The 67,791-nt window shown below is 57.5% G+C and overlaps 3 protein-coding genes and 1 pseudogene across 4 annotated transcripts; 2 read left to right on the top strand and 2 right to left on the bottom strand.

Annotated features, from left to right (window-relative positions):
• Positions 1 to 2,103: 2,103 nt before the first annotated feature.
• LOC142445582 (large ribosomal subunit protein eL27-like) lies at positions 2,104 to 7,996 on the bottom strand. Its single transcript, XM_075547541.1, has 2 exons — positions 7,603 to 7,996; positions 2,104 to 2,126 (listed from the first exon to the last, which is right to left on the bottom strand). Exons 1-2 carry the CDS (start codon positions 7,994 to 7,996, stop codon positions 2,104 to 2,106), a joined length of 417 nt encoding a protein of 138 aa, XP_075403656.1.
• Positions 7,997 to 12,572: 4,576 nt separating this feature from the next.
• Positions 12,573 to 27,886, top strand: CCDC88B (coiled-coil domain containing 88B). Its single transcript, XM_075548016.1, has 27 exons — positions 12,573 to 12,632; positions 12,964 to 13,124; positions 13,241 to 13,352; positions 13,640 to 13,709; positions 13,807 to 13,865; positions 13,958 to 14,041; positions 14,137 to 14,280; positions 14,499 to 14,644; positions 14,763 to 14,844; positions 14,956 to 15,114; positions 16,455 to 16,601; positions 16,779 to 16,887; positions 16,990 to 17,126; positions 17,206 to 18,402; positions 20,370 to 20,497; positions 20,572 to 20,689; positions 21,518 to 21,613; positions 21,687 to 21,827; positions 22,247 to 22,503; positions 23,323 to 23,466; positions 23,609 to 23,795; positions 23,894 to 24,039; positions 24,195 to 24,293; positions 24,484 to 24,650; positions 25,059 to 25,259; positions 25,394 to 25,462; positions 27,831 to 27,886. The coding sequence occupies exons 1-27, from the start codon at positions 12,573 to 12,575 to the stop codon at positions 27,884 to 27,886; spliced, it is 4,476 nt and encodes a 1,491-aa protein (XP_075404131.1).
• On the bottom strand, positions 25,540 to 25,692 carry LOC142447399 (U2 spliceosomal RNA; annotated as a pseudogene).
• A 2,568-nt stretch (positions 27,887 to 30,454) lies between the features above and the next one.
• Positions 30,455 to 41,695, top strand: RPS6KA4 (ribosomal protein S6 kinase A4). Of its 2 annotated transcripts, none has more exons than XM_075545517.1 (17): positions 30,455 to 30,610; positions 30,717 to 30,742; positions 31,424 to 31,642; positions 31,719 to 31,834; positions 32,309 to 32,416; positions 32,566 to 32,646; positions 32,752 to 32,855; positions 32,968 to 33,118; positions 36,143 to 36,307; positions 38,417 to 38,545; positions 38,678 to 38,811; positions 38,896 to 38,989; positions 39,401 to 39,574; positions 39,674 to 39,868; positions 40,160 to 40,319; positions 40,493 to 40,656; positions 40,778 to 41,695. In XM_075545517.1, exons 3-17 carry the CDS (start codon positions 31,486 to 31,488, stop codon positions 40,973 to 40,975), a joined length of 2,130 nt encoding a protein of 709 aa, XP_075401632.1. In that variant the 5' UTR covers positions 30,455 to 30,610; positions 30,717 to 30,742; positions 31,424 to 31,485; the 3' UTR covers positions 40,976 to 41,695. The 2 variants fall into 2 exon arrangements, with proteins under 2 accessions (XP_075401632.1, XP_075401631.1); XM_075545516.1 differs by having other exon boundaries at positions 30,717 to 30,788.
• The last annotated feature ends 26,096 nt before the right edge of the window (positions 41,696 to 67,791 follow it).

Below are 67,791 nucleotides of genomic sequence, written 5' to 3'. Positions count from 1 at the left end.
CCACCCCTAGCCCCAAAGTTCATGGTTGGAACTGACCTGGTGGCTCTGGAGAACAGACCTGCCCCTGAAAGGTCTTAGCCTTCAACCCCCTGGGGCGCGGGGTGGGGTGGGGTGTGTGTGTGTGTGTGTAGTTCTCCGCACACACCTTTCCCACACACAGCGTCAGTTACAGACACGTGGGGAAAGATTTGCTCACAGAGCTGTCAACACCACGGGCCGAGGACTGGCAGGACCTCAGAGCTGTGGGCTGAAGCAGAGGCTTCTGGGAAACGCAGGGAGAGGGAGGGAGAAAGTGGGTTCTGGAGACTGCAGGCTCAGTAAGGAAACGCAGGGGATGGGCAGGGCGTTTCCGGTGGAGGGGCGTCCATGGTAAAGTCCCGAGGTTGGGAAGAGGCTGCAGCGCTGAGCAGAGGGGGTGTGGATGCCGGCTGCCTGTGTGGGTCTCCGTCTGGGCATCTCCAGGATACCTTCTATGTGGTGACCCCCTAATCTGGGGTCAGTTTGAGGATTAAGAGTGTTGGGGTGGAGTCCAGCCTGCCAATCTGGAGATGGCCAATGAGACCTCTGTGTGGGCATGGCCTTCTCCTGAGAATTCTGGGAAACCCAGGAATCCTTCTTGGAGGCAGGAGACACGATCTCAGTTCACTCCCTTGGAGACTCTCTACTGACAAGGCTGACACACCCTGGGAGATGTAGCAGTCGACAAGACACATGGACCTACCCTGATGCAGAGACCCCTGCCAGCGCTGAGATGTTTCCAATGATACTGGATCCAAAGACTTTCTACCCACCGGCCTGTGATCTTCTGCATTCGGCGTCATTGCGTATGTTTTGTGAGTCTGGAGAGGACTTTATAGATTGGTATCAGACATATGGGCTATTAGCGGGCTCAGTACTTGACTGGACTGGCCTGGGATGTTTTCTCAATGTTCAATTGCTCTTGTATATAATCCTCTCCCTTATATACATATGTGTGTCTCCATGAGTTTGTTTCTCCAGTCTCCCCAGACTGACATACTCTAGTCCTGTCACCCCTGGGACCCCTGCCCTGAGCCTGTCCCCACATGCAGAGGACTGGGTCTCAGGTCCCCGGAAACTCGAAGGCCGTCTACAGGATGCGGTGATGCAAGCTCATCTCCCTCCTCACCTCCCGGGTTTATTATTCGGCCAGCTTAATGGGCGCTTGGTGGGGTTTTGCAGCTGTGATTCGTGTGTGTGTGTGTGTGTGTGTGTGTGTGTGTAATTACGAGGGAGGCAGGCAACCTGGGGGCTCTCTCACTACTGGCAGTGGAAGGGGGGTGGCCCAGGGGTGGCCCACATGCCTCTCTGGGTCTGACCACTCTACCCCCATTTGTTCTGGTCAGAAACCACCTTCTAGGTCTTGGCTCCGCCCCTTGCAGGCCGTAACCTGGCAACGTAACCTCTCTGGGCGCCAGGTGATAAGAAGAACCAGGTGCCCCCATTGGTTTGGTATTGGGTTTGTTCACCAGGAGGTCAGTGGTTCAAACCCACCAGCAGCTGCTCTTCGGGCAAGATGAGGCTGTGTGCTCCCCCGGGTGATGCTCAACCTCAGGACCCGAAAGAGTGCTTCCGCTTGGCCCTGTGTGCCAAGATCCCCTGGGGGGGGGAGCGGATTTGGAAACTGATTAGGGCAGAGCCTGACCCAGCTCAGTGGTGGGCACGTGCTGGCCCACTGTGGTCGCCAGCTGGCGCGTGCACAGTAACCGTGGATGACCCCTCAAGGTCCCTGCCCCCCAGGAGAAGCTGCCACTGCAGGGGCAGCTGAGGAAGGGTGTCAGGAGGGGGGACAGCCTGCAACCAATGGTGCCAGGCGTGGAAAGTAAGCTCCCTAGGGCGGGGGAGGGCAGCCCGGGCAGAGGGAGGGTCTGCATATAGGACTTGCCAGGTGTCACCGCAGGTGTGATGGCTTGGATTGTGCCCATCAAAAAGACACGCTCAGAACTACTACTCAGCGGCAAGGACGTGCGATAGATAACAGGGGGGCCCAGGGGGGCTGTGGTCACCACCTTCAAACAAACGTGAGTCACCGTGTGAAATCACACCCGGAGGGAAAAAGCCCTTCCGCAAAAAAGACAAGGTTGCCTAAGCCCGCTTCTTTGAAGTATCTGAAACAGGCAGGAGCCCGAGAGGGGGGGAGCCGGGGACGGGGGATGCAGTCAGCTCTGGGGCTTGGCTGCCAGAGGATGCTCAGAAGCAGGCCTGGCCAGCGACTTGGGAGAAACCAGCGGTGGATAACCCCACAGGAAGCCCTAAGCCCTGGTGGACTTGACAGCCCCTGGTTTCCATGGAGACCAGTGTGGATGCGTGGTTACCTAGTACAAAGGAGGCCGGGGAGCAGGGGGAGGGAGGGGCATGGCTTCGGAGAGAAGGCGCTTCTCCAATGGAAGTGGACAATGGGGAAATGCTTATGCAAGATGATGAGAAATGGCGGGGTGGACGGGGCGCCTGCTCTTGGATTTCTCAAGGTGGAGGGAGAACCTGCAACCTCTGAAGGGGAAGTCAGATGCATCCCCTCTCCCCGACCCTTTCCCAATTCCAGCCTCCTTCAGCTCCTCCGGTGGGTGTTATGACTCACTCGTTGCAAATGGCCACACTGAACTCACAGATAACACTCCTCGTTCTGGCGGTAATTAGGGAAGGAACAGCTTTAAACGTCAGGTTCGGGAATGCATAGGATACAGTTCTATCAGGACAGTTCCTTCTCAGCCGGGACCACAGCCAGGCCTCTCTGGCCCTCCGCCCCGGGCCTGGCACTGCCCTGCTTGGGCAAATGTTAGTTTCCTTACCAAGCTCTGTGAGCTCTGCCAAGAAGTGCCCCCAGAGGATCCGCACTTCATCAGTAAGCCTCGGCTTGAGGTCACCTAATTCTCTCGCCCTGTGCACTGGTAAGCTGAACCCCATCCCCACATGTCCACAGGCGTCTTTCTCCCAGCAGGCCTCCTGTTCACAGGTCTGCAGCGTCCTCGCTCTGGGGGCTGGGAAGCTCATTGTACCATCTTCTGCCAGTCTCCGGCTGCCTCTACCATTGCTTCTCCCTATCTTGGATCGTTTCCGGTGTGGAGGTTCCCCGTACAGGTACTGTGTGAGTCTGGGTGGACTAGAGAAACAAATCCACGGACACACACATGTGTATGAGAAAGAGGTTTATATACAAGAGCAACTGAACATTGCAACAGCCCAGCCCAGTCCAGACCAAGTCCATAAGTCTGATATTAGCCCATATGTCCAATACCAATCTATAAAGTCCTCTTCAGACTCATGAAACACATGCAATGATGCCGAATGCAGACGATCACAGCCCGGTGGGTAGAAAGTCTTTGGATCCAGTGTCATTGGAAACATCTCGCGCTGGCAGGGGTCTCTCGGTGGCTTCTCCAGGTTCCGAGGTCTGGTTGCGTCCATGTGGCTTGTCTTCTGCCATGTCTCCCAGGGAGTAGCAGAGAGAGAAGTGTCTTCCATCTCCAAGGAGGAAATACCAGATTTGCCCAGAATTCTCAGGATAAGGCCAGGCCCACACAGAAGTCTCATTGGCTATCTCCAGATTGACAGCCTAGACTCCGCCCCCACACTCTCAATCCTTCAATTAACACCAGATCAGGTGACTGCCACAGGGAGCCTGGGTCTATAGGACATAGCCGTTCCAGACTCTCCTTGGAGGGCATGAGGGCCCCCACTCCCCAAAGGGTAAGTGTGCATCAAAAAAACATCTCAACCCAGTGCTGCCCAAGCCCACAAGTCCAACATTAACCCATATGTCCCACACCAAACACACGCAATGATGCCAACTGCCGGAAGAAAGCTGAGTCAGTGAATGTGTAAGCATCTCAGCGCTGGCAGGGGTCTCTACATGGCTGCTCCAGCACCCAGGGCTGCATTGGGGTAGGTTCATGTGGCTTCTCCTCAGGGGTGTCTTGCAGGAAGTGAGCCCTGTCAGTTAAAGCAGGGAACTGGCTAAGGCAGCTGCACCCTGGTCCGACCATCACAAAGCAAGAGACCCGAGAACTGGAAAGGCGAGGCTCATGGAACCATTTATCCCTCCGCCCTTCAATTAACCCCACATGTGTTTATCGGCCAGGTTGGCACAATAAACTAACTACCTCAGGGCCTTTGCGGCTGTAATTCAGGGGAGGCCATCTGGCTAGGAGAGTAGAGGTCGTAATCCATGACCGGTGTGGGTGTAAAAGAAAAGAGGGGGATTTCCAGCGTGTCTTCTCAGCCAGTGGCTGCATTTCTCTCATCCTCAGCCTCCCGGCTCCGAGGCCCCTTGGACTCTGCCTGATTCCGTGGATCAGGGAGTCTGCTGCTCGGCCTCCTTCCTGCCTTTCCTCTGCTCGGCCGCGGGGCTGCCCCTTGAGACAGGGACCTGGTATGCTCTCCCCGATGGCTCTTCTTTCTTCTTTAAAAAAATCATTTTATAGGGGCTCCTACAACTCATCACAATCCACACATCAGTTGGATCATGCATGTTTGTACATATGTTGCCGTCATCCTTTCTAGGCAATTACTTTGTATTTGAGCCCTTGATCCCAGCTGTCTTCTTTCTTGAGGGTCCCGGGAACCTTCTCTCTGCTTCTGAAATGGCTCTCGGATATCCACGTCTCCTCTCTGAATCTTTCACGCACCCGACTCGCAGGGCCTCACCTAATCACTTGGTGTGCGTGATCGAGAAAGAGAGAGAAGCATCGCAGGTAAGTACTTTCCCTTCGCCGGAAGTTATCTTCGTCAAGTTTGAGACGGGATTAGTCAGGGGGTTCTGGAGTCCAGCACCTTCGATGTGCCACTTTGCCCGTTGAAAGTGAGGAGGACTTGGGGCAACTTTCTGATCAAGATCAAGGACTGCAGCCTTCAGTGTGGATCACAAGTCAGTGTCAAGAACACCCAAATCCTCACCGCTGAACCAAGAGGCAACATCGTGGTCAACGGAGGAAAGATTGATGGTGTCGAGGATTTGGTCTTGCTTGGATCCACAATCAGTGCTCGTGGCAGCAGCGGCAGAGAGATCGGGTGGCGCATTGCAGTGGGTGAACCTGCTGCACAAGACCTCTTTGAAATGTTGACGCGCAAGGTCATCCTCCCGTCCTTCCAAGGACTGAGGGGGTTAGCCAAGTCATGGCGTTTCCAGTCGCCTCGTGTACATGTGAACGCTGGTCGCTAATGAGGAGCAGCGGGGAAGAGTGGATGCGTTTGATGTGTGGCGCCCGCGAAGTCCATTTAAATGACCACCGACTGACGACAGACCAAGCAAGCCTGTGTTGGAAGAAGTACAGCCAGAATGCTCCCGAGAGACCGGGATGGAGAGACTTCGTCAGGTGGATTCCAGACACCTTGGCAAGAAAGACCAGTCCCTGGACAAGGACATCATGCTTGGTCAAGTGGAGGGGCAGCGAAAACGAGGACACCCTTCAGCAACCTTGAGATGGGCTGGCCCGGGGCCCGCCGCCACCCTGGGCTCACACGTCAGAGCACTGTGAGGGCGGCGCAGGATCAGGCCGTGCTTTGTCCTCATGATGTCCCTCTGAGTTGGAACTGACTGGACGGACCCTGATCCCAACAGCCTCTCCAGGCAGTCTCTGTTGGGGTACAGACAAATCCTCAACACGGGAGCAGAGGAGAGGTGGGCCAAGATGGAAGCCAAGACACCGGGAGATCTCCCAGGAAGCAGCGCAGAGGAGACAAAGCTCTTCCTTCAACGCCGAGAGGAAGCCTCCCCCATGGTCAGCACTCTGGACTCAGGCTTCCTGCCTCCATACACTGTGGAGAGGAACGTCTGTCTGTGTGGCTTCTGTCCTGGCGATGCCAGATCATGGAGACGCTGAGTGGTACAAGGCAGGGTCAGTCCATCTTTTCGACAGAAGGAGGTGTGCACCGGGCAGTTGTGACTGGTCCTCCCCAGGTGAGTGCTCCGCAGGTATGCTTTCTGGTCTTCAGGGGAGAGGCCTTGCACACCGGTTGCTGGGTTTGCTCCTGGCAGGTAGATGCTTTTTGAGGTCCCTCGAAGTGGTCTTCTCTCTTCAACGCTGTGTCTGTCTGTCTGTGTGGTTAGCAGATAGACAGACGGTTGATGTTCTGTATCGGTCCCGTCTTAGTTTCCAAGTGCTACCACCATCCCACAAAGACCACAAGTGGGCGGCTCTGGAGAACGGAAATGTACCGTCTTGCAGACCTGGAGGCTGAAAGTTCAAATCAGGGTCTGGCTGGTGTCGCTCCTTTCTGCCCAGCTTCTGGCGTCTCTAGCAATCTCTGGGGTTCCTTTGCTTTGTAGAGAAAAAAAAAGAGGGGTGATTTGGAGAGACACAGGGGCACCCAGGGGAAGGGCCGCGGGGGATGTTGGAGGGCACAGATTCCAGCGATTATGAATCAAGGAACACCAGCTGCCACGGAACGGAACGGAGTCTCCCGCCTCAGCAACCAGCAGCGCTCACAACTTGCTCTCGGACTTCTGTCCTCTGGCACTGGGAGAATGCAGTTCTGTTGGGTAAGCCTCCAGGTCTGGGAATTGTGATCCGGGCTCTGGGCAGGAAACAGAGGGTGTCCTGGGGCTGGAGACTGAGACAGCGGAAGCACAGAGGTGGCTGGAGGAGGAAGGGGTGAGGTTGCAGTGGGGAGCTGTGGCCACTATCCCCGGGGGCCTCTGAGGTTCATGGGGAGTGGCTGGGGCTTGACTTTCAGTGCAGGGAGGAGCAGCCATCTTGACCAACTTGCCAGGCGCTGGCTGGAGACCAGCAGTGCTTGGGTCCCACGCTGCTGAGGTGGCAGGGCACGTGCCCCCGGGGAGAGTGTCGGATGGTCCACAAGAGGACAAGAAGAGGGATCCAGGTAGCAGAAAGCCTCAGGGTGTGGGGATGGGATGGCCCGGCACTCAGCAGCTGCTGGGCCCAGGCCTTGCCAGATGACTGAGTCCCTGGGCACCCAGCTCTGTGCAGGGCACAGGCCCATTCTCTGCTTTCCCACTGCCTCCTGCCTGAGCAACTTGTGGGGGTCAAAGAAGCTGGGCACACATTTCTGCTCTCCCAGCACCCCTCCACATAATAATGTTTATTGCAAATTAGGTGACGGTGGCATTTCTGCCCTTGTCTGGCTCTGCCTCCACCTGCCCCCAGTGGTGGGGGGTGGGGGGCTCCCCTCTTCTCAGACACTTGGGGAGGGTCCCTGCAGGCCCAACACCAGACGGGGGCAGGAGCCCCGAGGGCCATCGAGGGGCTGTTTTTGCTTTTGATCCATCAGGCTAGAGACTGGTCCCCCACCAGGTCTCTGGGGTGACGGGTAGGGGATCTTGGGGTGGCCCTCAACTCAAACAACCAACTTCACTGCCATCAAGTTGATTCCAACACATGGTGCTCTTATAGGACACGGTAGAACCGCCCCTGTGGGTTTTCCGAGACTGTAACTCTTTGGGGGAGTAGAAAGCCTCATCTTTGTTTTAGGTTTCGTATTTTTGTCTCCCAGTCCCTCTACTGCCACCTCATGTCGCATCGCACCACCAGCATGCCTTTTTCAGTCCAACATCGTGTCTAACAAGCAGCAGGGAGACAAAGGGATGGTTCGGGGTGTTTCTAATGATTGAACCAAGGTCAGATCTACAATCACAGTTGCTGAAGAGCCACTTGTCTTTGTCTGTCTTGTACCTCTCCTCTGCTTTGACCTTGGCCTCCACACTGGCCTTGCGTTTAAGAAGACCTCCCCGACTACAGTTTTGTCCAAGGGGGGTGGCCACAGGGCACCTTGAGGACCTGAGGTGTTTATTCTGATGAATCTTCACCACAGGCTTGACCGTTGACCTCTTGGCAATTTTCCTCTTGCCCCTGGCAGCTGTCACTTTGTGGGGGTTGCTGTCGATGCCAGGCAGCAGGGCACGGCCGCAGGGCAGTCTGGGACACGTGCCTTCACCAAGGTTCTTCATGGCGGCGGCTTTGCGCCCAGAACAGCATCCGGCCAGGACCAGCACCACCTTCCTGGGTTTGCGGAACATGCCCATTCCGACAACAAGGCAGAAAGGAAGACACCCCTCATCTTCCTCCTGCAGAGTAGTTGGCGGTTTGGAGCAGCTGACCTGGTGTTTAGCCATGCTATAAGTAACTCCCTCACCACCAGCCTCTCTAATAAACTGAGCCTCCAGATCTCAGGTCTCAGTGGCGGTCTCAGTTGGGGCACCCTGCATCCTCCGCTGCACCCCCTCAGCTGAGCCGTCAGAGAAGCAGCTGGGGGTGCAGCCAGGCTTGTCTGGAGGGACAGATGTGAGAGCAATAGTCGACATGGGCCCTGCCTCTGGGGAGGGTGTGACGCAGCCCGTTGAGCAAGCCTGGGCCACAGGGAGGAGCTGGCCGCCCTGGCTTGCAGGCTGGGCTTACCTTGGCAGACCTGCGGGACTGGCATAGACTCAGCCGGCCCTCCTGACCACTTCCTGGGCAGGAGTCCCAGAGGGCTGAGCAGAGTGAGGCTCCCAGAGGGTCACTGCTGCAAGAGCCCTTGAAAGGACTGCTATTCATCAAGATTGCTTCATCAGGAACTGGTTAGCGAGCCCCCGGGGCCGGGCCCGGAATGGGGCAGGGTTGTCCCATTTCCTGGAAGAGTCTCAGAAGCAAACTGAACCTGCTGCGTCATACCCCATACAACGGAGGGGCCCCTGACCCAGAGGGTTTCTGAGCCTGTAAATTTCTCCCCCCCTAAAAAAAGTTGTCTTGGCATGTCATCCACAGAACATACAATCCAGTAGTTCAATCCCATCGAGAAGAGCTGTCAATGCTTACCACAGTTAGTCTGGGAACATTTTCTTCTTCTTTATCCTCATTGTTATCCATGTTCAAAGAGAAAATGAGGGAGCGGGAGTGGGGAGGGAGGGGGAAAGTGAGGAGCTGGTCTTAAGGGCTCAAGTAGAAAGCAAATGTTTTGAGAATGATGATGGCAACAAATGTGCAAATATGCTCGACACAATAGATGAATGGATGGATTGTGATAAGAATTGTACAAGCCCCCAATAAAATGATTTTTTAAAAATTAGATTTAAAATAAGGGGAAAAAAACTTTTTTTTTTTCAGTTTTGGCAAAAATATACACGACAAAACATTCTCCCCTTCAACAAGGTCGCCGTGCATAATTCTGTGCCAGTGATGTTACCCTCTGTGTGGTACAGTATGCACTGAGTCCCTCTCCAAATTGCTCCTCCATCATTAGAAGGAGCTGTGCATCTTTATGGAAGCTGACTGCCACATCTTTTTCCAGTGGGACTGGCTGGTGGGTTTGAACTACTGACCTTATGCTTAGCAATAGAGGGCTTTATCCACTGGGCCACCAGGGCTCCTAGATGCATCTTGAAAACCACACCCATGCCTGTCTGTTGCTTCTGACTCTCAGTGACCCTCTGGGTCAGAAAAGAACTGCCCCCACAGGGTTACCCCGACTTCGTCTTTGTGGCCCCAGCCCACCCCATCTCGGCCGGGGCCAGCACCTCCTGGCACGGTGTCCCTCTTGCATTTCCCCGGGGACCCCCGCCTTCATTTGATGGGGTTCTCCACGACTAGCTGTGTGGCCTTGGGCAAGTTCCTTCACCTCTCTGGGCCTCCTCAGTCTCCTCCTCTCTAAAACAGAACTAATCCATGGTCCTGCTGTTTTTTTGTTGTTGGTTTGTTTTTTATTTTTGGGGGGGTGCTGGTGTGAGCCACCATTGGATTTTCCCTGACGCACGGCAGCCCCATGTGTCACAGACAGAAGCGTTGCCTGTCCTCTGCTGTGTCGGTTCACCAACAGATGGCCCTCCCTCGTTTTTTGCGGACCCCTACTTACCAAGCACGATGGTCAGTGGTCGATGAGTCTCGAGAGTCACTGTCGGGATGAAGGAGCCCAGCCGGCAGGTGTTTGCTGAGGGTCCTCTTGTTCTGACTACACCCGGGCCTCATCCAATCTAAGATGGTCCATTATAACGAGGTGCCGCTCAGGGAAAAGGGATACTGCCAGGTCACTGTGACCCGGCTCTTTCATCCCCAGCTTTGGATGTGTCTTTCCCTTGGGCTTTGACACATCCTCCTGAGGACACAGGGCAGACAGTGTAAGCCAAAACAAGCTCTCCACCGCGTTCTGAAGCCTCCTTCCGTCCCCAAGAATCCCGTTTCATCGACACAGAATCCAGATGTCTGTGTGTCCTGGGCTCCCCCCTCGCCCTGTCACCCCCACCCCCAGCCATCCACAGTACCAAGGAGTGAGCACTCAGCGCCATCGAGTCACTGCTGACTCAGTGACCTGACAGGCCGGGGCAGGATGACCCCTGAGAACTTCCAGCCGGTGCTGCAGCTCTTGGCTCCGCTAAAAAGCCCGTCTTTCTCCCGGGAGTGAGAGCTGTGCTCCTGAGCGGGGTTCTCACCCTTCCATACAGCTCCTCATGTTGTGGTGACTCCCAACCATAACATTATTCTCATTGCTACTCCTTCTCTGCAACGTTGCTACTGTGATGAATCATCATGTCCATATCTGATAGGATGTATTTTCATTGTTACAAATGGAACGTCATTAAAGCATGGTGATTCATCACAGAAACAATGTGTCATTCTATATGGTGAACTATTTATTTCTAATGACAAATCAATGAAATTTTGTCTGAAGCATGGTGGGTGTGGGTAACAGTCTTCACGCTGGGTACTCATAGGTGGGCGTATCTGCATGTGGGCAGACGCCGCCTGGAGATGATAGAGGAGTGGTGTCTTGGTTCCCAAGAATATGTTTTCTGATGGTCTTAGGCAACTCCTGTGAAAGCGTCATTCGACCCCCAGAGGAGTCGGGACCCAAAGGTTGAGAACGGCCGCCTTAAAGCATAGGGACAACCATCTCGCTGCTGGGAGTTCTGCCCACGCTGCTCCAGACGCACTTGGCTTGGCACCACACACAGCGAGCTGACTTTCGACACCCCCATTCCTGATTTGGGAGCACAGCTGGGCAGTCTGGGGATGCCCCACATCTGGCTCCCTCTGGGACTTTCTGAGGAGCCCTGGTGATGGAGTTCTCACTTGTTGGGCTGCTAACCGCAAGGTCAGCAGTTTGAAACCACCAGCTGCTCAGAGGGAGAGAGAAGGGACTGTCTACTCCGGGCAAGATCTGTCCTTTTTATAGCTCTGAAAGCGATTAGGCTGGAGCTCCACCCTCCACTGATACAGTTTCATTAACATAATAAGGAAAGGCCTGGCTCCCAAGGAGATTGTCTTTCCAGGGTTTAGAGGTTAAGTGGGGATGCGGCTCGGTGGGGACGGGGTCACACTGTTGGAGACGTGATACCCTATGGCACTTGGTCCGCAGGGACACAAGTCTGGCAGCGGTCTCTGCACTCCGCGACTGTGCACTGCACGGTCCATGGGAACAGGGACTGCATCTCCCCGAGGCCCTGGAGGGAGCGGTGGTGTCCTGATCTCCTAGACACACCTGTGGTCAGTCTCTGTTGTCTTGCCTCCCAAGAGTCCAAGCTTCCTGTCTTCCAGAGGGGCATCCTGGCCCGCCCAGTGTGTATCCAGTCTGGTGGTTGTGGGAGGGGGAGGGAGAGGGAGGACTCACTTCTAGCTGGAGTTCAGAGAGGGCCTTGTGGGGGAGTCCCCCCCCCCCCCAGCATCTGCACCTGGGCTCACAGGTGGTGGCGCCGGTGGGTGGTGGCTGTTAGGCTCTGTGGAGTGGGTTCTGGCTCTGACCCATAGCAACCGTGTGCACCACAGAACCAACACCACCCGGCCCCGCAGATGTTAAGTTCGATCCCAGGTCGCTGTGTCAGTACATCTCCTCGAGGGCCTGCCTCTCTCCCGCTGCCCCTCCACTGTGCCAAGCAGGACGTCCTTCTTCGGCGGCTGGTCTCTCCCGACCGGTCAGGAGTTGGGTTACATAAATGGGTTTCCATAAGCCAACGGAACCAAGAGCAAAGCCCAAACCTACTGGGACGGTGCCCCAGGCGGAGCAGGACTGATGGGTCCGAGGGGGCAGCTCCCAGGCGGATTCTCCACGGAAGCCGAAAGCCTCTTTCTCCTGGGCAGCAGTGGGTAGGTTTGAGCCGCTGCCTTTTGGGGCTAGCAGACCAGTGAGGATCCCACTCTGTCCCAGGACACCCCGGAAAGGGGGGGGGGCTGGTGCTATATGAAGATGAAGGTGTGGGTCCCCTGTCTCTCCCCTCTACCCACTCCCCCTTGCAAGCCCTGAGTCCATTCAGAGGGTACAGGGCCGGCCTTTCCTGGGTGTCCCCGCAGGGACAAGGAGGCCCCTCTTGAGGAGACTGAAGACTCACCCTGGCCCCCGGCTCCCCGTGGCACCGGCTCCCTTCCTGTGGCCTGTGCTCTTGGCCCTATGGAGGTGCCACGTAGCGTGGGTCGGCAGAGAGGCCCTGGGGGAGCAGAGTAGGCCTTGTCTGGCTGGGGCTAGGATGTGGGGGCCCCGACAGGGCTCTGGGGGTGCAGAGGCCCGCCTGTCCCGGAAGGAGGAAGCTTCATTGGGTGTCTGTGGCCAGCCTGGGATCCCCCCCTCACTGGGGACTTCCTCTTCCTCTCCGGGCAGGTGTAGCTGACACCGCGGGACGACACCCTGAGCCCAGCATGGAGGGGGGCGAGGGGCCCCGACTCAGAGACTTCCTGAGTGGAAGCCTGGCCACCTGGGTGAGGGGGGGCCAGCGGGAGTGGGACTGGGGGGGAAGTGAGCGGCTGGAGGCACCAGTGGCCTTGCTCCCAGGGCTGGAGATTGGAGGGAGGGGCAACGCTGGGGCTGGAGGGGAGGGTGGACTCTGATGTGGGGGTGGACAGGTCCAGGGGGAGGGGTGGTGAGGAGATTGGGGCTCCAGGGAGACAGGCCTTCTGGGCACTGGTGAAGAGGGTGGGGTGGGCTTGTCTAGTGGGGGCAGGTCAGAGGAATCACTTGGCTGGGGGTGGGGGTAGAGGTATGTGCAGGGCCTTCTACCTGGTCCAGCTGAGCTCTTTCTGCTCCCCACAGGCGCTGGGGCTGGCAGGGCTGGTGGGGGAGTCAGAGGCGCCCCAGGGTGAAGATGAAGAGGAGGAGGGGGTGGAGGAAGAGGGGGAAGGGCTCTGTAGCCCTGAGAAGAGGATCTTTGGACTCAGCGACGGGGCCTTGCTGCTCAGGGTCCTGGCCATCATGTAAGAGCACCCGGAGGGCCCTGGGCAGGCTGGGGGAGGAGCCTGATGGGCAGTGGGTGGGGCTTGCTTGAGGGGGTGGTCCCTTGAACCCCTTTTCCCCTTATGCCCATCCACAGTGCCCCTAGTTCCAGAGGGGCGCCTCTGCGGGTCGGGGGCCGTGAGGATGCCGCAGGCAGGCGCGTCCAGAACCTGAGCCAGCTGTGGGGTCGGTTGAGGGATTTCTACCAGGTAAGGGTGGGCCAGGGGAGCCCTAGGGCTTTGATCCCCAAGGTCCACAGTTTGAAATCACAGGCTGCTCCCATGAACAGTTAGTCTCAGAAACTCACAGGGGCAGTGCTACCCTGCCCTAGGGGGCCCTTGTGCATCCGCATCGCCGTGATGGCGGGTCGGGGTGGGGGTGGGGGTGGGGTGGGAGTTGGTTTTATTGGAAGGGCCAGCCAAGGGGGAGGCATAGATGGGGGTCCTGCCCCAGGAGGCCCCCCTCATACCGCCCACTCCTTCTCCCCCACCCCCAGGAGGAACTTCAGCTGTTGATCTTGTCACCACCCCCAGACCTCCAGACTCTGGGGTTTGACCCCCTCTCAGGTACCCGCCCCCCCCCCTCTGTAGGGTGGGCACAGGCTCCTGGCAGAGTTGGGTTTGGGCCCAGGCCCCACTGTGGACCCTCTGGCTGTGTCTGCAGAGGAGGCGCTGGAGGAGCTGGGGCGTGTCCTGCGGCTGATGCTGGGGGCAGCAGTGCAGGTGAGCTGTGGGTGGGAGGGCAGTGCAGCCAGCCGGGTGGGCGCCCTGGCCTGGGAGACTCCAGTCCCCAGCCCCCTCCTGCCTCCCTGCAGTGTGAGCACCGGGAGCTCTTCATCCGACACATCCAGGGACTCAGCCTGGAGGCCCAGAGCACGCTGGCCACCACTATCCAGGAGGTACGGGGCCAAGATGAAGGGCCGGGCTGCCGCCACCCCTGGGACACCCCTGCCACCCACCAGCTCCTGCTAAGCTGTGCTCCTTGCCACCCCAGGTGACCCAGCCCTGGGCGGGCATAGTGCTGGCGCTGGCTGGACCTGAGCCTGGGGAGCTGACCCTCTCGGAGCTGGAGATACTGTCCTGGAGCCTGAAAGGGACCCTGTCCAGGCTGGCACGGGAGCGGGACGTGGGGGCCCAGGTGGGGTGGCAGAGGGGGAGGAAGGGGGAAGATTGGGGACCCAGATGGGGAGAGGGATTGGGGTTCAGGTATGGGGTGGGGGCATCTTGAGCCGTGAGGGCCAGGTTCATCTTGTGGTTGGTGGCTGGTGTGTGTGTGTGTGTGTGTGTGTGTGTGTGTGGTGGGGAGGGCACCATCGGGCAGGTCTCCTCTGACCTCTGACCCTTGTACTTGCCCAGCGGCTGGCAGATCTGCTGCTAGAGAGGGAGCCGACCCCTGTCCAGGCAGAGGTCCACCCCCAGGCTCCCCCAGAGGGACCCTCACACCACCTGGCCTTGCAGCTAGCCAACGCTAAGGCCCAGCTTCGGAGGCTTCGACAGGAGCTGTGAGTGCTTCTGGGCAGATGCGTCGGGGTGGAGACCCAGAGAGGGGCTGCCTCATTCCTGGGAGGGCTTGGGTGTGTGGGTGGGGCACACCGGTTCCAGCTCCCCCTTCATGTGCAGGGAGGAGAAAGCGGAGTCGCTTCTGGACTCCCAGGCAGAGGTTCAGGGCTTGGAGGCTGAACTTCGAAAGATGCGGCAGAAGGTATAACTCACTGTCCCCGCCATTGTGCCTCCCATGTGACTCCCGCCGTCCCCTGGCCACTCCTCCAACCCTCTCCGCCTGCCTTGCCCTCAAGCCTCCACCTCTGCCCAGGTCCAGGCGCTGGCGGGTCAGGCCAAGCGAGCCGATCTCTACCGCGAGGAGGCCGAGGCGCTGCGGGAGCGGGTGGGCCGCCTGCCTCGCCTGCAGGAGGAGCTGCGGCGCTGCCGGGAGCGGCTGCAGGAGGCCCAAGGGTACAAGGCCCAACTGGAGGTGAGGGGCGGTGGCTGATGGAGAGGGGCGGCTCGTAAGGAGCAGCCCTTTGGGGGATGGTCATCACAAGGTCAGCAGTTTGAATGCACCAGAAGGATGGGCCTTCCTACAGCCGTAAGCAAGTGCAGTCTTGGAAACCACAGGGGCAGGCTCTACCCCGTCCTCCTGGGTCGCTATGAGCGGGCATCGACTGGAGGAAAGGAGAGCGCCAGCTCTGGCCCTCCGGAGGAGGCAGGCTCGAGTCCCGCGGGGTGGGGCTAGGGGAGGAGAAGCTGGGGAGAGGTGGTGTGTGTGTGTGTGTTAGGGCCCTTGGGGATGGGGAAAGGGGGATGGGTGAGACCCGGAGCAGGGAAGGTGGGGGGAGGGAATTGGGTCAAGAGAGTTGGGCCTGATGCAGAGATCTGGGACAGAGGCTCTCTGGGCAAAGGGGCGTGGCCCACAGGCGGGAGGAGTAGGGTCCACTGAGGACGGGCGGGGCTAGTGCACGGCGCTTGATAGGTGCTCTAGAATAAAACCCCGCCCCGTCCAGCGACATCCTCACAGTTGTCCTGTGCTCCAGACCCATGGTGTCCATCATCTTGTGGAGGGCCTTCCCCTTTTTCACCGCCCCGCTGCCGTGACCAGGCACGATGTCCTCCTCCAGGGGCGGGTCTCTCCTGACAGTATGTCCAAAGTATGTGAGATGGAGTCTCGCCGTCCTCGCTACTTAGGAGCAGTGCGGTCGTGGCTTGTCCTTTTAGCAGTCCGTGGTGCTTTCCCCAATAGTTCCTCCAACACCACCATGCAGCTGCATGGATTCTTCTTCAGTGTCCCTGATTCAGTGCCCGACTTTCACATGCGTGCGGGGCAGTGGAGACGCCCACGACTTGGGTCAGGCGGACCTCCATTCTCAGAGCAACGTCTGTGCCTGTGGACACTTTAAAGAGGCCTCGCTCAGCAGATTGACCCAATCAGTGCAATGTGTCCTTTGAACTCCTGACTGCTGCTTCTCTGAGCACTGACTGGGGTCAAGCAAGGTGACATCCTTGAGGGCTTCGACCAGTTCCGTTGATCGCGCTGTCACCTGTGGGTCCACCTGTGAGGATGTGGGCCTGCTTGGCACTGAGCTGTCACCCACACTCAGGGCTGCAGTTCTTGCTCTTCATCAGCCGGGCCTTCCAGTCCTCCTCACTTTCGGGGGGCTTAAAGGCAGGGAAAAGGAGGGAAAGGGGATGAAGGAGGGTGAGATGGGGCCCCAAAGCAGGACAAGGGTAGGGGTCAGCTGCAGGAGCTAAGGCCCAGGGCCTGGATCTTGGGAGCCCGGCCCCAGGACCCACATCGTACTCCCGTTCCCTCTGCAGGAGGAGCGGCTGCTCTTGGGGACCCTGGAGGCCTCTAAGGCCCTGCTGGAGGGGCAGCTGGAGGATGCCCGGGAGCGCTGTGCCCGGCTGCATGAGAGCCAGAGGGAGAATCTAATACTTCGGACCCGACTGGGCGAGGCCCACGCGGTGAGGCTGGCAGACCGCCACCCCAGCTGGGTGGCGGGGTCTTGGTTGATCCATGCCTCTCCCCCCGAAACCTTAGGAGTTCCCATGACTACCAGGCCAGGGGACGACTGGGGACTCATAGGCCCACACTTGCCAGGCCAGGTGGGGTGGGCCACCTGACCCCTGGCCCCTTCCCAGGAGCTGGATTCTCTGCGGCACCAGGTGGAGCAGCTGTCGGAGGAGAACATCGACCTGGGCCTGGGCCTTCATCGGAGCCTGGAGCCAGCCCCCAGCTCCCCTGGGGAGGGTGAGGCGGCAGCCAGTACGTGGGGCTGTATGGGAGGGGTCAGGGATTGTGGCGGAGCTAAGGGTGGAGGGGTCCTGATCTCGTTCTCACGACCCTCCCCAGCTCCCCTGCCAGGAACAGTCCCCTCTCTGCACGATGAAGTGCGGGAGGCCGAGGTTGGGCGGCTGAGAACCCTGGAGCTGGAGAATCAGGAGCTTCGAAACCTGCTGCAGGCGCTGCAGGAGCCCCTGAGCAGACAGGTGAGCCTCACTCCTTACTGGCTAGTGGCTCTTTCCGGCTCCTTCTCTGAGCCTGAAAGTCTTGCTCCTGTGTCCGCAGTGCCCTCTGCTGGAAGAGCCGAGGGAGCACGCCATTGGTCAGGAGATGACGGAAGACCAGGGCTCCCAGGGCCCTGCACCCTCAGCGGAGGAGCAAGGGCTCGAGGCTCGGGGGGCAGCAGACCATGTCGAGCCTCAGGGGCCAGCTGAATGTCTTGGGACATCTGAGTCAGGCTCAGCTCCCCAAGAGTCAGGCCCTGCTCCAGGGATAGTGGACTCTGAACCTCAAGGGTCAGTAGGGTGTCTTGGGGCACCTGAACCAAGCCGACAGGCTGTGGAGAGGCCCCTCCAGGAAGCAGCCATGGCCCCCCAGCCCTCAGGCTCAGCCCGCCAAGAGTCAGGCCCTGTTATGGAGACACCAGTGTCCTCAGAGCTGGCTGGCCATGAAGCCTGTGGTGTGGCAGCGTCTCAGAGTCCAGAGATCAAAATTCAGGTCCACTTGATGTCTGGAGGCAAAACAGAGGAGGGACCTGGCCCTCTAGAGCAGCTGGTGCCTGGGCCCCTAGGGTTGAGACAGGAGGGCTCTGAGCTCAAGCCAGGACCCTCAGGCCTTAGGGTATATTTTGGGGAGCAGGGGACCCCAGACAAAGGGCTGGATCTGTCCAATGTGCAGACAGAGGCCAGAGGCAGTGACCAGAGGCCAGAGGGGACGGGTGAGGAACCCACCCAGCAGAGGTCGGGGGACGCTCCTGAGACCCAGGCCCGAGAGCAGCTGGTTCCAGGGGAGATCCCGGCCAGTGATGTCCCAGAGCAGGGGACTCTGGAAACTCTGAGGGAGGTGGTGACCCAGCTGAGGCGAGAGGCCAAGTCTCTCCAGGCAGAGCTGGAGGCCCAGAGCCGGAGGCTAGAGGCCCGAAGCTCAGAGGCCACCCGCGTCTCGGAGGAGCTGGCTCAGGCTCGCAGGGCGGAGGCTGAGGCCCACCAGGAGGCCCAGGCCCAGGCCCAGGAGCAGGCCCGCCTTCGAGAGGCCTTGGAGGCAGCAGGCCGGGAGCTGGAGGCCTCTGCTCGGGAGCGGGAGGCACTGACGGAGGCGCTGGCGGCAGCAGGCCGAGAGCGGAGGCAGTGGGAGCGTGAGGGGCCCCGGCTGCGGGCCCGGGCTGAGGCCGCTGAGGACCGGCTGCAGGCGCTGGAGGGCCAGGGCCGCCGACACCTGGAGGAAGTCGAGAGGGAACTCCAGGAGAAGCAGGCCCTCAGGGAGGTATGTGGAAGCTCGGGGGCCAGAAGCTTTGAAGGGATCAAGGCTGGGGTCAGGAGACAGGGTCAAAGCCAGCCCTGCCATCAGTCACTGCAAGTTTCTGATGACCAGTTTCTGCAAAAAAACCCAAACCAAACTCACTGCCCTCCAGGGGATTCCCACTCCGAGTGACCGGCCTTATAGGACAGGGAAGAACCACCTTGATAGGTTTCCGAGACCTTAATTCTCTATGGGAATAGAAAACTGTAAATCTTTTTATTGCCGACCTTGGGAGGTTTTGAACTGCCGACCTTGGGATTAGCAGCCCAACCCATAACCACTGCTCCACTGCTCCCTTCCATCAAGCAGTCACTAGAAGTTCAGCATGGTGCGGGGCAGGGAGTAGAAGCCCACCCCAGCCCTCCGAGGCTGTGTCTGGCCGTAGCTGCCATCCTCTGTCCCTGTGCCACTTGGGTGGGCTGTTGGGAGGAGATAAGCCTGTGGGTGGTGAAGTCAGCCTCTGGCCACAGGCAGTTAACCCACACCCCAGTCCCCCCTTCTGTAAACTAGGGGTACCCTGCATTTCTGTCTCATGGGCCTTTGGGGGGATGGGGTTGTCAGGTGTCCTGGACCGGCAGAGGCATGGATGTGCTATAAGTTCTCTGGAAACGGTGGTTTAGGGGGAGTACCCAGTAAGCAAGGTAAGCACGGGCTTACCGGTGCTGACTTACTGTCCTGTCGAGAGCAGATCTGCCTGGTTTTCATTGCTCTGTAGAGGGTGAGTGGAAGATGCTGTCGGGCTGACCTGCGTTAGAAACACCCGTACCCTTTACTTATTGGCAGTGTGGCTTGGGGCAAGTGACTTAACCTCTCTGAGTCTCACCTGGATAGAAACAGGATCCAGTAAGATGACGTGTGTCCGGAGCTTGGGACAGTCCCAGGGCACCTTGTCCAGCTGTGCCCCCTGCAGTGGGAAGCAGATGGCGCTGGGAGGGAAACACCAGCAGGTGGCAGTGCTGGTGAGCCAAGACAGGCAGGCCGGCTGGAAAAGCCAGCTCCCAGGACCCAGAGGGTGGAGAGGTTGGGGACAAAGAGGGGGATTGTGTGAGATTTCCCGGTGATCAGTGGGTGTGGTGAAGGAGAAGGCAGTAGAAGTGGTTGGCCTGGTGGAGGAGGGACCCAGGGGGGTGTCCAGGTGGGTCCCGAGGCTTCTGGGCTGGGTCTCGTGGGGCAGTGTGAGGACCGGGCCTAGAGGAGGCAGTGCAGGAGCTCAGGCCCGGGTTCTATCTGCATTGGTTCTAGTTCGGCGCTCTGAGCAGCAGTGGCTTATGGGACTTGTAGTTTTCCAGAGGGGGTGTTAGGAACCACCACTGGCCAGGACTGTGAAAACAGCTTGGTCATTTTCAGCAGCAGAGGCTTGTGAAGGTGGCACTTCCCTGCGGTTTCATCCCGCCAGGGCCCCTCTGCCTCAGAATGGTTTGGCCCACCTTTCCCTCGGGCCCACGGGCCAGGTGGGCCTCCCACCCCCTTCCACGATGGTGTGACCCAACGGCCACTGCCCCCATGCCGGCTCTCCCCCTGTGGGACACCCCCACCCCGGAGTGCGGTTAGACCTCCTCCCCAAGTCCATGACCACCTACCTCCCTGTGACCGTGGGCCACTCTTGTCCTCATGGCCGGGCTGGCCTCAACCCGCAGGGCTCGGCCACTGCCCCGGACGCGCACCGGAAACTATGGGCTCAGACAGGTGAAGACACCTGCCCCGCGGGTCTCAAACTCCTAGTACAGGATCCCCTCCCCCCATATCTGCCTCTTGTTTTTTCATACCCCGCCTGGGAGGCTGCCAGGCTTCGCTCCCGTTTTGACAGGAGAGAATACAGGCCTAAAGAAGGTGTTTGTTTGCCCAGGTGACAGAGCCAGGCTCCCCCCCCCCAACCCCGGGTGGTGATGGGGCATCCCTTCTGGCCCTGAGCCTGCTCTGCCAACCACCAGGAGCTGGACAGGGCCGTGGTGCGGGGCCAGGAGCTGGGCGCCCGGCTGGAGTGTCTGCAGCGGGAGCTGGAGCAGGCCGCTCTCGAGAGGCAGGGATGGCTTCAGGAACAGGAGTGCCAGCACCAGAGGTGCGCAGTGCTGGGCGGGATGCAAGGGTGGCAGGGAAGCGGGGAGCTGCGGGTACCAAGGCTGCTCCTGGCAGGTACCAGGGGCTGGAGCATCGGCTGGAAGTGGAGCTGCAGGCAGCTGCCACCAGCAAGGAGGAGGCGCTGATGGAGCTCAAGACCAGGGCTCAGCAGCTGGAACAGGAGCTGTTCCAGGTGAGCTGCTGGCCTTGGCCACGTTGGGGCTTCCTCTCCCCCCCACCCCCCAACTGTCCTTCCAGGCCACCCTCGGGCTTTGCGCCTGGATTCTCCTGGCCTCCATATGGGCCAGGACCACTATGCCTGAGTCAGGAGGCTGCCTGGCTCTGCTGAGCTGCTCAGGCAGGGTGCCGTGAAGTCCCTGCGGGCCTCACCTCCCTTCCCCACTTGTCAGAACCCTGCAGCCTCTGCTATGGGGCCCACTGTGTGTTTCTTGTGCTGGGGCCATGTCTCCTAATGGTCCAGGAGATAAATTAATGAGCACTGCGTGTGCCGAGGGAGCCCAGGGCTCAGGCAGTGTGTGTGTGTGTGCGTGTGTGTGCGTGTGTGTGTGTGTTTGGGGCAAGTGCAGGCCATTGTCCTGGGGCTCGTGGTCTAGTTAGGATAAAGAAAGAGGTGGAGAGGGCCGTGACAGACTGTTGGGGGACCCCTCAGGGCTCCTGGTGGAGGGGTGGGGTAGGGCGGGCTTGCTGGATAAAGCGAGGTCTAGACCGGGGTTCAGGGGAAGAGTGGGGGTGGGGGCAGCGTCCTCTGCAGAAGAACCAGCACAGGCAGAGGCGAGGTTTTCCGCCAAGCCCGGCGGGCGGAGGTCAGAAATATGGAGACTGCCAGCAGCTGATAAAGCTGCACCAAGAGTAAGGCTGTGGGCCCTCGGGGGAAGGCATGCAGTGCAGGTGCTGGGCAGTGCCTGATTCTGCTGGAGGGTTAAGGGCCCATCGGTGTTGGCCCCTATGCCATCCCTGCCACCATGTCCTCCTGTGAGCTCCAAGGGCTTCCCACTTGCAGCTTCGCCAGGGCCCCGAGGGGCAGCCGACCAGGGAGCAGGCTGGACTGCAGACCCTGGAGACCCAGAGTAACCGGCTTATTGAAGTGGAGCGAAGTGTGAGTGTGGGCCAGGGGTGGGCCTGGGGCGTGGTGATGGTGGTCTGGTCAGCCGACCCTGCCCCTCCTACAGAACGCGACGCTGGCCGCTGAGAAGGAGGCGCTTCGGGGCCAGCTCCAGCACCTGGAGGGGCAGCTGGGCAGCATGCAGGGGCGGGCCCAGGAGCTCCTGCTGCAGAGTCAGCGCGCACAGGAGCACAGCGGACGCCTGCAGGTGGGTGCCCCCCCTCACCCCTGCCTGGGGCCCCTGTTCACTCACTGGCACCCCACCCACTTTAATTATTGTGTTGTGCCTCTCTGCCTAACTCCCTGCCAGCAGCCCCTGTTGCTTCCCGTCAATCCCCAGCCACCCCATTCTGTACCCCTTCTCCCTGCCCACATCACCCTGTCCCTGGCCAGCCCAGGCCCCACTTTGGGGGGCCCCTTTTGTTGCCCCTAGCTCTCTCCTGCGCAGTCAGCCATTAGGCCCTCCCGGTGTCCCCAGCTCCTACCCCTTGTTCCATCTCTGACTTTGACCTCTTGTCTGCTTCTCCAAGGCCTGGTGCCAGCATGGGCCTCCCTGATAGCCCTACCTGCCCTCTGCCCTCAGCATCCCTGCCCCGTCCCCTCTGATCACCACCTCCTCTGTCCCAGGCTGAGAAGGCCGCGCTGGAGCGGCAGGGTCAGGAGCTGCACCGAAGGCTCGGGCTGCTGGAGGAAGAGGTGCAAGCCGCCCGGCGGTCCCAGGAGGAGACGCGGGGGCAGCAGCAGGCTCTGCTGAGGGACCACGAGGCACTGGCCCAGCTGCAGCGGCGGCAGGAAGCCGAGCTGGAGGGGCTGCTGGCCCGGCACCGAGACCTCAAGGCCAACATGAGAGCACTGGAGCTGGCACACCGTGAGCTGCAGGGCCGGTGAGCCAGCTCCCGGCCTCCATCTCCCCCTCCTCTGTCCATCCCACTGCCCAAGTGCCTCCACCCCTGGGCCCCTCCACAGCACCCCTGCCATGTCCCTGCCCACCCTCCTCCCCTTAGTTTTATGATCAGTGCAACCAGACATAAAAGTGGGGGGCAGCGAGAAAGAGAAAGGCCCTCCACCAGGTGGATGGACACAGTGGCTGCAAGCATGGGCTCAGACCTAGGAAGAGCTGTGAGGAAGGCGGGGACGGGGAGCTGTTTTGCTCTGTGTGCACAGGGCCGCTATGGGTTGGAACTGATACCATGGAAACCACTGCTGTTGAGTGGCCCCTGATCCTCAAGACTGCCGTCTTCACGGGGACAGGCTGCCACATCGGCCTCCCTCCCTCCTGAGAGGCTGGTGGGCTCAAACCGCCGACATTGTGCTTACTGAGCCACAAGGCAGCTCGCGTTAACTTCATGTCAGTATGAACCCTCCTCCTTGCCCCCCCAGAAAAGCCTAAGTCACTTTTTCATCTTTATAATACAAGACATAGATAAACACTAGAGAGGTGTTTGCCTGCCTTGGAGCTCACCTGCAGAGGGGGTTCTCCAGGGCACCCCAGATTCTGGTGTCCCCTTCCCCTGAATCCCCTTCCCCCCTAGGAAAGCACCCCAGACAGCAGAGGCCCTTCAGCTGGAGGCCAGGCACCCCAGCTGCTGTGGCGCTCCCCATACTTCCAGGGTGGGCTCCTCCTGGGGCGTGGGGCAGTTGTGGCTTTACCACGTATGGGGTCCTCTCAGCATTCCGAGCCTCCCACCCACCACCCGCCCCAGGCATGAGCAGCTGCAGGCACAGCGGGCCAACCTGGAGGCGCAGGAGCTGGCGCTGCTGGCCGAGCGGGAGCGCCTCATGCAGGACGGGCACCGGCAGCGGGGCCTGGAGGAGGAGCTGCGGCGGTTGCAGAGCGAGCATGACAGGTGCCACCGCGGGCTCAGGGTGCTTGCCTGGACAGTGGGTGGGGGGCCCCTGCCCCTGCCCCTGCCTCCGCGGGGTCTGGCGTCGCGTCGCGCCCTCTCCCTGGCCCTTGGACAGCAGCTCCCGCCCCTTGGGCTTCTGCAGAGCCCAGCTGCTGCTGGCGGAGGTGTCGCGGGAGCGCGGGGAGCTGCAGGGCGAACGCGGGGAGCTACGGGGCCGCCTGGCCCGGCTGGAGCTGGAGCGGGCGCAGCTCGAGGCACAGAGCCAGAGACTGCGCGAGTCCAACCAGCAGCTGGACCTGAATGCCTGCAGGCTGAGCACCCAGTGTGAGGTGTGTGTCTGGCCTGGGTCCGGGCATGTGGGGCGGAACCACAGTCTGGGTGCTCTGGGCCCGCCCACCTGACCTGTCCCGCCGCTGCCCCTCGACAGCTGCTGACCCAGCTGCGGAGCGCCCAGGAGGAGGAGAACCGGCAGCTGTTGGTGGAGGTGCAAGCCCTGAGCCGGGAGAACCGGGGGCTTCTAGAACGTAGCCTAGAAAGCCGGGACCACCTGCACCGGGAGCAGCGCGAGTACCTGTGAGCACCTGGGGGTGCCCGGGTCCTGGAGACACTGGCTGGGGCGAGCCTCAGGGAGGTCCCTGGAGGAGGGCTAGGGCTGCCCAGGGCGCCTGGCTGTACCACGTGTACCTGCCAACACCCGGGAGCCCCCAGCCTTGTGTCCACCCTGCCAGGGTCCAGCTGAATGCCCTGCGCCGAGAGAAGCAGAAACTGGTGGAGAAGATCATGGATCAGTACCGAGTATTGGAACCTGGGCCCCTGCCCCGGACCAAGTGAGCAGCCTCCACTCCCAGGGCCAGGGTCTCTTCTTACCCCATCCCCCTGTCCGCTCTCTGACCCCCAACTCAGGGTCAGCCCCAGTGAGGGTGCACCTGGCCTCGGTCTCCCCCACCCCCACCCCATGGATCACCTTTCCCTTTTTCCACCTCATTCTTATCACCTCTCGTGCCCTCTTGCCCCCAGGAAGGGCAGCTGGCTGGCAGACAAGGTGAAGAGGCTGATGCGGCCCCGGCGGGAGGGGGGCCCCCACATGGGGCCACGCCTGGGGGCCGATGGGACTGGTAACCCCCTGATCCTGGGGGGCCCCCTGGAGACGGAGCTCCCTGAGGGCAGGGAGGCAGACGGGACAGGTGGGTCTGGGAGCTAGGTGACCAGGATGGTCACTAGCCTATGTCTTCCCGCTCCCACCTGCCTCTTGCCTCTGACTGCTCTCTTTTCTGTCGCCTGCCTTGGCATCTTCAGTACCCTTTGCCTGGGGCCTCTTGGCTGCACTGCCCACCTGCCCCGGCCTACCCTGTGTTTAATGGTGCCTGGGGCCTCTGGGAAGGGGTGAGCTCTAGGGAGATGTCATTTACCCCTGGCAGCAGGTGAAGAAACAGAGGCCCAAGAGAGTGCCTGGCCAGTCACATGGTCACCACACTGACCCCTGTGGCTTTCTGCTAGGTCGCTGGCCCTGCAGCCGCCTCTCCACTCCTCCTGGAGGCCACCCTGGCCCATGCCTGTACTCTTCTAACCTCTCCCATTGGGTGCTTTTACAGGACTCCCCTCCCCAGCACCCATTCGCCGGGCGCAGAGTTCCCTGTGCCTTGGGGATGTGGCCAGTGGACAGCGGCGAAAACTCAGTTCCAGGTTCCCTATTGGACGAAGCTCTGAGTCGTTCAGCCCAGGGGACACCCCCCGGCAGCGATTCCGCCAGCGAAGGCCAGGCCCCCTGGGGGCACCGAGCTCCCAGGGCAAAGGTAGGGGACCAGGGGTCCAGGTCTCTGCTAGCCCCCCAGTATCTCCTTGGAGGAGGGTAGCTTCCTTCCTGCTCTGCTCCACCCACTTACACCCTGGTCTCTGTGGCTACCTTGTTTGCCCCCCACCCCTACAGGACCAGGTGTGGAATGGGATGGCTCTGTCGAGACCCTGGCGGAGCACGAAGTCAGCGTCAACCGAGAGGGTGAGTGGGGTCTGGAAGGAGAAAACCCAACCAAAACCCACCCAGAAATGCTCACTGCCACCCAGTGGATTCCAACTCACAGAGGCCTATAGGACAGAGTAGATCTGCCGCCGGGCTTCCGAGACTGGAACTCTGTGTCAGTCTGGGTAGACTAGAGAAACAAAATTCATAGACACTCATATGTGCTTAAGATACTACACTTGATCTTAGCCAAAAGGCCAAGAAGCGATCATATGTGTACAAGAAAGTTTTAGATACGAGAGCAATTGAATAGTGAGACAACATCCCAGCCCAGTCCAGATCAAGTCCATAAGTCCGATATTAGCCCATATGTCCGATACCAATCTATAAAGTCCTTTTCAGACTTATGGAACACATGCATTGATGCCAAATGCAGGAAGATCACAAGCCAGTGGGTGGGAAGTCTTGTGGATCCAGTGGCGGTGGAAGCATCTCGGCGCTGGCAAGGGTCTCCACGGGCTTCTCCAGCTCCCAGGGCCCTGGCTGTATCAGGGTAGCTTCATGTGGCTTGTCGTCAGGAATGTCTCCCAGGGAGTGCTCGCATGTCCCACCTCCAGAGAGCTATTTATCTCCTTAGCGCCTCCAAATGAGGTCATCAAGCTGTGACCTGATCGACAGGCTAAACTCCACACCTTCACTCTGAATCCTCAAATTGACAACAGATGATGTAACTACCACAAATTCTTTACGGGTGCGGAGAGCCTCATCTTTCGCCTGAAGAGCAGCTGGTGGTTTCAAACTGCCGGTCTTATGGTTACAAACCCAACGGCTCCTGGGGGCCTGGAGGGGAATGGGGTACTCACTAGGCCTGGGGCACCTGAGAGACCTGGCCCATCAACTTGCTTATCTGACAAAGAACAAATGGATGAAGCTTTACTACATGCCAGTCCCCGTGTTAGCTGCCGGGGTCCTCCTGGTAGGGGCGGGAAGGCAGCAAGCCAACATGAGCCACGTGGCACCACTGTCAATGTGAGCACGGGCTGGTGGAGTTAATTCTCACGACCTGTGCTTTTCTTTGACTCAGGATGGCTGGTGGTGTCATGGGGTAGGGGCTGGGCTGGCTCAGGGTGGTTGCAGTGAGTCGGCATTGACTGGACGGCAGTGAGTTTGGGTTTTATTTCTTTAGCTTGGCATGCCTCAGCCGTTGTCTCAACAAGTAGTCAGTGTGCCTAGCTTTGGCACGGAGCTGAGTGACATCACATTTGAGGCCGGAGGCCCGGCAGTTGCCCGTCTGCCCTCTCAGTTGATTTCAGTTCTGAGGGCAGCATTTCAGGGGCGCGGTAGTCTGGCACTGGGTGGCACAGAAACGAAACAGAACAGACTCATCGTCATCGAGTCGATCCTGACTCAAGGCGACCCTAGAGCACGTGGTATTGAACTATCCCTGTGTACTTCTGAGCCTCTCATTTAAATTAAAAGATCATTTTATTGGGGGCTCTTACAGCTCTTATAATAGCCCATACATCAATTGTATCAAGCATATTTGTCCGTCATTATGTTCTAAACACTGACTTCTACTGAGCCCTTGTTATTAGTCCTGAGACTGTAACTCTTGACAGAAGTAGGAAACCCGGTCTTTCTCCCGTGGAGCTGCTGGTGGTTTTGAACTACGGAACTGGCATCTAGCAGCCCAATGAGTAAACCCACTATGCCACCAGGTGTCCTTCATTGTCCATAAGGGCCCCAAATGACAACTCCACGTGACCCAGTAGCTTTGCCCCACAGGATTTTCTCGGTGGCAAGCTTTCTGGGGAGGAGGTCCTGGTGTCGGGGTGGTTAAACTCAGCTGCCACGTGGAAGGCTGATGTTTGCACCAGTTGCTGGTTCTGCGGGACAAAGACCTGGTGGTCTAGGCGGTGTGTGTGTATGGGTTGGGGAGAAGTCCTGCTCTGTCCTGAAGGGCTGCCACAAGTCCGCATCGGCTGGAGGGCAGTAGGGTTTCTCCCCAGAGGATTTGCTGGGTGGGTTGAAGTCGACAAGCTCCAAATCAAGCTGCCATGCCAGGCAGGCAACTGAGTACCCTGTATGCCACCAGGGCTCCTGCCTTAGAATATTTGCAGGTGGTAAAGGTCTGGGAGAAAAGGGGAGAGGGAGGGGGAGGGGGTTTTAGGGCTGGGCCTGACAGCAGAGGTGGCAGATTGGAGGGGGAGTGGAGTGAGAGTCCCCGGCCTTATTTTTGTGTCTGGGAAGAGCATTCCAGGCAGGGAGTGGCAGACTGCATTTGATCCCAGGACAGGGTGCTGGGAGAGTGGAGGAAGGTGGTCGGGGGTGGGGTGGGGGCCTAGAGCAGGCCTGCGGAGGGCTGGGAGAGAGTCCTCCGGGGCCTGAGCTGAGCCTTTCCTTACAGGGCCTGAGGAGCCGGAACCGGAGAAACGCCCCCTCGCCGCTTCCCTCAGCCAGTGACATGGCTGGGGCATGGCTGGGGACCACTGGAGCGCTACCCTCTCGCCGCTGGAGTGTCAGTGGCACCTCCAGCCAGCCCAAGAGCTTGGGCAGCCTGAGTGCCCAAGGGGAGTCCGCGTCCGTGTCCACGGAGGCGCTAGGGCAGAGCTGGGACAACCTTGGAGACCAGGGGCATGGCCATCTCTCGAGAGCTTACCAGGGTCCCCGCTCAGTCCCTGGGCCGTCCCTTCTGAGGAGGCGATCTCCTGCCCGGTCCCGGAGAGGGGCAGAGAACCACTCGCAGGGGTTACCTGCGCCCCGGGTTCACTTCGGAGCCGGGGTGGCAGGGGTGTGAGAATAAAGTAGGGTGGAAAATAAAGTGTCGTGTCTTCTGACTGTGCAGAGGGTAGCCCAGGCTAGGAGGGGCAGCAAAGGACATTCACTAGGGGAGACCAGCCTTAGACGGGGCCCAGTGGGGCTTGCCAGGGCCTAAATGTCCCAGTGGGAGGTGGGGGGTTGGGGGGGCATTCTGCATAGCAGGTGGCAAGTCTCCGACAATTGGTGAGGCCTGAGGCTTCGGCCCTACTTCTTTCTAAAAGGCAGGGGTCTGTCAGCCCAGGTGGCCCTGCCCTACCCCTTCCAGGCTACCCTCTCTCACTTCAGTCTCCCCACATTTTTATCCTCTCTCCCCCAGGCCTGTGGGGGGGTCTAGCCCCTTCCCAAGGAGCTCACAGCCTGGTGAGGCGCCAGCTAGTGCCACAGGCTACTGTGGGTGGGGTGGGGGCACCGAAGTTGGGAGGGACTTGGGGTCCGGAAGACACCAGGGAAGGAGGGCAGTTAGGCTGGCCAGCCAGAGGTGACTCTGGGACTTTCACTGAGCGGAAGCAGTCTGGCCTCTGGCTGCTCTTGAACTTGGGGTGGACAGAGTCAGTGACGGTGGGTTGACAAGGGCAGCCCTTCCACCCTTCCAGGGTGACCACTTTGGGTAACTCTCAGCCCTTGCCTTTTGGGTGGAGATGGGGGTGGCCATGAGTTTGGTGAACTCCCCTGGTCTCCAGCCAGGCTGAGGAGCAGAACGCCCCTCCCACCATAGGCGTTCATGTGGGGGGTGCCCGATGCCAGGGAGGAGAGACCAGGGAGATGCTTGGCTCTGAAGGCCACCCCGGGGTTCTGGTCTGGTGGAGAAAGGGGCTATCCTGTGAGTCTTTCACCCATCTAGTGGGCTACATGTTGGGCTGTGAACAACAAGGTCAGCAGTTCAAATCCCTCATCTCCTTGGGAAGGAGATGAGGCTCTCTGCTCCTGTCAAGACTGACAACCTTGGAGACCCACAGGGGCAGTTAGTTCTACTCTGTCCTCTGAGTCAGAATCCACTGAGTTTTGGAGTGTTACCTGTTCCCTAAGGAGCTCTGGAGGAACCCAGCCGTTCAAATCCACCAGCTTCTCTTTGGGAGATAGATGAGGCTTTCTACTCCCCTAAAGAGTTACAGTCTAGGGAACCCACAGGAGCAGTCTCACTGTCCTGTAGGGATGGCTGTCTGAATGGACTCGATGGCCGTGAGTTTCTGAAGGAGCCCTGGGGGGCGCTGCTGAGTAAGCAGTGGACTAACTCGCTAGCAGGATGGTCAGCAGCTCAAACTCAGGAGCCACTACCAGGATGAAAGAAGAGGCTTCCCGCTCCAGTAGAGCTCTGCAGCCTCAGAAACCCACAGGGACAGTTCTGCTCCGTCTTATAGGATGGCTATGAGTCGGCACGGACTCTCTGATGTGGGTTTGCGTTCTGGACCCTGGGCTGGGTGCTTGAAGTGTGTGCCGCACTGGGAGGGCTTCTGAGAGGGTGGGCCGGAAGCTCGCCTGCCTGTCCACTCAGAGAAGAAACGCAGGCAATCAGGCAGCCAAACTGGGCTCCCTCTGGGGACACGAAGGTCTGGTGGCTGGTGCCCAGAGACAGGGCTTGGTCCTGGGGGAGGCAAGTCCTCAAGAGAGCAGGTCTTGGATGTTTGTCTGGGAGGTGCAGGTTGGGAGCTGGGGTTGGGTGGTCCCATTGACCATGGGCTGGGTAGGGCTGCCGGTGTCCTGGGTGGCGGTCAAGCTGAGTCAGAGGTGCTGGGCTGAGGCTGTGTTGGATGAAGGTGGCTATGTCAAGGGGATACACAGAGCTCCCCATCATTCCTCTTGTTGAGGTCCATATGGTCACAGAGGGAGTGAGTGAGTGGGCCGTTTTTGCTGTGGGCTAAGCAAGTCAGGTGGTCACTGTGAGGCTGCCTTGGGCTGTACTCTGGAAGGATGGAGGCACAGGCTCCAGATGTCCAGAGCCCAGGCGTCAGCAGGCCTCCTGGGATAGGCAACCCCAATAGAGGCTCCTGGTTATCTGGGACTCCAGGTGTGGCTCCCCAAGGGGGTCTCGGATTCCTAGAGAGGGCTGCAAGCCCCCTCCCCACTCCACCCAGATGGACAACCCTGACACTTGCCCCCACGCAGGGAGACAGGGCCGCCCCCGCCCATTGCAGCCCAGCGCTGGCTGTCACGTTCCAGCCGCCTGACTCAGGCAGCCTCGGGGCGGGGAGCTGAGAGGCGGCGCCCGCCTGGGGCCGGAGGCGGCACCAGGAAGCGCCCGCCCCGGCCTGAGCCGCCATGTAACCGGCGCCGCCCGGAGCCCGAGCAGTGCGGGGCCCAGCCACCGGCCCGCCATGGGGGACGAGGACGAGGAGGAGAGCTGTGCGGTGGAGCTGCGGATCACAGAAGGTGGGGGGCAGGAGCCGAAAGGGACGCCGGGTGGTTGTCGCGGGGGGTCGGGGAGGGGGAGCTGGGAGGGGCGCGATCGGCGCACTGATTCTCCCTTTGCCCACAGCCAACCTCACCGGGCACGAGGAGAAGGTGAGCGTGGAGAACTTCGAGCTGCTGAAGGTGCTGGGCACGGGAGGTGAGGACCCCCGGCCCCTGGGCAGGTGTCCCAGGCTCCGTGCCCTGGGTGTCCTGGGCCACAAACCTGCCCGGCCCCGGCCAGGCCACCAGGAAGGCCCCCCACCCTTTCCCGGCACAACTGCCGGGCTCACCCCGCCCCGCCCGGGTTTGCATGCCCTCTCCCAGGGCTGGCCCGACGGCGACACGGCTCCTCCCTGTGAGGTCCTGTGCGTGCATGCACCCTCCCCCGCTTGCCAACACCCTCTGGGGCCTCCAACCCATCACCCCATCTCCTGCACACGGCCCCTCCCCCGTTTTGCAAACTCCGGAGCCCTGCTTTACCCAGCCCTCCCTGTGCGCACCTCAGCCTCCTTACCTTGGAAGAGCATCCTCTTCCCACAGGTTTGCGCATGCCCAGCCCCCATCCTGCCGCTGCAGGCCTCCTGGGCTTGCGTGCTCCTCGCCCTGGGGTGTCCATCCCTGCCCCACTTTGGCAGAGCTACCCTCTTGGAGTTTGCACACCTCTCCCAGGTCTTTGCACACCTACCCTCGACCTGCACCCCTTCCAGGGTTAGCCTCCCCCTTCCCCCCATCCCCAAGTCTGCAGCCCTCTCTGCTCACAGCCCACCTTCCACCCACTCGCCACTCCCACAGCCTACGGGAAGGTGTTCCTGGTGCGGAAGGCGGGCGGGCACGACGCGGGAAAGCTGTACGCTATGAAGGTGCTCCGCAAGGCAGCGCTGGTGCAGCGCGCCAAGACGCAGGAGCACACGCGCACTGAGCGCTCCGTGCTGGAACTGGTGCGCCAGGCGCCCTTCCTGGTCACACTGCACTACGCCTTCCAGACTGACGCCAAGCTGCACCTCATCCTGGGTAAGGCCCTGGGCTGGAGTGGCGCTGGCACGGTCACCCCAACGGCGTGCTTTCTGATCCTCCCTGTCCCCCTCAGACTACGTGAGCGGCGGGGAGATGTTCACCCACCTCTACCAGCGCCAGCACTTCAAGGAGGCTGAGGTGCGCGTGTATGGGGGCGAGATTACGCTGGCTCTGGAGCACCTGCACAAGGTGGGCAAGGCCCTGGCCACCTGCGATGGTTGCCCTTGTGGAAGGTCTGAGTCTGGTAGCAGGTCCCAAAGGGGACCGGAGCCGGGTGCCTCCACTGCTTCTCCGGCCTTGTGGACCAAAGGCCTCAGCACAGCCTGGAAGGGCGAGTTCTCTCTCCACCAAGGGGCTTTCCTCTTTCGGGGTGCTTGCCCTGAACTTCCTCAATCCCCAACCTCAAGGGCTCCGTACCAGGCTCCTGCCCCACCACGCACACCCGTGTTGGGGTTATTCCCGGTAGCCCCTCCTTGTCTGGCTTCTTAGCCTGGTTCTGATGGTGACCTGCCCCTGTCTCTGGGGTTGCTCTGCATGCATGGGGCCTTGCACAGGGACTTCCTCTGGGCGCCTCCTTGTCCGGAGGGAGCTTCAGAGGGACATGGGTGGGGTGCTGGCCCCTAGAGGTCAGGGAAAGACTCTCAGCTTTCTCGCCCCTGCCAGCTGGGCATCGTCTACCGAGACCTGAAGTTGGAGAATGTGCTGCTGGACTCCGAGGGTCATATCGTGCTCACTGACTTCGGGCTGAGCAAGGAGTTTCTGACAGAGGAGGTGAGGGCGGCCCTGGGGTCCACCTGCAGGCTCCTCGACCCCGGAACTGCCTGCAGGAGGCTCACGCTCCCTGCACCCCTGTGCACGTGCGCCCGCGAACACACACAAGGGCGGCCTTGGGTGCCTAACAGTACCCTTTGCCCTGACAGAAAGAACGCACCTTCTCCTTCTGCGGTACTATCGAGTATATGGCCCCCGAAATCATCCGCAGCAAGGCGGGCCACGGCAAGGTGGGCTGGCGGCTGCAGGAGCGGTGGGGGTTGGGGGTTGCCCCCCCTGCGGTGGTTGGGCAGGTGGCCGATCAGGGGCTCACGCTGGCCGCACCTCCTCCATAGGCGGTGGACTGGTGGAGTCTGGGCATCCTGCTCTTCGAGTTGCTGACCGGGGCCTCGCCTTTCACGCTGGAGGGGGAGAGGAACACGCAGGCCGAGGTGTCCCGGTGAGGAAGGCTGGACGTGGCGGTAGCTGAGGGCCGGGGGCCTGCCTGGGCAGAGCTGTGGTGGTGGTGGGGAGGGGGCTCGCCGCCCCTGACGGCCCCCCAATCCTCCCAGACGGATCCTGAAGTGCTCCCCTCCCTTCCCCTCTCGGATTGGGCCTGTGGCGCAGGACCTGCTGCGGAGGCTGCTTTGCAAGGACCCCAAGAAGAGACTGGGGGCGGGGCCCCAGGGGGCCCAGGAAGTCAAGAACCACCCCTTCTTCCAGGTGAGGGTCAGCCTCTGGGTCCCCTAGGCAAGCCTTGGCTCAGGAGGGAGGGGCTGAGCCTGGCCACTGGCCCCTGATTTTACACACACACACACACACACACACACACACACACACACACACACACACACACACACCTGGAGTCATCCTGTCTCACACACCAATTGAGATTCCACAGGTCCCTTCCCAAGGAAAGAAGTTTCAGGCCTTGGCATCTGGGCTGGCAGGGATCAGGGGAGGGGAGGGGATGCTCAAGAGAGCACAGAAAATGCCGTCCAGCGGTGGGCACAGAACCCAGGTGTCCTTGGGAACCAAGCCAGCCATACACATGCTTCCTCCCACCCCCTGGGTTTCAGTTTGTTCTTGGGCAGGCTGAGTTCCCTCCACTCAGATGGCCAGCAAGGAGCCCATGTGGGTCTCTGCTCACTCCTTCAGACTGAGAGCCGCCTCCCTGTGAGCCTGCGCTGGCTCCTGCAGGCTTCCTCAGGTACTGCACCCCACTGGCGCCCAGCGGGCGAGACCCTGTGCCCGTGGGCACCCAGGGTGTGCTAGCCCCTGGCCTGTGTTTCTCCATGCAACCCTAAGAACCCCCCACCGCTGTAGGTGAGGAAGCATCCACTGCCATCCCTGCGGTTCTGGCCCCGAGGTCTCTGAGGCTATCTCGGCTTGCTCCCGGGAAGCAGCTGGTGGGTTTGACCCCTGACCTTCCGCTTAACAGCTCAAGAGGTTCAGGGAGACGAGGTTGTTGACTCGAGCTCACTGAGTGCAGAAGGGATGGGGCTTAGATTCAAAGCCAGGACGAAGGGCTGGCAGGTTGTGGGCAGGGGTGGGGAACCGTGTTTGGAGGTTTACAGCCTCATTGGAGGGCCATCGTTAACCCCCCCTCATGTGATGGCGTGGAGGGGTTCGGAAGCCCCAGCGGCTCCGAGGGAGAAAGTCAGGCCTTTCTATTCCCGTAAAGCGTTGCGTTTTGGGAAACTGGCAGGGACAGTTCCAACCTGTCCTACGAGTCAGGATCGACTCGATGGCAGTGGGTTTGGATTTTATTGTTTTAAGGTGATGGCTTCTCTCTGGTGAGGGGTGTGATGTTAGCCGCTACTGATGACGTTTCCCTGCCCTGGACTGGGGGCTGTGTCCTTCAGGGCTACGGTCCTCTGTCCGTATCCGTTGTTGCCATTTGTCTGATAGGATAACCAAAGTGCCCTTTGGTGGCCACGTACTGGATCCCTGAGGTGCCTTGGTGCAGTGCTGTGGGCCGGCCATTGGGTTTGGTTTGTTGGGTCCCTGGGGTGTGTAAACGATCTGTACATGGCCACTGACCTAAAGGTCGGTAGTGGGAACCCCCTCGGTGTTGCTGCGAGAGAAAGATGGAGTGTGATCTGCTTCCCGGAAGCATCAGAGCCCAGGAAATGTGCTGGACCAGTTCTTCCTAGTCCATAACACACGGGGGCTCTCTGGGTCAGGCCGGACTTGACGCTCAGTGGTGTGGACGGGTTGTTATTAGGGGCCAGGTGATGCGCTTCCTACATCTCCAGGACCACCGCCTTGAGTGTCCCCAACCATACCAGCCAGATGGGGCCTAGCAATGCTGTCTCAGACAGGGATCCCGTCTGCTCGGTGGGAAGAGAGGAAGTGGTGAGGAGTGTAGATTTCCTTCAGTCAGTTCCCTAAACCTCCCCGGAATGTATGTCAAGCTCTGTGCTGGGTGCTGGGAGCAGGCTGACCTGTCCCCCGAGAGGGACTCCAAGGTCTTCACACCTTGACGCTGGGCAGGGGTCTTCCTCGTATTCTGCCTTCTCTGGGGAGAGCACTTCTGAGACCTCTGGCCCTGGGGACAAGGCGGGGGATCTTTAAGCCTGTCTCAGGCGTCTTGGCTTTAAGGGATACAAAGTCTAGCTCAAAATGGTGGGATTGATTGGGATAGAATTTGGCTGCTCATCACAGGCGAGTGGAATGAACAGTGGCTTCAACAACAACAGAAGAGGTTGAGGATTATTTTGTCTCACGTCAAGGCCAGGGCTGCTGTGGTCTCCTCGGGAATCCACGTTCCTTTTTTTCTTTTCTGGTGCTTCTCCATTCTTAGCACGGAGGTGGTTCTCCAGGCTTGCCTCGTGGCCCAAGAGGGCTGCTGGAGCTCTGGCCATGTAGGCTGCTCTCCAGGCAGGAAGCAGGAGGAGGATGGAAAGGGCGAAGAGGGCACTTGGCAACTGTCAGTCCCCCCCACCCCCTTGAGGCTTTCCCTGGAGTGCTACCATGTTGGCTTACACGGGACTGGTCATCCATCCCTCACTGTGAGGAAGTTCAGACAAGATTATCGTTTGGTTGGGCCTATGGCTCCTTGGGGTGCAATGGGTGTTATGTTGCTCAGGAAGACAGGGAGATTGCGTGCTAGACTGCAATGAGCAGACGCTGTCACACTGATTGACACAGAAAAGGGGTGTTCTTGGCTCCCATAGGTGTCCTGGTGGCATAGTGGTTGTGTTGGGCTGCTAACTGCAAGGCCAGCAGTTTGAGACCACCAGCCAGCTCCAAGGGGGAAAGACCAGGCTTTCTAGTCCCATAAAGAGTAGGGTCACTGAGGCAGGCAGGGAGTTTGTTTTTGTTTAGAGTTTTTGGCTCCCATCAATGAGAACTCCAAGGGATGGGATCCGACTTCAGGCATGGCTGCATCCAGGTGCTCAAATTGTGTCTTTAGGAATCTCTTTCATGGTCTCTCGGTTCTGCTTTTCTTCAGGGGGCTTTTACCCTAGACCCCGAGGTTCCCCTAGGGGTTCCAGGTTTACATCGTCCCGCATTTCAGTCTGGTGGGAAAGAGGGATGTGTTTTGCACACGAATCCTTTGAAGAGTCTCAGAAGTGACCGAGCCTGGTGGAAAGCGGCTTCTCCCAGGGAACACAGGACCCTGGTACCCGAAAGAGAGAGTCCGGGAGAGCAGGATCCTCCCTCACCCAGGAGTTGCACAGCAAGGCTGGTCTGTGTGCAGTCCCCATCCTTAACCCCCACCTCCAATTCCTTTTTCCCCAGGGCCTGGATTGGGCTGCTTTGGCCGCCAGGAAGATTCCAGCCCCATTCCGACCCCAGATTCGTTCGGAGCTGGATGTGGGCAACTTTGCGGAGGAATTTACGAAGCTAGAGCCGGTCTACTCACCTTCAGGCAGCCCTCCCCCTGGGGATTCACGCATCTTCCAGGTGAGGGTGAGCTCAGGAGGACACAGGTGTAGGAGAGACCCTGGCTGACCTGTGGGTGCCACACAGGCACAGTGTCCCAGCCAAGACTCCACACCCCCTGCCTCAGGCTCTTCCCTGTCTCAGAATTTCATTGCTAAAACAAACAAAAAAACACCCTGCCTACCCCCCACCCCATGGCTGTCTAGTGAAATAGAACTCCTCCATCTGGTTTCCAAGCCTGTATGTAAATCTTTACAGAAGCAGACTGCCACAGCTTGTTCCTGTGGAGTGGCTGGTGGGTTTGAACCGCTGACCTTTTTGGTTAGCAGACAAGCGCTTACACATCATGCCACCAGGGTGAATCCTGACCAGGCTTCCTCACCAAATGTCCATGCAGCCCTCCTCACAGCCCTGGCCTTTCCGCTCCAGCTCCTCCTCTTCTCAGTTGTAGCAGAGGGGTTTCCTAACACACAAGCCAGGGAGCCCCCTCCCCTCCCCAGTCTTTAGGCTCTGCCTCCCAAGCCTTCCCATGGAGACAAGTTCCCACTGGTGCCTGGTGCTGTCATTCACAGACCCAGCTACCCTAGGACACGGCTTTGAACTCAAGCGTACCTTTGCACGTTGTGTACATTTTCCTCTATTCATCTGATCCCTTTGTTGTTATGTAAAAATATCTCTTTAAATCATCCAGGCGCTTAAAAGCTGTCTGCTGGGATGCTGCAAACACACACCCCTTGGCAGGCCAGCTCATGCTTCCTCCCCGCAGTGGTAGAAGCCCAGGCCTGCTGGACTATCCCTTTGTGCAGGATTTGGGGTCCCGAGGGAGGGGTCCCTTGCTCAGAGACCTAGTCTTAATGCTCAGTCATCTCCCACTTGGCGCCCCAGTGGCACCGACCTGCTCAGAGCTTCCAGCGGATAGCTCAGAGCCTTTGATCATGCTTAGTGGTCCACCGAACTGACTTCTCTCAGGTCTGGTGTCCAGTGCCCCCTCCCCAGGCAGCCTTCCCTGCTCCCGCGCCCCCCTGGTTCCCCTGCCTCTTCTCAGGTTCCCCAGCCCTTTGCAACTGACACCCCCTGAGCATGTTGAATCCTGACAACCCAATCGGGACTCCTCCCATTGGTCCAGGAGTTAGTTCTCAGAGGGCAGGGACTGTGCGTGGTAATGTTTCTGTTCCCACGTCCTGCGGAGGGCCCCGGAATGTCCCATTCACGAACAACAAGAATAGATCACTATCTACTATGACGCGCTGTCTCTCCTCCACGCTCTCAGAGGTGACGGGTCTATTTGGGGGTCCCTCGTCCCCTGTCACAGACATAAGGAGAAAGCTCTTTCCTGTGAACTGACCCTTGTCACTTCCATTCGCCCACCTGATGATTAGGACGTCCCACAGTATGCCAGGCTCAAACCTGGCCAGCGGGGACATAGCAGTGAGCCAACCAAAGATGCCACCTGCAGGGAGCTTATGTTCGGGTGCACTGTAGGAACGTACTTTTTTTTTCCCCTGGAGAAAACAGCACCTCAGTTAAAATTAAGATGAGCCCTGGTGCCATAGTGGTTCCCTATTGGGCAGCTAACTGCCAAGGTCGGTGGTTCGAAACCGCCAGAGACTCCTTGGGAAAAAGAGAGGCTTTCTACTCCCATAAAGAGTTATAGTCGGAAACCCACAGGGACAGTTCTACCCTGTCCTTTGGGGTTGCGTAAGTCGGTGTCTGCTCAGTGGCAGTGAGGTGAGGGGAAATCCAGTGACCAGGACAGGGATCTTCAAGAAGGTGAAATATTTCATTTGGGAGTTTCTTTGCCCTTCCTTGAGAGGAGGCGGGAGTGAGATTTCAAGGGAGGCAGGGTTTTCTGCTCAGGGGCCAGCGAAGACTCTTCCAAGCTAAGGCCCTCTCAGGCCTCAGGGCTTCCCGGCACCCTGGCACCCCATCCATCATTCCCATGCGTGCCAGACACTGCTCAGGGGCCCTGGAGGGAAACCAGAAAGCACAACCTGGTGAGAACAGGCGTGGACAAATTTTTACAGCGGGAGGTAGAATAAGAGGTGCCCATCACTCCTGTGTGACCTGGACACCCCACTGGCACCCCAGCCCCCTGCTGCCCATCCACTCTCCCCTCCCCCTCCCCCACAGGGGTACTCCTTCGTAGCGCCATCCATCCTGTTTGACCAAAACAACGCTGTGATGACCGATGTCCTGGCGGCACCCGGAGCTGGAGAGCGGCCGGGCAGGGCAGCCGTGGCCAGGAGCGCCATGATGCAGGTGGGCAGGATCAGGGTGGGGGTGGGGCCGCTGTGTTAGGGGTCATGACCCGAGGTGTGACCTCAGCGAAGGTGCAAGCCCCTCTGAAGTGCCTCCCCCCAACCCCCCCTTAATGCACCCTTTTGCCTCCAGGACTCGCCCTTCTTCCAGCAGTATGAGCTGGACCTGCGGGAGCCCGCGCTGGGCCAGGGCGGCTTCTCCGTGTGTCGCCGCTGCCGCCAGCGCCAGAGCGGCCAAGAGTTTGCGGTCAAGATCCTCAGCCGCAGGTGGGCAGGGATGGGCAGTGCGGAGTGGGGGAGTGTGGGGGAGGGGGTTCGGTGGCCCTGACCGCAGGCCGGCCTGCCCCTCAGGCTGGAGGCCCACACGCAGCGCGAGTTGACTGCCCTGCGCCTGTGCCAGTCACACCCTAACGTGGTGAAGCTGCACGAGGTGCATCAGGACCAGGTAAGTAACACCTTAGCGGGCGGGGTGCAGCGCGCGACCCAAGCGGCCGGCGGCGGGTGGGGGACGCAGACGCGGCCAGGAGGTGGCTGTGGGATCGGAGGGATGGAGGCTCGAAAGGTGGGACCTGAGGATGCCCAAGGGAATGGAATTTGAGGTGCACGCGGCGGGGTAGGATTTGCTAGGGGTGGGGCTTGACGGAGGTCAGGGGAGGGGCTTAGAAAACAAACCTACAGGCTCGAGGCTTGAGAGTATTCTTTGGGGGTGGTGGCGCGTGAGCCCTGAGACCAGGGTTTGGGGCTGAAGGAAGAGGGTGGGGGCAGTATGAGGCTTGAGGGGGCGGGGCCCGGCGGGTGGGCGGGGCCCGTGGGGTCTGCGAGCTGTCGCCAAGGTGATCTGCGGCGCCTCCCGCAGCTGCACACCTACGTGGTCCTGGAGCTGCTGCGTGGCGGCGAGCTGCTGGAGCACATCCGGAAGAAGCGGCACTTCAGCGAGTCCGAGGCCAGCCAGATCCTGCGCAGCCTGGTGTCGGCCGTGAGCTTCATGCACGAGGAGGCGGGCGTGGTGCACCGAGACCTCAAGCCCGAGGTGGGCACACACCCGGGCGGCGCGGCGGGGCGGGGCGGGCTGGGGCGCCGCTGCGCGCTCCGCTCGGGGCCGCCTCTGACCCCCTGCTCTCGTGCACAGAACATCCTGTACGCCGACGACTCGCCGGGGGCTCCCGTGAAGATCATCGACTTCGGCTTTGCGCGCCTGCGGCCGCAGAGCCCCACGCGGCCCATGCAGACGCCCTGCTTCACGCTGCAGTACGCGGCGCCCGAGCTGCTGGCGCAGCAGGGCTACGACGAGTCCTGTGACCTTTGGAGCCTCGGTGTCATTCTGGTACGGGGGTCCCTGAGGGTGTGCAGGGTCGCCCGAGGCTCTGGTGCAGAGCAGCCTGAGGCAGGGGGCGGGGGAACATCTTGGTGGGGGGCTTGATGGGCAGGGGTCATTTTAGCCCGAAGGAAGGGTCTCCTGGGTGCTGGGCTCAGGGACGCCTTTTTGGGAGAGTGAGAGGCCAGCGAAAACCATGCATGGGCCTCCACTTGACTCGGGTGGAGGGTGAGAGTGGGGGTTGGTCCTGGCGTCGTCTGTCCCTCCCTGCAGCCTGGTGGTCTCCTGTCTCCTGTCTAGTATATGATGCTGTCGGGGCAGGTTCCCTTCCAGGGGGCCTCTGGCCAGGGCGGGCAGAGCCAGGCGGCCGAGATCATGTGTAAGATCCGCGAGGGCCGCTTCTCCCTGGATGGGGAGGCCTGGCAGGGCGTGTCGGAGGAAGCCAAGGAATTGGTCCGAGGTGCGGAGCCCAGGGCCGCGGGCTGCGGTTAGGGTGGGGAGGGGGAGACCCTGGGTGCTGGTTTCCTGGTTGGGGGACGGGTGGGCATGAATGTGTGTGTGTGTGTGTGTGTGCGCGGGGGGTGTTGTTGGGGCCTCTCTGAGGTGCTCATCAACCTCCCCACTGCCGTCTAGGGCTCTTGACGGTGGACCCCGCCAAGCGGCTTAAACTTGAGGGGTTGCGGACCAGCTCCTGGCTGCAGGATGGCAGCGCGCGCTCCTCGCCCCCGCTTCGGACCCCAGATGTGCTGGAGTCTTCTGGGCCTGCAGTGCGCTCAGGGCTCACCGCCACCTTCTTGGTAAGGGGCGGGGGCGGGCGGGGGCTTCCTGGATGCTGGGAGTGGGGAGAGGGTGGGGGGCGTGGGACGGGGACGGTGTGCCCAAGCTAGGCCCTGGGATTTACCCATTTCGCACTGCCAGGCGTTCAACCGAGGCAAGCGAGAGGGCTTCTTCCTGAAGAGCGTGGAGAACGCACCTCTGGCAAAGCGGCGCAAGCTGAAGTTGCGGAGTGCGGCCACCTCCCGCAGGGGCTCTCCCGTGACCCCCGCCGCCCCGGGGCGCTCCCCAACCGCCAAGGGGCCGCCTCGCCGAGCCAACGGTCCGCTGCCTCCCTCCTAGCCCCGGCCACTGTGCCCCCCACCCCATCGTGTCCAGACCTGGGAGGCCCCTGGGACGTCAGCTCACTGATCTGTAGCCAGGGATCGCCCCCCCCTTCCTCCTCCTTTCGCATTCTCCAGACAGAGCAGAAGTATTTTTATAAGCAGAGAATTTTTTTAAAATGTCTTACCAGGTAAAGTTAGGGATACAGGGAGTGAGGGGGCCTGCCGGAAGGCAGGGAGTGGGGAACCCTCCAGGGAGACCCTGCTTCATCCTGGGTCTACCCATTGGGGTGCGTTTACAGCAGGAAAGGACGCCTCTCCTGCTTCTCAGTAGAGCTGCCACGGGGGTGGGGGGTGTAAACTGGGGTCCCTCCCCTGCCCCTTCCCCACCCCTACCCCAACTGAGGCCCTGCTCCTGGGGGGTGTTCCCCTCCATCTGTCACTTTATGGACTGTCTGTGCAATTCTGCCCACCAAAGACCTGTGTTGGGAGGTTGAGGGGAGAGGTCCTAGGAGACCCCGAAGCATTTCTGCTTCGCCTTAGGTCACCTGCTTCTCCCTGTTGGGGCTGAGGATGGAGGCAGGTCACCCAGCTAAAAGGGAGTCCCCTTTCTCACCTACCCCTCCCCATTGGCACAGTGCCCCTGGCCTTGGGGTCTGGGTTGGGCATCCGCGTTTTCTGCCCCAGCCCATCCGGGCTGTGCCTTCGATTTTAAAATAAAAGTCCACCCAGTGCTGTGCGGTGTGTGTGTGTGTGTACGCTTGCACGGTTCTGTCTGGGGTCTCGGCTGGGAGGGGGCATTCCATTTTTTGATTTGATGTGAACCCCAGATTCCATCAGGGTGTGTTGGGGCGGCCAGGGACTATTTAGGATTCCCTGGTGCCTCAGTCGTAATCCCAGCCCAGGCTTGCTACAGCAGAAGAGAACATGGGGTATGCTATCCAGGGGCAGCTTCAGGCATTGCCCGATGGATGCCCGTTGGCAGGCCTCAGTTTCCCCATCTCCAGCTCACTGCTGTCTTCTTGGCGTTTCTCCAGTTTGTAGGGCTCGCTTTGGAGGCCCAGGACTGGTACCAACAAAAGTTGCAGGTTGAAATGTGATAAAGAGGACCACGTTTTAGCATTCCCCACGGAAATCCGGAGCTCTGCTCTGATTGGGTCCAAGTGGATCACGTGCCTATTCTGAACCAATCGCTGTGATCAGAGGGTACACTGCGCCGATTGGCTTAGACTTGGGTCATGGATTCCTCTTCTGGAAGATCATTGGAGAGTAGGGAAAGGTGGACCTGCAGAGAGGTCGGCTGAGCAGGAATATGGGGGGCTGAGCATGTGGGAAGGGCCAGGGGAGGGCACAAGCCACCCGGCAGAGTTCCTTTGTAAGGGTGAGCTGCCAATGTGCTCCACTGCTGGGTGTTTGTTCTGGGTTGTTTATGAAGCTGATTTCTGTCACAAGCAGTGCTGAAACAAAGCAACTTTATGTAAACCTTTAAAAAAGTTTTAAAAATAGCTTGTCGAGCTCTAATTCATCCGCCATGCAATTCCCAATCTAAAGAGTACGAGTTGGTTAAAAAAATTTTTTTTTGCATAATCAGTTATACCACTGTTACCACGTTCTAATACCAGAGCATTGTCATCATCCTTAAAAGAAGCTCATGGGTCTCCCCCCCCCCCCTTGGATTTGAACTCCAACGTTTTGGTTAGCAGCTGAATATATTAACCATGTGGGTTGTTAACTGCCAGGCCGTTGGTTCAAATCTACCAGCTGTTCTGCGGGAGACAGATGAGGCTGTCGGTTCCTTCCAAGATTTCCAGCCTCGGCCACCTCATACCAGGCTTCCTGTGAGTCGCAATCCACTCAGAGGTGATGAGTTGGGTTTGAGCTTTTTGAAGGGACTCCCCTAAGCCCTCTTGTGGTTCGGTGCCATGGAGGGGTGCTGTCTCAGAGCAAGCCTCTGTGAAACAGGAAGTAACCCTGCCCAGCGCTGCCCAGCCTGGCCCTGGTTACGTTTCAGCCTGCGGTTGCAGCCACTTTATGAATCCATCTCCGACGGACTTCTTTTGTGCTGACTCTCAGCCTAGCATGGGGTCCTTTTCCAGACACTGGTCTTTCCTGATAACATATCCAAAGTACATGAGATGAAATCCCCCCATCTTCTCTTCTAAGGAACATTCTGACACCTCTTTCCAAGACCTCCTGGTTTGTTCTTCTGACACTCTGTGGTACTTTCAACGGCCATTCCCAGCACCGGAATTCAAATGCATCCATTCATCTTTCATCTTCCTTCTACGCCGTCCAACTTTCACATGTATTCGAGGTGACTGATCAGTATTTGGTTGGACCAGGCTCACCTTGGTTCTCGAAGTGACGCGCTTGCTCTTCAGCACACTGAAGAGGTCTTATGCAGCAGATTTACCCAATACTATCCATCCTTTGATTTCTTAACGGCTTCCCTAGCCAACCTCTAATCTAAGTTTTGTTTTTATAGACTTACTTGGATACAGAATTTTAAATGCCGCCCCCCCCCCCATCCCATACTGGTGCATTCTCCCTGCAGGCAGCAGCATAGGCCCCCTTTATGCTAGGCTCACAAGCACTGAGTAGGATCTTTAACCTTTTGCTTATTTGATGCCCTCAACACGGCTCTCGCCTCCCGTGGAACTCACGAGAAACCGCCTGGTGAACGAGGCCACCTTGACCTCATTTCACAGATGAAGGCCCCAGCTCAGAGAGAGGAAGGAAACCCAGGAAGGAGTTTGCTGGGGTTGGGGTGCCAAGAACCCCCACCTCTGCCCTCTGCAGCCAGCCGGCTTGCAGGTAGGAGACAGATGTGACTTGGGGCTGAGGCCCTGACAGGGCTGGACCAGTGACTTTACCAGCTGGAGAGGGAGCAAGGGCAGAGAGGTCAGGGCCGAGCTGGCAGCCCGTTCTCAGGCCTTAACTTAGGCCTCTGGCCAGCCCAGTCTTACAGCAGACTGTCTCCCAGGGGACCAGGAGGCCTCTGCCTCATGCACGGGGCTGCCATTCTCATCTGGAAAGGATCTCAGGGGTCAGGCTCACGGCCCCTGCTCTATTAAAATACTGGTGCTCCCGAGAGGGCCCAGCAGCCCGCCAGCCTTCTTTGCATGGAGGCACCGCTAACTACCTGCGGTGAGAACTGAAGTCTGCATTTGGTTTTACAGTAGTCCCCACTGGGTGACTCCGAGCAGGTCCCCTTCAGGTTCCCTGGGGGTCTAACCAAGTAATAGAGTGATTACACACTGCCAGCCTATGCCAGGTTTCTAGAGACTGATGTTAGGAGCTCTGGGACACAGCTTGAGGAGTGCTGGTGGCGCAGGGGTTTTGCACTGGGCTCCTACCGCTAAAGTCAGCAGTTTGAAACCACCAGCTGCTCCTAGGGAGAAAGACGAGGCTTTCTGCTCCTGTACAGAGTTAGAGACTTGGAAACTCACAGAGGCATTTCTACTGTGCCCTGTAGCGGCGCTGTGAGTCTGCATCGACTCGGTGACAGTGAGTCGTGAATGAAAGGACGTGTTTCTAGGAAGGAGCTCTGGTGATGTAGTGGGCCGCTAACCACAAGGTCAGCAGTTCAAACCCACCAGCCGCTGCACAGGGGAAAGACGAGGCTTTCTACTCCAGTAAAGAGTCTACGGGAGTAGAAAGCCTCATTGTCTCAGAAGCCCAAAGGGGCAGTTCTGCTCTGCCCTATAGGGGTTCTGGGCATTGGAATCGGCTGGAAAGCGGGAGTCTGGTTTTGGGGAGGACATATTTTGGGGGAGGGGTGTCTAGTAGTATAGTGCAGGAGAAAGAAGAGCCTTTCTACTCGGTAAAGAATTTACAGTCTTGGAAACACACAGGGGCAGTTCTACCTTGTCCTGCAGGGTCGATGCGAGTCAGCGTGGATCCATGGCGGTGAGCTTTGTTTGTTTGCTTGTTTGTTTGAGTGGCACAGTGGAGGGCCCTGGTGGCATAGCGTTTATGTGTTGGGCAGCTAACCAGAGGGGCAGCAGTTCTAAACCACCAATCACTCCTCAGAAGAAAAGTGAGACTTTTTGCTCCCATCAAAAAAGTTAGTCTCAGAAGCCCACAGGGGCAGTTCTGCTCTGTCTTCTAGAGTTGCCTCCTAGAGGACTGGGATTTAACGGTGCTGCTTTTTGTGTTTTGAGTGGGGCAGTGGGTTGCAGCAGTTCAAGTCCACCTGCTGCTCCGAGGTGTGTGTGTGTGTGCGTGTGTGCGTGTGAGGGGGTTGGGGGGACACAGCCACGAGGCTTTCTGCTCCTGTAAAGATCGACAGCCTTCCAAACGAATGGTTTCAACCAATGGACGCAGTCCTGAAGGCACTGACTGAGTGACCATTTCCAACTGACTGGAAGAGAAAGAAAGTGGACCCAACAGAATGTGGAAATTATTGACCAATCTCATTGAGAAAAGTAAAATTTGGCTGGAGAGAATTCAAAACCAGTTGCAAGAGTTCATCAGCAGAGAGGTGTCAGAAATTGAAGCTGGATTCAGAAGAAGGTGTGGATGAGGGAGACATCAGAAACCGTTGCTGATGTCAGACGGATCTTGGGTGAAGTCGAGAATACCAGAAAGATGTCTACCTGCGTTTCATTGACTGCAAGGGCACTCACCTGTGTCACCACAGACTTTGGATAGTGTGATGGCCTGGAATTGTGTCAGCTGGACACTCCTGGGTAAGGATAAGGGGTGGACCTCAGCCTATCACTTGTATCCAAGCCTGGCAACACCTCCCCTGCATCATAAGCCTGTTTCAATAAGAGAGCGAATTCCTACTGGAGCTGGATGTTGTGTCTGAGTCCTCCGTCTCATGCTGCGTCGCCTGCTGGTCCCAGGAGCCTCCAGCGGACTACCTTGATTTGACCTGGACTGGACTTGACCTATTTCTACAAGTGTGTAAGGCATTTCTTGATGTAAATAGCTTTCTTCAAACAACAACAACAACAACAACAGATTGACAGCCTTGGAAACTCCCAGGGAACATTGTTCTCTCTTATAGGGTCGCTGTGAGTCAGCACAAGATCGTGCAGTGTTTCCTGCCTGGGGTCTTCGCGGTAGGTTGGAACCGACTTGATGGGAGTGAGTTTGGTGTTCTGGTGGACAGGATTTAAAATGAGGACATGTACCTGAACGTTGGATGTTTGACTTTGGCTGAGACACGAGGTGCTGGCCGGGCTGACCCAGCCTCCCTGCACTGTGTAACCAGCAGGTGTGGACTCACACTGCCTCCAGAGATGGGGCTCCACCATCCCAGTGTGCTATCAACTCATGCCCACTGACCCCCTCCCTGCTTTCACACCCGGCTCTGTTTCTCATTGGTCTCTTTGGCCCTTCAGGTATTTGAGTTCATGACTCTGGTATAAAGTCCTTCCACATGTTTTGTGGCACACGCATGGAGTTTGTGAAATGCTCAAACTGTCTTACGTTTCACATTTTTAATGTGTATTTGTGAAAGGGTAACACTCATAGGATCTTAAGACCCAAGGAGACAGAAGAGTGTGTAGTGAGAGATCTTCTTCCAGATCCAAGAAGCTTCATCTGCGTGCCAGAGCCGGGAGGTGGATAGGGAAGGATCGGTGCCTTTGAATTCTGGTGCTGGCAAAGAATACTGGATCTAGCATGAGCTGCTGGAAGAAGGAGCAAACTTGTCTTGGACAAGGGATAGCCTGAGTGCCCCTTAGATTTGGCGAGACTTCGTCTCTCGTACTCTAGACGCGTTACCTAGCAGGAACAGTCCCTGGGGGAGGACATCATGCATGCTAGAAGGCCAGTGAAACAGAGGAAGACCCTCGACAAGATAGACTGATGCAGTGACTGCAGCAAGGGGCTCAAACACGGCAGGGACTGGGATGGCCCGGGACTGGGCAGTGCTTCGTTCCGTTGTACACAGCCGTGCTCCGAGCGGAGAGGGACTCAATGGAACCTACCAACGACGACAACGTATATGCTGACCCTCAGCCCCGACTGTCCCTTCCCGGAGTCAGTCAGCATTACCAGTCTCTTGTGCAGTTGTCAGAGGGAGTTTGTGTGGAACCAGACACGTCAGCAGCCCTGGAAAAATTCGCATTAATTGAATGTTAGTTCTAAAAGGGAACCAGACAAATCAAACTAAGGGGGACACAGAGGAAGGTTTGATAAACCAAAAATATCCCCCAAACTCACTACTGCTGAGTCGACTGTAATTATAGGATCATGCCGGGAAGATGGCAGCATCCGCACAGCGTCACCACTGTCCTGCCAGCTCCCGAGCCTCTGATGGCTAAGAGAAATACGAAGCTTCCTCAACCAAAGGAAGGACAGCGTCACAGCACTGAATCACACAGTACAGCCCTGGCCTTGCCCCGCTGCCCGTCTGAGCTGGACAGGCTTCCTTCTCCACAATGCTGCCCAACGCTCAACCCCAAACTCGCCACCTGGGAGGTTTGGTAAATTGTTTAAGATGTAGTGTAACAGTGGTGAGCGGAAATGCCAACAGGAGCCTGGTGGGTAAGTGGTTGTGCGTCGGGCTGCTAACTGCAAGGTCAGCAGTTCGGAACCACTAGCCGCTCCGAGGGAGACAGATGAGGCTTTCTACTACTGTAATGAGTTATAGTTGGAAATCCACAGGGGAAGTTATACCTTGTCCCATATAGGGCCACTATGAGTTGGCATTGACTCAGTGAAAGTAAGTGTGTGTGTGTGTGTGTGTGTGTGTGATATGCCAACTCCCACTTAACTCACAATATAAGAACACCAAACATTTTAAAAAATTGAAAAAATAAAAAAGGAGTATACAGCCCTGTATGAAAATGTATGCAGAAAAGAAAATCGATGGAGGGACAATAGCTTGATTTTTTTGTTTATTAAAAATTTCTAAGATTTTTGTAGCCAAAAATGGAAAAAAAAAATCAAACTAAAGGCAAACCACTTTAGATCCATTCACAGATAAGTGCTGTCAGTGAACACTCACAAGTCGTCCCTCTCAGATTTTTCTATATTAATAAAGTTTTAAAAACTGTTAAAGCACAACTTTGATATTTGCAAGGGACCCCAAATCAGTATCCTTTACAGTTGTCTTGAGATAACTTGCCCTTGAATGGAAGGCTTTGAAGCCTGCAAGGCATTCCGGAAGAATTTCCTGCTGTGGAAAATGCAGCCTACTTAAGTCAGATGGGAGCCCGTGTTTCTGCTGTGTGACACTGTCCTTGCCTTGGGGGAGGGGGTGTCTCGGGAGCTCTCACGGGCAGTGAGGCTGCCGTGTGGATTCTGCCATCTTCCCAGCTCGAATGTGGCTCTTGGGCCCACCGCCTCCATTCATATGAATCTTTGTTAGGAATCTTGCAGAGGGGCGTGTCCTCTGGGTACTGAGATCCACGCCCTACTGTAAGGCCGTCCACCTGGTTTTCCCAAATTGCTCACGGAGTCCACATGTTCACCCCAGTCATCTTGTGGGTGTCAGATCTTCCCTATCTTCGAGAACCCCAGGCAGCTGTGCCAACCCCTTAACGACCACTGCTGAGTTCTTCCACTGGTTGGAAATCTTGAGGATTTGTCCCCGGGAGCTCATCTTGGGTCACTGTCCATGAACAATGATTTTTTAAATGAAAGATCGAAAGATAAACAGGCTGTTTTAGCCTGCTTGAAACACAGAACTATGTCGTGAACATCTTTATGTCAATGGCCACATTAAAAAAACCAAAATAAAAACAAAACAAAAAAACCAAAATAAAAAACTTTTTTTTTTTTTGTAAGTAGTGTGATACTCCATGGTGTGGCGGACGGCAGCCTTGTCTCTGGATTACTTGGACTGTGTCCAGGTGTCCTTGCTATTTTATTGTTTTGTTCTTTGCTATTTTAAACGGTGCCGTCGTGAACGTCGTGGAATTTACATCTTCGCTCACCTGCCCAAGTATTTCCTTAGGTGACATTTCCTGAAAGTGGAATTAATGGGCCGAAAGGCTTCGTCTGCGTGCGCACGCGCACCTTTTAGCAAGCTTCGGATAGCGACGATCAGAAAGAGCTTATCTTGTCATCTGCGTCGCAGCAGCCTGGGCCTCGTCCAGGAAGCTGTCGCCTTTAAAATGAAATGACGCCTCTCGCCAGCTGACTGTCCTTGCTCGCCAGCCCGTGTTCATTTCTCTTGGCAGAAGCCCGCAGCACTGGCGGATGCTGCCCGGGCGCTTGGCTGGTCTGCCTACGGGAGGTGGAGGCGCTGTGGATGCTGCGCGGGGCATGATGGGAAACTCCTCCTTCTCCCTGGTGACCTGGGTGGAGCTGCGCATGTGAGTGCGTGTGTCCGACCCGCAGTCTGGGGGCAGTGGGTGTGCGGTGAAGGTAGGAGAGGTTGCGAGTGGGGGGGTGGGTGGGGTTGTCTGGTGGTGCACACGATTAAGCACTTGACTCCGAGTCAGATGGTTGGTGGTGTGAATCCGACTACAGGTGCCTAGGAAGAGAAGCCTGGATATCTGAAAACACAAGGGGCAGTTCCACTCTGCACATGTGAGCCCCCCGATCCCCCAGCCCCCTCTAGCTCACCCAGTGCACGCGGGCGGCACCAGCACTGTAATGTGAAGTGAGGAGCCCTTGTGGCTTCCTGGCATTATGTTGGGCTTCAGTCAGCAAGGTTGGCAGTTTGAAACCACCAGCTGCTCAGAGGGAGAAAGATGGGGCTTTCTACTCCCATTACAGCCTCAGATACCCACAGGAGCCGTTCTACCCTGACCTCTAGGGTCCCTACGGATCTGTATCGACTTGATGGCAGTGAGTGAGTGTGTCGAAGGCCGGCCCAGAAGACGGACAGGACCTGTGAGCCCTGAACCAGGATGGGGGCCAGCCCCTCCCACTAGGACAGAATGAAGGGAATCTGGAACACTCCTGATGGGTGAGCTGAGAGCCGGGCCGCATACGGCAGCTCTGATAACTCCCACACATCTACTCGGGGAGCACCAAGAGAGGGGGTGGACTGTGTTCTTTGGACCGGTAGTCCCTGCGCTGGGAACCTCCTGGACCTAGCAGACAGAGAGTACAACTTCTATACTCAAATGGAGTGTGGGAATGTGTCTCAGGATATGCGAAAGCCTGTGAGTGTGTGTGTGTGTGTGTGTGAAAGAGAGAGAGAGAGAGAGAGAGAGAGAGAGAGAGAGAGAGAGAGAGAGAGAGAGAGAGAACATGAGCTGTAACACCAGAGATGGTGACTGACAGGAAGAAGCAGCAGCAGCTGAGGCAGCAGGAGACCAGCCGGACACAGCGCAGTGGGCTTCCTGGACATGGATGGATTGAGGGAGCTGAATGTCTTTGGGCATAAGGTTTACTGGTGGAGTGGAGTACCTCCGGCCTTTGAGTGGGGGTGTGTGGGGTGTCAAGGAGCTTGGTAACACTTGCCAGAGCAGGGTCAAGGCCAGCAGGGGGGCTGGGGGTGGATGGACCAGAGAGGCTGGCCTCCAGGCCCTGCTGTGCAGACGCTGTTTGACTGCAGGACGGTATCCGAGTCATTTCTGACCCTGGTTATAATCCATGGCTTGGCTGATCAACCCCATCGCCATGAGCATTGCCTGGGAGTGCCGGGCCTGTGGCTGATGCGATGCATCTCTGACCCCAGCAGAGGAGTGCAGAGTGCGGTGGGAGGGAGGCTGGTGTCAGAACAGGTGCAAAGACTGGAAGGGGCGTTTGTCCTTCACACCACAGGAATCAGCTGTGTTGGCGTCAGTGAAGTAAGAGGAGGTTCAGTGGTTGCCCCGCCCCTCTCAGGGCCCTCCCTCCTGGGCCTCCTTGCAGAAGGATTCTGCCTGCGCCCAGTGGGACCACGCAGGTGGGCGTCTTTCCTGCTGCTCCCACACCTGCTTTCGCAGACAAGGTGTCCTCACTGCCTGCAGCCTGATAACCACCCACCCACCCGGGAGTGGGGGCTGGCAGAGGGGGACACAGCCGTGTGAGTGTGCTTACAGGAACAGGTGCCCATGCTCACGGTGTGTGTGAGTACGAGGTGGTGCAGCAGGATAGGGGAGAGCCAGTGGGGATGTGTGTGTCAGTGGATAAGTGTGTGTTGTGTGTGTGAGTCCACTGGAGTCTGTGTGCCTGTGTTCCAGTGAGGGTGGACGTATGAGCGTGCGTGAGTGTGTGCTAGAATGTGCACACAGGCATGTGCGCGTGAGGAGGCATGTGACTGGATGTATGCGAGGAGGTGTGAATGTGTGTGTGTGTGTGGTGTGAATGTGCGTGAGTATTTGGGAGTGTGTAGTTAGGTGAGGGGTGGCCTAGTGGTTATGCACTGGGTTGCCAACTGCAGGGTCAGCAGTTCGAAACCACCAGCTGCCCCGCAAGAGAAAGTCGAGGCTTCGCCCTCCCGTAAGGAGCTACAGTGGTGGAAACCACGGGGCAGATCTGCTCTCTGCTACAGGATCACTACTGGAATGGACTGGGTTTAGCGAGCGTGAGAGTATTGTGTAAATATGTGTGAGCGTGTGAGTGTATGGCGGGGTGTGAGGGTGGGTGAGCATCGAACACAAATGTGTGAGTGCAGACGAGTGTGTGGGTGTGTTTGTGCATAGGTGAGTGTGTGTTTGAACATACGTGAGTGTCGGTGTGCATGTTTGAACTTGTGAGTTGGAACATACAAGTGTGTGTACACTGCTTGCATGTATTGTGAGTGTGTGCACATGTAAGTTTGTGTTTGAACATATGAGCGTGTGTGTGTGTGTGTTTTTGCTGGCTCTCCCAGGCACTCTGAGTCGGACACAACATGAGGGCAGACGCTTGGTGTCAAGTTCTTTATCTTCCTGGTCTCCTCCCCTGCAATGGCCTTAGAGACCACTTCCCGGCAGTGGATGGGGCAGACAGCTGGCACGTGGACTTGGGTGTGGAGCAGAATGGCTGGCTCTGGCTGGCCTGATGGCTGCCCAGCTGAGCAGGGGATGGTGGTGGGGGGTGGGGGACTCAAGCTGCTGTGGGGTCATGCTGGCTTGGGGCTGCCGGGGACCTAGCTGGGTCTCCTGGGACCTCTCTGAACGCTGTCAGCTGGGGCAGAGGCAGCAGGGGTCCAGCCAGAGCCCTCCAGAGGGGCGCCCTGTTTCTCTGTGTGCCCTGCCCTCTGGGACCCAGGGTCCAGGCAGGAAGTGAGGGCTCTTCAAGGCCCATTGGCTGAGAGGTGCTGGGAAAAAAAAAGGAAAATGTTTCTTTTTGATCGCTTGCTCAGTTTCTGACATGAAGCCCTCACTTGGCTGCACTGGTGGAAGAAGAGCAGCCCCCCCTAGTCCTTCCTGAGGGCCCTCCTGCAAGCCCCACCCCCGCCAGGGCAGGGACCTCCTTGGAAGAGGTAGTGGGCGGGACAGCAGTGCTCCTCAGGGCTCTCGGCTCCGCCCTCGGAGGCCACCTGCTGTGCCCAGCTTGGGGGGGAGGGGACACTCTGGGGAGCCACAACAGGGCTCCCATGGACAGGACTCAGACCTCTGTCCTCCCTGGGGGTGCCTAGCCTCTTCCTCAGCTGGCTGCCATGAAGCGGGGGTGCAGTGGGGCACTTTGCTCTCAGGACGCCTTTTCTCTCTTGCTCCTCAAGGACAGGAGTCGGAAGACCCCAAGGCCCTCCACAGAGGCCGGTGCTACCTGTTTGAATGGGAAGCAGGAGGAGAAGGGAAGGGGGGACGACCTGGGGTGACAGTGGGTCTGGGGGGTGTGGGAGTGGGCAGAGTCCTGGGCCCCAGCGTATAGTCTCTCTCCCCATTCCCGAGAGAGAACTTCTTGGAGAGGGGACAGGCTGAGCGGGAGGGGATGGCGTGAGATTAGCTGGCGTGTGGAGGTGGTGAATTGGGGTGGCAAGTCTCAGTTGCAGGATGGAGGGAGGACTGTGGAGGCCTCCTGTCCCTTGGGGCTCCCGGACCCAGGCTGAGAGCCTTGGCTGTCTATACCATGGGGTTTTCCTGGCCCATCCTGGCGACCAGAGGTGATGTGACAGGCACGATGGAGAGGAGGGACACTCTGTCTTGAGATCTGGGACAAGGCCTGGAAGTGGCGTGCTTCGTTGCTGGCCACGCCATGGGTCAGACTCACCAGACAGCCCCCGACAGCAGAGGAAGCCGAGAGAGGGACCCACAGGGATGCCAGGGGGAGAGGAGGGCATGGTCTTGGTGCAGTGGGCCCTGTCTTCTTCTGGTGTCAGCATGCCAGGTGGCCTTTATCCCTCTCCTGGCCACCACCGTTCCTCCCAAGGGTCACTGTGTTCAGCTGGGTTCCCCAGCGAAGCAAACCAGTATGTGTCTGTATGTAGAAAGAGAGCGATCTTAAGCCGTGCTCGCCCAGGTGTAGAAGTGGGTAAGTCCAGTCTGGTTCCAGTTCTTGGGTCACATGCCAGCTGGAGGCTTCTCCTGATTCCTGTAGCTTCAGGGGTCCATGAACAGGAAGCAGGAAGACCACAGGCTGGTGGATGCCCAGCTGAACAAATCCGAGATCTGCAGTCCACTTCTGGCTCCTGGGATCAGCGGGCGATAGAGCAGGAGATCGACGAGCCGGATGCAGGATCCAGATTCGGCAGTAGATGGGAGCTAGCTTCCACACACTGTCAGTCGATCCTGCGTGTGGGCCACCCGCACTGCAAAGAACTGCCATTGGTCAAATCTGAGTGGTGGGTCAAGGAAGCATACTCACTTCTCCGGACTGCCATTAAAACCTCTCCTCCCTGGCCCAAAAGCAGCCCCTGAAGTCATCTTAAAATCAGCCCGCCTGCCTGCGCGTTACACTGTTTTTCACACCAGCCTCTATGGGATCACATTTACAAGACACGTTTGAAAGATCAGCTCAAGACCTTTTGGGGGCCACGCATTTGTTCACGAGAGAAGGCTGCAAATGGCAGTGCCACTGAGAGGATGTGACCAGTGTCACTAAACTGCACCGGTAGAAAGCATAGTTTGCTACGTACGCCCCCAACAAAATACAAGCGTGAGGAAAAAAGAGAAAGCAACAAAGCCCACATGGAAGAAGCACACCAGCCTGTGGGACCACGAGGTGCTGAAGGGATCAGGTATCAAAGAACAAAAAATCATATCATTGTGAACGAGGGGGAGTGCAGAGTGGGGACCCAAAGCCCATCTGTAGGCAACTGGACATTCCATTACAGAAGGGTCTCGGGGAGGAGACGAGCCAGTCAGGGTGCAGTATAGCATCGATGAAGCATACAACTTTCCTCTAGTTCTTAAATGCTTTCTCTCCCCCACTATCATGATCTCAATTCTACCTTACAAATGTGGCTGGACCAGAGGATGGACACTGGTACAGATAGGAACCGGAAACACAGGAACTCCAGAACAGATGATCTCTTCAGGACCAGTGGTGAGAGTGGCGATGCTGGGAAGGTAGAGGGAAGGTGGGGTAGAAAGGGGGAACCAATCACAAGGATCTCCCTATAACCCCCTCCCTGGGGGATGGACAACAGAAAAGTGGGTGAAGGGAGACATCGGACAGTGTAAGACATGACAAAATAATAATAATTGATAAATTATCAAGGGTTCAATAATTTATAAGTTATCAAGGAGAGGGGCAGGGAGGGAGGGGAAAATGAGGAGCTGATCGCAAGGCCTCAAGTAGAAAGCAAATGTTTTGAGAACGATGATGGCAACAATGTACACATGTGCTTGACACAATGGATGTATGTATGGATTGTGATAAGAGTTGTACGAGCCCCCAGTAAAATGATTAAAAAACAAAAACAAAGTAGCAACAAAAGGGAGTACAAGGGCAAAAAGAAAGGAAAGAGAAGAGCTGACCATGCTCAGAATATTAGAATAAACTCTCTCTGTCCTGTCAAGACCGAGCCCGGGTTAGCCGCTTGGCTGTTTCAGAGGGGCTGCTCCTGGAGGGGCCACACTGTGTTAGAGCAGACCTCGGGGCAATCCTGGGCCAAGCTGACGTCACCCCGCCTGTCACAGACACCTGGCATCTCCCCCTCACCCCGACGGGGTCCTCCACAGGGAAGCCGGAGCAGTTGGCATGGGAGCTATCTGATGCCCTTCACCCAGGCCCCACTCAGGCAGGTGGCCCCGCCTCCCACAGCCCAGTGACGACCTTATCGAAAGGGCTTGCAGCGTAGACAAGCTTCCCGTTTGGAATTCCAAACTCCTTAGAGGCCAGGAGTCAGCCCTGCCCCTGTGCCTGCCCGCCCGCCTCTCTGCTGGGCCAGCGAGGAAGATGGAGGTACCAGGGGCCTGCAGACTAGCCTGGGCTTGAACACAGCCACAACCCGAGGCAGGAGCCTCAGGGGCCTCCTCGTCATCCGGGTCCTGCCTGCCTTCTTTCTGTCGTGTGTGTGGGTGAGAGTGGACAGAGCCAATGGGCACTGCAGTCAACCACGTGATTCTTTGCTCTGTGACATGGTGGGTACCCCGTCGATGTAGCACTCGGGGTCCCTCTTCCTCATCCGTCCTTCTTTCCTTCTGTGCGGTTCTGGGGTGGACGCCGCCCTGTTGATGATCTAGGGTTGATGGTTCTGAAGAATCCTCTCCCCACCCCACCGCCCTGTGTCTGCAGATCACTGTCGAGGCCTGTCGGTCATTGGGGTGAACCAGGTCAAGTCTGTCTGTGGAAAGTGACGACGGCAAAAGCGAGCAACGGGCTCCGACATAAACCATAGTGAGGCTGTGTGGTCCTTCCAGAATCACTCCAGTCGCCATGAGTCCACCCCGATGGTGCATTGTAGACCCTCTTGGACAGAGCTGAACTGCCAAGCCGGTCATCCTGACCCATTGTGTTAGTCCGGGTAGACTAGAGAAACAAATCCACAGAAACTGTTATGCGTATAAGAGAGAGTTTGCATCCCAATCCAGTCCAGTCCAAGCCCATAACTCCGATATTAGCCCATATGTCTGATACCAATCTATAAAGTCCTCTTCAGACTCACGAAACACATGCAATGATGCCAAATGCAGGAAGATCACAGGCCAGTGGGTTGGAAGTCTTGTGGGTCCAGTGGTGGTGTAAGCATCTCAGCCTTGGCAGGGGTACCTACGTGGCTTCTCCAGCTTCAGAGGTCTGGTTGCATCAGGGTAGGTCCATGTGGCTTCTCCAGCTCAGGACACTAGTGTAGTTCCATGTGTCTTGTCAGCTGCAATGTCTCCCAGGGAGTGAGCAGAGAGAGAGAGAGTCTCCCACCTCCAAGGAGGAAAAACCAGATTTCCCAGAATCCTCAGGAGAAGGCCATGCCCACACAAAGGCCTCATTGACAGGCTAGACTCCACCCCTACACACTTAATCCTCAAATTGACGAATTATTATGTGACTACCACACCCATGCAGGGTTTGCACTCCTGATGCTACCCCCACCCCATATCATCAGGGCTCCGGCTAGTGCTACTGGTCTCTGGTTCTGTGTCTGGAGGCAGGCCCGGGCCCAGTGCTGTCCTTAGATGGGTTTGCTTTCCAAGAAGGTCCTAGGTGAGTCTTGGTTACTGTCTCCGTTTTCCAGATGAGGAAAATCAGGCTCGAGAGAAATGGTCTAAAACCATACAGTGATGTCCAGGGCTGGTGTTCCGGGGCTCCCACCTGTGTGTCCAGACCTCTAGCACTAACTTCAAGGCTACACCGAGTCTCAACATGATCTGCCTTCAAGGCATCTCTCCTATCGGGTCATTTGCTTTCCCTGCAAATTGTGGCTTTCTCTGCAGCCCGAGGCCGGGTTCTCGCCCTGACCCAGTCGGGCCCACAGCGCTGTAGGTGCTGGCTCTGGGCTCTCCCTGCTGGATGCTCCTTTGATTTGCTGCCTCTGTGGGTTAGTCTGGGTACTTTAGAGAAGCAAATCCACAGCAACTCATGTATGAGAGAGTTTTATGTAAAGATTAAGTGCGCATCAAGAAAACATCCCAACCCAGTGCTGCCCAAGCCCACGTGTCCAACATTAACCTATATGTCCGACACCAATCCACAAAGTCCTCCTCCATCTCACAAAACAGACATAATGATGCTGACTGCAGGAGGAAAGCCGAGTCAGTGAGCGTGTAAGCATCTCAGCACTGGCAGGGGTCTCCACACGGCTGCTCCAGCACCCAGGGCTGCATCGGGGTAGGTCCATGTGGCTTCTCCTTGGGGATGTCTTGCAGGAAATGAGCCTTGCCAGCTGAAGCAGGAACTGGCTAAGGCAGCTGCACTGTAGTGCGACCCATCACAAAGCAAGAGACCCGAGAACTAGAAAACTGAGGTTCACCGAGCCATTTATCCCTCCGCCCTTCAATTAACCCAACTTCTGTTTTTCAGCCAGGTTGGCACAATAAACTAACTACCTCTCTCTGTGAAACAGATCACTCTAGCCCTCGCGTTGTGGTGATGCTGCTGTGGCCGTCGGTCTCCCTCCCCTTTCCATCCCGCGCAACACCGGGCCCAGCGACGTGAAGGCAGTGGCCCAGAGAGCTGAGACACAGGTTTGCAGGCTACGGCGACCCAAGGAGAAAAGCAGAGAACACAGACAGAAAGTGGCTGTGGAGGAAGGAACCTTGGGAAACCTCAGGAGACAAAGACAGTGGCTACCAGGTGAGCATGAGTCAGCTGTTAGCAACAGTAGATCGCATGGCCTCAGACAGCAGACTTGTGCAGGGGATTACCGTGAACAGTGTCCCTCTCGGGGACATGTTTGTGTCACCTCCCTTTGATGTCCCGATCACTTAAAAAATCATTTTATTGGGGCACGTACAGCTCTTATCACAATCCAGACATCCGTCCATTGTGTTAAGCTCATGTGTACAGATGTTGCCCTCATCATTTTGAGAGCATTTTCTTTCTACTTGAGCCCTAGGCATCAGCTTATTTCCCCCCTCCCTCCCCTACCTTCCCTCCCTCATGGTCCCTTGATAACTTATAATTTTTTTTCATGTCTTACACAGACCATTGATTCCCTTCACCCACTTTTCTGTTGTTCGTCCCCCTGAGAGGGGGTTAGATGTCGATCCTTGTGATTGGTTCCCCCTTTTTCCCCCACCGTCCCCTTCCCCTCCTGGTATCACTACTCTCATTATTGGTCCAGACGGGTTTACCTGTCCTGGATTCCCTGTGCTTCGAGCTCTTATCTGTACCCATGTAACGTGTTCTGATCTAGCTGGATTTGTAAGGTAGAATTGGGGTCATGATAGTGCGAGGGAGGAAGCATTAAAGAACTAGAGGAAAGTTGTGTGTTTCATCATTGCTACGCTACACCCTGACGGGCTCGTCTCTTCCCTGCGACCATTCTGTAAGAGGATGTCCAGTTGCCTTCAGATGGGTTTTGGGTCCCCACTCTGCACTCCCCCTCATTCACAGGATATGATTGTTTGTTGTGTGTCTTTGATGCATGATACCTGATCCCTTCGACACCTCGTGGTCACACAGGCTGGTGTGCTTCTTCCTTGTGGGCTTTGTTGCTTCTCAGCTTAATGGCCGCTTGTTTATCTCTTAAGATCCCAGATGCTCTCTGTCTTGATAGCCGGGCACCATCACTTTTGTGGATCGTTACCACCTCCCTCTTGTTGCTCCTTCACCACCAGGTGGCCAAGTGAGAAATCAGTGTGAGCCTCTCTTACCTCACTTTGGTCCAATTCTTGAGAAAGTGTGCCCTGGCCTGCCAGTTCCTTCTCCAACCCCCACACTGTCTTCACTCCAGGGAAGTCGGAGCACCGTGCATGAATGGGAGATAGAGTAGGTGTGATTGGGCGGGGCTTCTGGGAAATCACTTTACAGGAAGCTGACTTCCCTGGGAGCTGTGCCCTTTGGCCCCGCCTCGCTGCTCACTGGAGACTGAGCCTGATGTCTGGAGCCGCAGCAGCCGTTTTGGGACTGTGGGGTAACCTCAAGACGGGGAGTTTCAGGTTCAGACTGGCAGAAAGCAAGGCCTGGGCCCCTGGTGGCTGTGGAGCCGTGGTGGCAACCTCGAATGCCTGGCCCCTGTCTGGTTTGAGGCGTGGTTATTTGGGGTTTCTGTTCCTGGTTGCTGTGGGGGGCCCAGAGACAGAGCAGGACCGCCCCATGGGGGTTTCTAGGCTGCCGTTGTTATAGCAGCCCTGTCTTCAGCAGAGCCACTGCGTGGATTCAAACCCACCACCTTTCAGGTACCAGCCACGTCCTTGGCTCTTTCTCCACCAGGGCTCCTGCTGCTCCTTGGCGTTGGGCGCCGTGGGGTCTGTTCTGACTCTCAGCAACCCTGCGGGCGACGAAATGAAACACCGCCTGGCCCAGCACCAGCTTCACGATTAAAAAAAAATCATTTTATTGGGGGCTCGTGCAACTCTTATCCCAACCCGTCCATCATCCATCCATGTGTCAAGCACATTCTCGCTTGAGGCCAGCAATGCGGGCACGGTGTCAGCCCAGCTTCTGGAAGGCCTTCCTCTTTGTCGCCTCCCCACCCAACCGCTCCCCCCCCACCTTCCCCCAGCGGACACTCAGGGCTCGGGGCAATGGCGAGTTTGAGGCAGGCATGGAGGGCATTCCGAGGTGGCCCTAAGGGAGAAAGGCCTGGTGTGGACTGGTCCAGCGATGGGAGGGGACACGTGGGTCCTTTGGCTCCCTGAAGGAGAGAGAGAGCGTTCAGAGTAGACATGCCCAGAGAAGCAGCCGGAGCGTTTGGGGAAGCTGAGGGGGTGCCTCCGAGGGGGGGGGGCGGAGGCGCGGGGTTTCTTCTGTGTGACGTGGTGAGCCTCGGGCTCAGACAGTGGCCTTTCTAGGCCTGGTGACACAGGGAAGCACAGGGGGAGGGGTGGCGGGGAGGGGGTGGCGGCAGAGAGCTGTCAGCACTCTGGTCTGATGGCTGGCCGGGCTGCGTGGACGGATCCGAGGAGGCAGGAGGTGCACAGAGGGGGCAGCCAAGACAGAAAGCGCCTTGGGCTGGTCCCTGGGCACACTGCCTGGGGAGGGGACCGCCATGTGTGCTGAGGCCCCTGTGGACATGCAGCTGGTGCCAGGGGCCCCTGCCAGGCGACTGTGCAGGGGGATGCTGCAGTGGCCTCGTTTGTGGCCCCAGGCAGGCGGGCCGAGGGGGCCTGCAGGTTACCCAGGGCTGAGCTTAATTAGCGACATAAATCCTAGCGCCCTGGCACTGCCCTGGTCCTGACCTAGCGGAGAGGAAGCCCCCCTGGAAAGCTGGTTTCTGAAAACCCACCCAAAACTCCCTGGGCGCTTCGGGCCTGTCTGCTGCGCTCTCAGTGTGGTGAGTCTGGTCTTGTCCACACTTGATTATGTAATCAGCACTTCAGCCACATGGATTTAAAGGCACAGCCAGTTTTGTGGGGTTTTTGTTTTTTCCCTTTCTGGAAGCAAAATAAATAAGAGTCTTCCTCCGTGAAAGCAGCCTTATCTGGTCACCATCTGCTCAAGGAATTGCCTCTCATCAGCTGGTGGCTTCCCGGGGGAAGCAGCAGGCACGTGTCCGGTGTAAAGCCTGTGCCCTCTCTGTGAGGTGCTCACAGCCACCCAGCCGATTCTGACTCAGCGTGGCCCTAGAGGACAGGGTAGAAGGGCCCCTGTGGGCTTCTGAGACTGCCAGTCTTTGCGGGACTAGAAAGCCTCCATCTTTCTCCCCCCAGGGAAGCCGGCGGCTTTGAACTCCTGACTGTGCTGTTCGCAGTCTGACTCGAAACCTACTGTACCACCAGGGACGGAGATAGGGACCCCTTTTTATAGACAGCAGTTCTTGAGGGGCGGTTCTTGCTCAAATGGCCTGGCTTGTGATTGGTGGAGCCTGGCCTCTGTGGATGTCCTTGTCCATGCAGACTCTTTCGCCGCGGAGGCTGCGCTCGCAGCGAGGCGCCCTTGTGTCATGGAGAACAGCTGCTCCTTCGGCTTTCCTGGCTCCCATCGACATCGAACGGCTCCATTCCTCGGGTGGGGAATACCGCGGTCCTGGGCCTCACATGAGGAAGAATTCACACCGAAGCCTGGTTTGTGATCCAAGCGAGCTTTATAAAGAACAGAAGACTTCTCAGGTTTTACAGTCAAGAACACGGGCACCCTCGGGCCACTGCACACCCACACGTGGCGCCCCTGAGGCCAGAGAGCGAGAGAGAGACCCATATGGAGCAGCTGGAAAAGAGGGCGGGGGTCTTGAAGTTCTGGCTCCTCAGGGCCCTCTGCTGGGAGGCATGGCCAATGGTACTGGCTGACCCATTGGCTGAATTACGCCCACCTGGCCTAGATTGGGGCCCACCCAGGTGTACTGGCTTCCTGGCTCAAGGACCTGAATTTGCACAAGCCCTTCTGCCTTACCTGATGCTCTGCAGCAACCTCCTGTGGGGGGCCTTGGCTTGGAGAGGGTCCTGGTTTCTGCCTCTAGCTACCTAACAGAACCAGGTCACCAGACCTTTCTTCTGTGGGGCTGCCAGCAGCCCCGAGGAGGAGGTGTGTCAGGTCCACCTACTTTTAGTCGAGTTGTTGCTGTGAGGTCCCGGGGTGTCAGTTCTGGCTTGTAGGGATCCCCCTGCCTTGTCTGTGCTGGCTACCCACCACGAGGTTTGGCCTGCGGGGTGACTGGGTAGACCTGCTGCAGGAGACCTCTTCAAAGTGCTGGCGAACAAGGAAGGTTCAGGTGCATTTGACCCAAGCTGTGGTGTTGTCTGTCTTCCTTCCTTCCTTCCTTCCTTCCTTCCTTCCTTCCTTCCTTCCTTCCTTCCTTCCTTTCTTAAAATCATTTTATTGGGGGCTCGTACCATTCTTATCACAACCCGTCTATCCATCCCTTGTGTCAAGCGCATTGGTACATTTGTTGCCATCATCATTCTCAAAACATTTGCTTTCTACTTGAGCCCTTGGCATCAGCTCCTCGTTTCCCCCTCCCTCCCTCACGAACCCTTGATAATTTATAAATTGTTATTCTTTTTTCATGTCTTACATGTCTCCCTTCACCCATTCTTCTGTTGTCTGTCCCTCCAGGAGGGGGCCGTGGTGTTTTTGGTGGCCTCATCTCTGTGGGAAAGTTGGACATCGCGTCAGGAATACCAAAGAAGAATGGCTGTGTCCGAGTTAGGGTGCTGGCGAGGAGTCAGGAACACGTATGTCCATTTGTAGGTTACTGGACATCCCCTTACAGATGGGTCTCTGGGAGGAGACAAGTCAGTCAGGGTGCAGGGTAGCAACGATGAAACATACAACTTTCCTCTAGCTCCTAAATGCTTCCTCCTCCCCCACTATCATAATCCCAGTTCTACCTTGCAAATCTGGCTAGACCAGAGGATGGACACTGGTACAGATAGGAACTGGAAACACAGGGAATCCAGGGTGGATGATCGCTTCAGGACCAGTGGTGTGAGTGGCGACTCTGGGAGGGTGGAGGGAGGGAGGGTTGGAAAGGGAGAACCGATTAGAAGGATCTACATGTGACCTCCTTCCTGGGGGACGGACAACAGAAAAGTGGGTGAAGGGAGACGTTGGACAGGACAAGATATGACAAAATAATAACTTATAAATTATCAAGGGCTCATGAGGGAGGAGGGAACGGGGAGGGAGGGGAAAAATGAGCTGAGGACAGGGGCTTAAGTGGAGAGCAAATGTTTTAAGAATGATGAGGTCAATGAATGTACAAATGTGCTTGACACAATTGATGTTTGTATGGACTGTGATAAGAGCTGTATGAGCCCCTAATAAAGTGATTTAAAAAAAGTAAAACAAAATGTAAACAACACATAGAATAATGTGCTTGACACAATTGATGTATGTATGGATTGTGATAAGAGTTGTATGAGCCCCTAATAAAGTGATTAAAAAACAAAAAGGAACACGTATGTCTTGATCGGAATAAATGCAGCCGGAAGTGCTCCTTCGAGGCGAGGGTGGCGAGACGTTGTCTCAGGGACGCTGGGTGTGGACTGTCCCCTGCGGAAGAGAAGGACATTGTGCTCGGTGAAGCAGGGGCTGCATGGAGAAGGAGAAGCTGCAAGGTCTCCCAGGAAGTGCGCCTGTGTCCCGCCTCCAGCGAGCTATTTACCTGCCTCCAAGTGAGGTCATCAAGCTGAGACCTGATTGACAGGCTAAACTCCACCCCCTCCCTCCTAAGTCTCAAATTGACAACAGATTTTGTAACTACCACACTCTACAAGCCCAGCAACCCCAAGGGTTACTGGTTAGCAGATGCTGGACAAGACCCAGGAGGACGGCTGTCCCCACGCCCCACATTGGGACTTGGTCTCCTGGACTGAGGAAGTCATGGTCGGTGCCAAAGGCCGCTCACTGTGGGCTTTGTCTGCGCAGCACTGGAAAACTCAGGTAAAGCGAGATACGCCTAACCGGCGGCCATGGAGCCCATTCAGACTCACCGTGACCTTAGTGTGTTAGAACAGGGACCCGGGTGTCCACCAGGCATGAGCCAAGAAGGGGCAGTACATCTGGGCGGGCAGTGCACCTGGATTGGCCCAATCTAGGCCAGGTGGGTTTAATTCAGCCAATGGGGTCAACCAGTGCCGTCCACCACGTTTCCCAGCTGAAATGCCCCCAAACGCCACAACCAGGAGACCACTTTGTTTTTCCCGCTGCTCCTCTGCTTTCTGCTGGGCTGTGCCGTGGTCTTTCTCTCTCTCTCTCTCTGCCTCGGGTGTGGGAAGGTGCAGTCCCATGTACAGTTAACTGTAAAACCTGAAACTTCTATCCTTTATAAAAACTCACTTGGATTGCAAACCAGACTTTGGGGTGAATTTCTCTCTCGTGCAAAGCCAAGAATCCAGGTATTTCCCACCTGAGGAATCTAACAGGTGTGCCACCCAAGAGCTGGGCTCTGTCGGGTTCTCAGTGGCTGATCTTTTGGAAGCTGACTACCAGGTCTTTCTTTCGTGCCAACCTCTGGGCGGACTTGAACGCCCAGCCTTTCGGGTCATCTACTGTTCCCTTTCTAGACCCCCACGCAAAACCTAACTCACGGCCGTCAAGTCGATGCCGATGCACAGCGACCCTCTGGGCCGGGGTAAAACTGCCCCTGTGGGTTTCTGAGTTATGGGACTAGAAAGCCCGATCGCTTGCTTCCCCCGTGGAACTGCTGGTGGTTTTGAACTGCTGACCTTGTGGTTAGCAGCCCAATGTGTCACCGCTACACTCCCAGCGGCCACCTCCCTCTATCAGTGAGAATTCTTTGCACGATACACTCCATAATCCGGGATATATGCAGGCACCTGCTTTTGGAAATCATCCCATACCAGCCCCCAAGGGTCACGTCGTCCATGTTGGGAAGCAGTGACTTACCTTTGTACCATTTCTAAGATAACCTGGTGAGAAATCACTCCACCAGGGCTGAGGTGAGTCGTTTGTGGAGGGAGCGGGCTTGGTGATGCAGGTTTCCAGGCAGACCTGGTCCAGGCAAACCTGGTCCAGGCAGAGACCAGAGCTCCAGCAGAGGAGACATAGCTGGTAGGCCTGGAGGGGCTCTGTGCGCCTGCTCCACCTGGCCAGTCTTCAGGTCCGATGATCAAGTGAGGGGAAGTATCGGGCCTTCCTTGGGGGCCATGACTGGTCATCTCTTACCCTCCAGTGACCAGTGGTGCTGCTGGAGCTTCCCTGGGGGCTGCAGGATGGCAGAGTGGATGTGGTTGGGGGCAGAATGAATGCCAGCTTCCCTGGAGCCTGGGACTCTGAGCCTGGTGCCCTGCTGGCTGGAGCGAAGGAAGCCCAGGATCAGGGCCGAGGATGAAGGACAGGCTTTGGCACGTTGTCACCCGAGGCCCGATTTTTAGTCACACCCCTTTCCCTGGAGGGAGGTGAGTTGTGTGTGGTGCATGCCCAGGCATGGTGCGGGGAGAGCAGGGTGCAGCGTGGGCGCCCCATGCCCCTGGCACTTGGGAGCACATCACGTAGTGGGTGGGCCTCAGGGTTTCTGACGAAGCAGTGCGGAACTGTCTAAGGGCATTTGGGAACTTTTGAGCACTGTTTTTTGTGTGCAATGGCAGCAGATGTTCTATGGAAATGTTCTGTAAACTGTTGGACCCTTAGCTGCTTCTGCATCACCATGCCCATCTGGCTGGGGGCTCCCCCCTCCCCCCGTGCCCCTCAGGAACACCTGTGATGGACCTGGGACACCTGTGGCCTAGCAGGCGCATCGGTGGCGTACCAGGTGCTATGGGTTGAATAATTCTGTCCCCCCCCTCCCCCAAATAATACATCTGTTGAAGTCTTAACCCTGGTACCCGTGAAGGTCACTCTGTTGGAAATAGGGTCTTAGAAGATGTCACATTAACACGAGGTCTTCCTAGAGTAGGCGGCTTGCAATCCAATGTGAGTCATGCCCTCATACAAAGGATGAGACCCCGACCGGCGGAGGCACAGGAGGAAGACAGTCGTGTGAAGCAGAGGCAAAGAATGGGGTGGAGCGTCCACAAGCCAAGGGCTGCTCGGGCCTGCTGGTGTGGTGTGATGGAACATCTGTCTTGCCCTGATCTTGAACTCCCACCAAACGACTGCATGATGCAAACTGGGACTATGCAGATAAGGTGCTTGCGAGCCATCCAATGGGATTAGGTGGCTTGCTAGTAATGCAAATAAGGCGTATGTCGCTCTAGCATGGGGATTGGCCAGTCTTGCCATCCTTCTGGGCTGGGAACTTCCTCTCTTTCTCCTTGGAGGTAGGCCACACTCTGTCTGCTTCACCTTCCTGTTGAGGAGCCATGTGGTGACCCGTGCCTGCAGCGCTGAGATGATGCGTCCACCCGCATTGGATCCACAAGACTTTTCACCCACCAGCCTATCACCTTCCTGCATGTGGCGTCATTGCATGTTCTGGGTGAGTCTGAAGAGGAATTTATGGACCAGTATCAGCTATATGGGCTAATATTGGACTGATGGACTTGATCTGGACGGGGCTGGTATAACATATACAATTGCTCTTTGGTAGAAAGCTCTCTCTTACACACACACACACACACACACACACACACACACACACACACGGGTGTCTCTGGGTTTGTTCCCCTGGTCCACTTGGACACACACACAGAGCTCAGTGTCACTGGTTTTGTTTCTCTGGATTGCTCAGTTTGACACGCAGCATGATCATTTTGTGTGCGTAGGAGACCCCGGCCAGAAGGGCCACATTAAAGTCATTCCCAGCATCTCAGCCATCCGGAACTGCAGGCTGCAGGGATGCTGGTGGAGCTGGAGAGAGGAGGACAGACGGAGAGGACGTGGGAGACATGATGTTCTTCGCTCCGCCAGGAGACTGACTAATCTGGTCCAGTTGCCTAGAGTCTGTGGCTCATGAATTTTAAAGCCTGACCAAACCCACCCAGCTGCCACCGACTCCTCCCCACCCAGGGCGACGCTGTGTGTGCAGAGTGGAACTGTGCTCTGGGAGCTGTGACCCTGTGACCTTTCAGAAGCAGACCAGGAGGTGCCTCCGGGTGGGTTCGAACTGCTGACCTTTGGCTTAAGTTGAGCAGGTGACCATGGGAGAATTTGCCCGGCAAGAGGTAAATTGTGGCACCTGCTCGGCACATCCACTGAGGCTCCCAGCTCCTGCTTGGAGGGTGGTGTTTCAGGCAGGCACTTCCCCGGGTCTTTGAGCCTCCAGAATGCACCTGTCCCCATCCCGTGTGCTGATCCTGCTTTTTCAGCACCTCTTACTTTCCTTCGAGGGTCACCACGTGCTTAGCAGCCGCCTCTCCTAGCAGTGGCCTTGGTTGCCCGGGCCCCGCCATCTCGTTCTCCTCGCAGTTCCTCCACCCTCAGCCAGATGTGCAGGAGCTTTGGGTTCTGGATCATGGCCCCTCCAGTGGCTGCTGTCCACCTGGGAAGTCCCCAGGCCTGAGCATCCCGCTTCTGAGCTCCGTGGGTCTCACACGGCCCGGACTGGAGAATCCCCACAGAAGAGAGCAGGCCCAACACAGCTGCCGCTGCTTTCAAAGCCCGTCCTCCCAGGGCCAGGGGCAACAGCCACATGCTGTTTACCGCCCCCCCCAGTTTTATTGGCACAGAATCCGCCTATCATATAATTCACTCAATCATATCAAGAAGAATTGTACAATCATTACCACAGTCAGTTTTAGAACCTCTTTTTTCTTTCATGGTTAAACAGCTTAAATTTTTTTTTTGAATTTTAATAAATCATTTTCTTAGGGGCTCTTATAGCTCTTATAATAATCCATACATCGATCATATCAAGCACATTTATGCATATGTTGCCATCGACATTTCCAAAACATTTTCTTTCTACTCGAGCCCTTGGTAGCAGCTCCTCCTTTTGTCCTCCCCCCTCCTCCACTCTCCCACCCTCATGAACCTTGCTAATTTATAAATTATTTTTCTTTTCCTATTTTATACCGTCTGCTGTCTCTCTTCACCCACGTTTCTGTTGTTCTCCCCCCTGGGGACGGGGTGTTGTACGTCGATTGTTGGGATCAGTTCCCCCTGTCGCCCTTCACTTTCCCCTACCCTCCTGGTATCACTACTCGCATTACTGGCCCCGAGGGGTTTATCTGTCCTGGATTCTGTGTCCAGAGCTCTTGTCTGGAGCAGTGTACATGCTCTGGTCTAGCCGGGTTTATGAGCTGGAACTGGGGTCATGACAGTGTGGGGGCAGGAAGCACTAAAGAACTAGAGGGATGTTGTGTGTTTCTTCGGTGCTATACTGCACCATGGCTGGCTCGTCCCTTCCTTGTGACCCCTCTGTGAGGGGATGTCCAGTAGCTTTTCAAGTGCGTTGTGTACCACATGCTTTTTCTGAGGATGTGCGTTGTATAGCGAGTGGTCACTTTGTCTGCCGCAGAGGGAAGGCTGCCATCCGCGGCTCCTCCACCACCGTGACAGCACGGTGGGGTCACTTGGGGACCATCTGTCCTGATGCCCCAGCCCCGGGACGGTGATGAATTTAAGCAGAGGCACAGAGGGACATGTCACAGCATTTTCATCACGCTCCCCAGGTGATTCTAGCTGCAC

The sequence above is a fragment of the Tenrec ecaudatus genome, chromosome 4 (assembly GCF_050624435.1).
Source record: "Tenrec ecaudatus isolate mTenEca1 chromosome 4, mTenEca1.hap1, whole genome shotgun sequence".
Taxonomy (NCBI): Eukaryota; Metazoa; Chordata; class Mammalia; order Afrosoricida; family Tenrecidae; genus Tenrec; species Tenrec ecaudatus.
The sequence above is the reverse complement of the archived record's forward strand: the minus strand, read 5'-3'. Positions and strand labels throughout refer to the sequence as shown.

Coding starts and splice junctions, on each gene's coding strand:
- LOC142445582 (XM_075547541.1), bottom strand. CDS start 7,996: ATGGGCATGTTCCGCAAACCCAGGAAGGTGGTGCTGGTCCTGGCCGGA. Junction 2,127..7,602: donor GCTCTTCAGCAACTGTGATT/GTAGATCTGACC, acceptor TGCCTGTTTCAG/ATACTTCAAAGAAGCGGGCT.
- CCDC88B (XM_075548016.1), top strand. CDS start 12,573: ATGGAGGGGGGCGAGGGGCCCCGACTCAGAGACTTCCTGAGTGGAAGC. Junction 13,866..13,957: donor TGCTGGGGGCAGCAGTGCAG/GTGAGCTGTGGG, acceptor GCCTCCCTGCAG/TGTGAGCACCGGGAGCTCTT. Junction 20,498..20,571: donor CAGGAGTGCCAGCACCAGAG/GTGCGCAGTGCT, acceptor TGCTCCTGGCAG/GTACCAGGGGCTGGAGCATC.
- RPS6KA4 (XM_075545516.1), top strand. CDS start 30,556: ATGGGGGACGAGGACGAGGAGGAGAGCTGTGCGGTGGAGCTGCGGATC. Junction 30,611..30,716: donor GGAGCTGCGGATCACAGAAG/GTGGGGGGCAGG, acceptor CTTTGCCCACAG/CCAACCTCACCGGGCACGAG. Junction 38,546..38,677: donor CCAGGAGCGCCATGATGCAG/GTGGGCAGGATC, acceptor TTTTGCCTCCAG/GACTCGCCCTTCTTCCAGCA.